Here is a 60,948-nt window from a genome sequence, read left to right as displayed (position 1 = left end):
TAATCTAATTATTATATTAAAATAATTGGTAAATATATTTTGCTTGCTGGAAATCTTTTTTTATTCTTTCTAATTTCATATTATTTAAAGATTAATACACGCTGATGTTATGTAAAAAATTGATTGGTATTTAAAATTTTTTTAAAAATTAAAATAGGTTTCACCATAATTGGTGTATTAACACATTAATTTATGTATAACAAAACTCTAAAATCTCACAAGAAAAATATTAAATATTAAAAAAAAAATTATTCATCATCCCTACATCATAAACTTATTTTTATTTTTTCTCTTTTTTTTTTTTCTTAACAAGTGCCTGGTATAGTAATAATGAGTAGAAAAAATAATTACAAAATATTAGGAATGACTTAGTAAAATATTTGATAAAAAGAATATAGTTTAGGAATATATTTTAGAAATATTTTAGCATAATATTTTTTAAATGAGGTTGTGTAATTTTTTTTTACAAATATTTCTAATGACTCAGCAAAATATTTAATAAAAAAAATAATTACACATAATTGGTAAATAAGGAAGTAAGAAAAACAAAAAAAAGGCAAAACATTTAACATAAGCCCCAGGAAAACGTCGAAAATGTTGATGAGATTGGTTGTTACTATTCATGCACGGGCTTCAAGGGTTTTCTGCAATTACTTACTGTAAAAAAATTAATATAATTATTTGTTGGCCCTACCAATATAAATACTTAAAAAAAAGTCAAACTAATCTCATCTAATCTCTATAAACGAACACATATTTCATCTTATCTCATCTATACTCAACATATCTCAATACTATTCACACATCTAAAAAAATCTCATCTCATCTCTAAAAACAAATGAGGCTTAATTGCACCAGAGAGTTGAATGATGCTCAAAAAGCATTAGAGAAGTTGATTGAAAATGCATTATGCAAGAAGAGCTATGATGATATCTCATGCATAGTTGTAATGTCCTAGTAAAGATGATTTGATTGGTCTTGCATGGTATATAACTTGTTATTAGGGGTGTCTGTCTGGTTTGTTTTGCGATTCTCAGTTGATTTGAATATTGATGTGGAAGTTTGATAATTTCATTTATCATTATACTAAGACAACTAATTTGGTTATAATTGTCAAATCTTCACTATATCACATGATCTCAAACCCCTCTCACTCTCCCAATCCGCTATTAAAGGATGGGAATCAAGAAGATAAAGGCGAGTCCTCCACATAGGGCACCTAAAAGACTTTGCTAATCCTTCTATGATTTGTGCTTTGTAATAAATTGAACGAGCCTCAAATAAATTGAACAACAGAATCAATGGTGGAAAATTGGAGAGGGAAAGTGTGAGGCTCACCTGGAGGCTTGAGAGGGGCGTCTTAGGTGGCTGTGCATGGCGGCGGCAGCGACAATACCTATGTTATTTCGGGTTTTCTCCAAAACGCTTGAGAGAGAGAGAGAGATTGTATGTGTGGGAGAGGGGTTGTTGGATATCCTCACCAGAGACATCACCATTGAACAGTAGCTACACTACGGAAGGCGTGATGCAAAGGGGAGAGGAGGCTCGGCCTAGAAACGACACATGGGCTTTTGAGAGAGAGAGACAAAGAGAGGCAAAGGAGAGTGTTCGGTGGATATCTCACCTGAGATGGTGTCGTTGAATGGTGGCCACACCGCGGGAGGTGCAATGAAAAAGGGAGAGGAGGCTCGGCTTACTGTGACTCAAGGTGGGCTTTTGAAATTTCTAAAATGGTTTTTTAATTTCAAATGCAAGGCACAACTGTGTTAAGGAAAAACTTTCAAAACAAAGCTGGTGTCAACCATGTTTTGCACCAACCATTTGGATGTTGACACATAAGCCTCCAATTAGTTGCCCAAATAAACAAACCTACGCTGGAATATAACTTGCTTTTAATCCTAGCATCCTCTTCAATCTCCCTACAACACATTTATAAGCGATGAGCCCTAATAACCTCTCTGATAGTTGAGCCTTACCCTCAACCTTTGATCGTGACTCCTTCGATACACAACAAAGAATTAATTCTGCTCTACTTTGGATTTTACTTACTTATTCTATTCTGGACATTTCTCTTTTTCTGAAGTAAAACTGAGCCATTACCACTCCCTTCTTCTTCTAATGAAAATATTTGTTCCCACAGTTGTCATCATTGCCTCCTACTCCGAGATGAAGACCAGTACTTCTGGAGCAGGGATACATTCATCTTACTAACATTTAGACCATCTCGTTTTAAATTTATTTATGTTTGGTTGTTGAGAAACTTTTTATGCTCTATTGATCAGGAAAGACCTTTGGATTTGCAATTTCTTTTTGTTTTGTTGTTAAGGGAGAGATTCTTCTATTGAAAAAGAACGGTATTTCAATCTTGAGGGTGAAAAATGCAGCTTTATGTAAACATTTGTTTTCTATTATAAAGAAGTTTTCTTGATTTGATTAATTAAGCGTGTTGAACTTGGTGACATATAACTAATGTAAGTGAAGTTGGGTTTGAATGTTGTATGAGTCAATTATAAATCCCATATTAGTATCGAATATTTAAAATGACAATAATAAACAATATCATAATTTGTTGGTCAAGCCTTTATCCAATCTTAGAAAGGCTATGTTGGGAAAGAAAGATTGTGGTTTTGTAGTTTAAGTTAATGCTAGTTATCAGCCTAAATAGTGAAACTTGTGTAAGCTGGACAGAGATTTAGGTGCGGTTTGGATAATTAGTTGAGATGAGATGAGTTAAGTTGAGTTGAGTTGAAATGAAAGTTGAAAATTGAATAAAATATTGTTAGAATATTATTTTTTAATATTATTATTATTTTGAGATTTAAAACAGTTGAATTGTTTATTATATTTTGTGTGAGAATTTGAGAAAGTTGTAATGATGAGAAGAGATGAGATGAAACACTTCTTGAAGTTACTTATGCTATCATACTTTGAAGTAGTGGATAAATCCTAGCTTAACGTGGTCTCCTTTGATCACATATGCTTCCATGCATGGCATATTTTTTGCAGTTAGATTTTTGCACATATTTCACTTGCGACTTGTATCTTCAATGACAAGGGAATGGGGGATCCACTTGTTGCAGTGTGAAAAAATGGTTTACTGGGAGTACTTCACTATCATGATTCATTTGATGTTTCTTATATTGGAGATACCTGCCACAACATTGATGGTACCGTATGGAACTGTCTTCATTTGATGTTTCTTATATTTTAAAATGTGTATTTTATAAAGTTCTCAAGATATTCTATCCTAGCTTTGTCAAAATCTCATTGAAACACTATTTTTTTTTTTTTTTTCTGTTTGTGTAAATATAAAAAAGGAAAAAGGTTGAAATAGGTTTCTATTTATCACATAGGCTAATGTCCCCTGAGAAGTTTAGGGTTCTGCATTAGTTTGGAGGGAATAAATGTTGTATCACATTTGTTCTTAAATCTTGATCAACTTCACTAATCCTTTACCAATCACTTATGTTTTGGGTTATCATTTATCATCGTCAGTAGAGTTCCTTTTAGCCAAGCAATAACTTGTTTAATCTACTATCAAGGGTGTTGGCAAAATGATTTTGGAGTTACTGTCAAGTGGTTTAGCATGTACTAGGATTTGAGTACAAATCCAAATATGGATTCACCTTAGACTATTAGTATTAGCCAGCTAAGGATTCATTAAATTCCCTAGTGGGCCTGGAGTCTAAGTTATGGTTCAAAATCTGACTTGGAAGGCTCCTCTTGTTCAGTTCCCAATGGATAGGGTACTACCATGGTCACAACCAGGTAGGGAAGACACCTCCAGTTGCCCTTGCCCTTTTTTATTAATAAAAAACTTGTTTAGTCTACAAATCCTTCCGATATAGGCATCCTTCTTTGTGTGGACAGCCTCATTGGGGAACGTCCTCACATTAGACAACTAAAGTAAACATCGAATTATAATCATGTATTGGTGTTTTTTGTGTAAGAAAAGTAGAGAGTCTATTGATCGTCTGCTAATTCATGGTGAGATTGTCATGATTTTGTCGAATGAATTCTTTGCTAGGGTGATGCCAAGAAGAGTGACTAGTCTCCTAGCTTCATCAAGGGCCTTCAAGGCACTCACGAAAGATGGGTTTCGATTTGCCTATGGTGGTGTCCTTGAAGTAAAACAAGAGAAGTCTTAAAAATCATAAGCGGTCAATGGATGAGCATAAAACTTAATAATGGCCGATGGATTGTCAAGCTTTTGAGGTCTTGTCACATCTCATCAATGGTGTGAGAATAATTATGCCTACTCTTTCTTATATTCCAGAGTTTTCGAACACTCCATATCGAACATCCCATGCATCCTTCTGGCCTTATAGATGCTCTGAGACAATGGTTCGAGAAAAACCTATTAACACTTGCCTATACCATGCTACCTTGCAGCGCGTGTAAGAATCTTAATCCCTGATGGATTGGGCCCGAAAGGTACTTTCTAACGTTAGTACTTGGTGGTGTATTCATGACGTTCTTCCAAACTTACACTCATACGCCACTAAGCTGATGTCAAATTATACTCTTAACAGATCATAGTAATGATGCTCTGTTTTGCCCAAAAATTGAAGTATTGAAACAAATACTAGAGAACAACGCAAAAGAAAAGGACATCTAGCTTTCATCTTTTGCCAAGAGAAATTTAAACACCCCTTCAATCAAATCCCGCATATAAGAGGAGAGGCTACGACGGAGCTACAGAAACACAAACAGGCAGCATTTCTAGCTTAAATTGGGTTGATGTCTCAAAATGTTTTTAAAACGTACTTACCCCTTGATGGATTTAACCCTATATTCGAAGTACAAGCTAAAGTTGCCCCATCCAAAAACAAAATTTAAGTAACTGAGAGGGACTCAGAGGGGTTTAGTATTAACAATAGCCTCCAATATCTTCTTCTCCAGGTCAGGTTCATCAATCCACAAGGAACTTTTGTGGCGTAGCAGCTTATTCTTCTCTTTCTTCTTCTCTACCTTTGTTTTTTCTTTCATCCTCCAATTTTCAAGTTTCTCAGTTCTTTCTTTCAACTGCATTTATACCAACCAAAATATATATATATATAACATAGTAGGTCAAAAAAGGGAAGTAAGAGAACATAACTTCTGTTTGTTTGGACACAAATGAAGTAGGAGATATATTTACAATTCTGCCCCAAACATAACATGTGGTAGACTTGGATTGTTGAGTTCAAGTGTATACAGTTCACAAACAAGATGGATGCCTAATGATCAAAATCATCATATCTGTCATGCATACATGTAAGTACACACATGCGCTTTCTTACAGAGGTTGGCATCAAGCTTTTGACCATGTCGTATCAGATTTTCAAAAATAGCACAAACAGTTGCATTGGCACAGAAACTTCCTACATTACTCGATAATCTCTTAAAATTACTTGGAAGGAACATAGGACCTTCAAAAGGATAAATAACCAAAACTAGTTTATTTCAAATTCACATGCTAAACAGGAAAATATCATATGCAAATTTCTGATTTCCACAGATAATGCAGCTAGCTAAAGTTCTTTGCAATTCTCTCCACTCTCTCTCTCTCTCTCTCTCTATATATATATATATATGTTTATATTCTGCAATAAACATTGACGGTGAAGGTGCTACCTACCTTAGATGGAAAAGCAGGATGGTAGTAGAAGCCAGGCCAGGACACAGTCCACCTTATCGGGTTTAGTGGGGAGCCTAGTCAGTGATTAAAGCCTAGATATTCACCCGAGAGCACAAGGTCATCTCTTGCAAAGGTTTTCAAGCTGGGCAATAAATGATATTGGGAAGAGGGGGGTTGATTTGGATCCTATTCACAGCAACCTCAAAAAGGGGTTTTCAAGCCAGAATTGTAATAGTTCCAGGATGCATTGCCACTTTTCAGCTGGTTGGTGATCAAGAAAAAAGGTCGTGCCTGGTTGGTCAAAAGCTCCACTCACAAGGCATGGAACCACAATACTCATTTCACACACTCTCTCCCCCGATCTCTGTGGTGCATACGGGTTTTGGAGGTGATCACTGGGCATTGAGAGAATGATGTTTCCACTGGTTTGGGAAGGGGGGCCCTGGAGTCAGGGGAAACACCATGAGTGGGAACAGATCCAGGAAACTGATCAGTGGTGTTAGAGGGGGTGGGGAGATTTCTTTGGGCATGAAACCTGAGTTCTTTTTTGAGGTAGTGGTGGGATGGGAGGAGCACTAACTCAGGCAAGAAGAGTGAATTGCCTCTAGTGATTGGATGTGATCAAAATATGGATGCAGGGTCTAATTTGTATGCTGGCAAGCCTTCCAAGAAGGAACTTTTATGCTGTCAGCTATTGAATTTCTGTCTTCCAAAGAACAGGACCAGCCTGAAGGGAGGGATGGAAACATCGGCCCGGGTTATGCATTCTGCAGAACTTCTTTAGACATTTTGTGGTGATATCATGGGAAGGGCTGGAGGAGGAATTCATGGCACTGCTTGCCACTACTGAAGCTCGCCATTGCCTAAATGGAACGGATCATATTCTCAATGAAGCTAATAATGGCACTTAAAAAAATCAGCTAATTCTAGCTAGTTGGAGAGGTCTCTGAGGGAATTCACAAGTCGCAGCAATCTGGAAAATGGTCTCTATTTGCATGTGTTGGTGTATATGGAGGGAATGAAATGATAGAAGCTTCGAGAACTGCAAGAAGACAATGGAGGAGCTGAAAGTCTTTTTCTTTAAAACATCGTTTTCATGGGTGGGGGCCATTGTTTGTAATGGACCAAGTGCCCATGACTTTTTACTATCGTTTGTAAACTCTAGTTAGGTATTTCTCATGTATACTCCCTGTATACTTGGGTTTTGCCTACTTTTATGAATAAAATACTTTGATTACCAATAAAAATAAAAAAATAAAAAAATCAGCTAATAAAGGCAGCAGATAACTAAAAAGATTAACTTAGTACCAATAATTATGACTCGAGTTCTCTTATATACGTCACATGTACTTGAGTTTCACCTAGATTTCTATTAATAAAATTTTCATTTATCAAGAAAAAAACATAACTCAAGGGGTAAAGGGCACTTATACTTTGAAAACGTGTTTACAAGCAGCAAGATTTGTGGATACGGTTTGCTCCCCAATTCCATGTGGAGGCTAGGGTGCCCGAAAGCCAACGACTTTTAATAAGGCATTTCTTGGGAAATGGTTGTGGTGGTTCCATCAGGAAGGGGATTCATTATGGAGGGCTGTTATTGACTCCAAATAAGGGAGTGGTTGGGGGGAATTCAGTGTACTTGGCCACTCCTACTGATATTAATAAATTCTTACTTGAAAAAAAAAAGAATTCTCCAAATTCAATTTTCTAATTTTCCTATGTTTCCTTCACCCTCCAATTTCATCGCAGAAAGAAAGAAAAATTGCATCTTCAGTAATGTTTTTTGAGTAGCAAACAAAGTTTTATTGATGACAAAGATACTGGACATATACAAGAGCATCACCTAGTATCTTCAGTAGTAATTTAAAGGGCCTTCCCTACTTTCCAACATTTCCTTAGTTATAATTTATCTTCTTTCCCTTTGTCTTTCCAGATTTAACAAATGAAAAAGAAGTGACTTCAACTAATCCAAACAGCTGTTAAACTTTCCATTTTGTTTTTGGCCCAGTTAATGAAAAAACTAGAAATCCAACTATTCGGATTTTTTTCCAGATTCTCACAGCAACCAAACAGGAACCATGAGAAATTTAAATCTATACATATAAATTAGGATCCATTTTCTCGCATCGAAAATTCAAATAACATTTCCCCAAGAAACCATAAGAAATTTAAAAAGAAAGGGGAGGGGGAGAGAGAAGACGTACAAGGGTTTGGCGGAACTCTTCAAGGGCGGCCTTGCGCTCCTGGGCTCGGAGCTTGGCGGCCTCAGCCTTGAGCTTTTTCTTTTCCTCAATGGCGAGCCTAAGCGCTTCCCTGTGGGCCTCGTCCTTGCGCTGCTGCTCGAGGCGCATGAGCTCGACCTCGTGAATATACTCCTTGCGGATCAGTTTGACCTGCTTGGCGTAGTCGCGGCGGAGCAGAGCGAGCCTGCGCTGGGCATCCTTGGGGTCCTTGGGAGGGTCGGAGTGCCACCAGCTGCCAACGAAGTCATTGGGCTGCAGGAACTCGTGGGTGTGTTGGTGGTTGTTGCGGTGGGAGGGCGGATTGGAAGTAGTGGAGAAGTTGCGGAGGAGATGTCTGGAGACGTGGCTGCTTGTACGGCGGAGGGTGCCACAAATGGCCATTGGGGCTTGGCTTCTCGTGTACAGAACCACAGAGCGTGTGATAAAATGTGAGAGATGTTATTATTCTCGATGGAGCAACCTGGGTTGGATTGGATCAATCATTAATCCACTGGACTCGAGGTTTTGAACATCTTTGGGCTTTGTCGATTCGGGCTTCAAGTTTTTTTTTTTTTTTTTTTTTTTTTTTTTAAGAAAGTACTATTTATTTTCATTTTAATTATTTTCTGTTCATTTATTTTGGTATCATATAATAAGTAAAAATAAAATAAAAAATAAAAAATAAAAGGTAAAAATAGAATAACCGGAAATGGGGCACTGTAAATTTGAGATAAGATATTTAGACTCTGGACCCACGTGAAAAAAATTAGTAAATTTGAGATTTACATAAAAAAAATTATTTATTTAACGATGAATATCAATTTTTTTAAGAGAAGTGCGTGAGATTTATGTCCTAAATACACTTTTTCAGTATGTTCGTTGCCTAATTATTTTGCACGTCCTTGAACTAGTTGTTATTATAGTTATATTTAATATTGGTGGGTCTCAGACATTTATCCATTTTTTAAATTTTATATTCCAAATCATATCATAATATGTGAACAGTATGACGTAAAAAATAGAATTATTCTTTTATTAAATATCTTTTATCCTGAAGGCTTTACAATGCTGATGTGGTGGGATGCATGACACTGGGGGTTATTTTTAAACCTAATCGATTGGGCCTTAAATGGCCGGTTTGTCTTTTTGGGTCGAGCCCTCCTGGTTGGTCCTGAATCAGTGCATACGGCTGGCTCATCAACGTACAGGGTGCTACAATAATCTCACCAGATACCGTCTAAACTGAACAAGCGGACAGTCCTGCAAGGGTTTGTTTGTTCATCCGATGAACCAAAAAAGTCCAAGTAATTCCGATAGAGCTCGTTCAGAGAACAAGATTAAACCACCTAAGAAATATATATATATATATATATATATAAATCGAAATAGAAAGATTGATCAAATCACCAATGCCGTTTTCTTCAATTGGAAAATCGTTCAAGCTAAAAGCAACAAACAACTTCTATATGTTTTATTACCGGAATTATTTTCTCATGACTAAATTGAAGGACGAGAATTAACAACATAAACATATACACTGTTGCCTGTGACAAATTTTCATCTATGAACACTGAACAATTTATTTGTTAGGACCCTTCATTTCACAGGACCCCATTGATTTCGGCAACCATTTCGAAGAAATTCCACCTGGGAGCTCCTCCAAATCCTATACTCACTCAGCCCAATGATACTTCCCTCTCTGAAGTTGATGCGCATGCATTCTTCTGCAACGCCGAAAGAGTGTTCAAGTGACGCGGCAATATCTTTCCCCAGCGTATTCCGCATACTAAAACCTGTAATTTCAGTCAGTTTCTGTGAAGGCAGTCGTAGTTTGGCTAGAGACTTTGAGCCAATTTCGCAGACAGCACAGATAAAATCGAGTGCACCTTAGGAAACAATGTAGAAATCCTTTTGCTGCCTTGGCATCATAACAACCAACTGTAGCTTGCCTGACTGACATAATTTTACTGGATTTTTGTATAGGGAAACCCTGGCAGCATTATTACTTAATAAAACATGTGCAATGCTGAATGATTCACCTTTATCCACCGCAAATTGCCACTCTCTTGTTGATATATTGAACCAGTCTTTTTTACGGGATTTAGTTGCTTTAACTTCAATGTACTCTCTGCAATTCTCCTCCCCTACGACAATGTCATAGGGCAACCCGGTTTCACTATCTTTGTTAATCCATTTCACAACTGTGTTACCAGCTTTCCCAATAATGTATTTGAAAGCGACTAGCTCACCAAGTCTCCCCGTATGTGCAGCTTGCGTTGCATTGGGTGTGCCAGTTCTAAGTTGGTCTCTCTTGTGAAAATTGGATGAATCCAACTCAGGGTCATCAGCTGTAATATCAAAATCAGCAGGATCAAATTCAACTTCCATACCAGAATCAGTCTGGTTGCAAGCTTGGTCAGACTGATCTTCCAAATTGTTATCTGACAAAACTAAAGCTGTTGAAGCTGTGGCTAAATCATCTTCAATGATCCAATCATCATCGATTGAGATAGGAACAACATTATCAGTTCGCACGACTGTGCCTTCAGAATCATCCTCCTCTTTCTTGTGTGGGCTGCAACCATGCTGTGCACTTGTTGCCTGTGTCCTAAAACCATTTGCACGAGCATAACTAAAACCTGGTGCAGTTTTCCAATCCACAGGCGGCCAGTTTGGGTTATTTTCTGCTTTCCTTTTGGACCTTGGATAACTTTGCTCATCCATTTTTTCTGAGTCAAAACTTGTCTGGAGTGAATCATCATTCTTTGTCGAAGAAGGCACAGATGAGAGGCACCATAAAGATTCCTCATCAGGAAGCTTTGGCACCTTTTGGCTATTCAAGATGAAAAACTCTGTCTGCTCTTCAGTGGAACCTGATTCAGCCATGGTTGTGATCATGTGAAGGAAATTTGCCAAGTGCAAATCAGGAGTTCCATTAAATAACAAACGAGACAGCTCTGTAAATATGGCATGAGAATCGGAATCTCGGGTTGCGTACAAAATGTTATCCTACAAAAATCATATAAATATGGATGTAATTAAAAAAAGTATGCATACAACATATTACTATTCAAAATCATGCCACATATCATGAAAAGATTATCTTTCTTTTTCTTTTGTATTGACACCGGGTGTTCCAAGAACAAAGTCCCGACCAATCCCGAGGGTGCACAAGCCCTTGGCAAGGAGCAAGTTCACCTCGGGTAATTCAAGGGGAAGTTCCCCCAGTCAGATGGCCCCTAGAAATTGTTTGCACACAAGAGAATTCAAACCTTAGACCCGGAGGGAGCATACCACCAAGACCAATATGTTTACCGCTTGAGCCAACCCCTAGGGGTTGGAAGGATTGTCTTTTTAAACCTCAGAACATTAACAAACAACAGCTGGTCTAAATACGGACCTGCAGAAGGCAGCCACATTCAATTCGCTTCTTCGATGTACCAAACCCACTCTTTATAGCATTCCTGTAGTAGAGCTTTTCAACAACAACAACTTGTAAACAATTAAGAAAATCGAATCCAGATTGTTTGAGTTGAATATATTTATCCGGGTGTACACTACAGAAGTAGCGCTGAGCATAAGGAAGAGCCCAGCCCACCAATGAAGCTTTGAAACTACAGTCTGCCAGACCATAATATATTGCTTCACGAGTTACAACCTGCACATAAATGCACCAATGTGGAAAGGAAAATTAAAATCACATTATATAGCTCATTCTTGGTTTGACTGACTTTTTTTTCCTCTCCTCTCCAGACTGACAATATAGGGCACTCTATTTTCTTGAAACAACAGAATCTAACACTGGATGGTGTCAACTCTCACTCAGAATTAAATATCTTAAGTATGATTTATGGTGCAAGTTAATCCTTAGAGAGGACAGTTATGTAGGTAAAGACTACATCACATGAGATATCCAGCTTTTCCTTAGTAGGGAAAAAGGAAATGAAAAAATGTCAGAATCAAAGTAAAGGCAACTATATCATTCTCTATTACACCCTAGTTGGGTACCTCTCATGTATACATCATGTGTACTTGGGCTATGCCTCCTTTTCTTATGGAAAAAAATCTAGATTACCTATAAAAAAAATCATTCTCTATTACTACCCCAAGCATATGACTGCATTTTCCTCAAGAAAATAGAAGTAATCAGAGCTATAATTGTTCCAGTCTAGGTCATTCCTTTTCTCGGGATATGCTAGGCAGAAGCCATATCTTAAGTGGAGTTCTAGTAACTTACAATAAACAAAGTCCTAAATTTATTAAAAAGGATTTTAAACAAGTTGAATTTAAAAAAATAAAAATAAAATGGATTGATAATTATTAGAAAAAAGTGCATGGGGTAAATAGACCATAACGGTAACATTAAGGAACTGAGCAGGGAGAATAAATCCAAAATCGTTCAAAGATTAGCCCAGTATCTCATTGTGCACAACATAAGATGCAATTCTTTGTATCATATCCACACAAGGCTTTTATAAGATTATACAAGTAGTTTGGAACCATGGAGAAACTTTCAAAAGTTCCAGGAATACATTTAAATGACGTAGGAAGTGTTAAAAAAGCTGTAAGTACAATCATTGAAATGTTAACTAAGAGAGTGTTAACTCAGAGAGAGAGAGAGAGAGAGAGAGAGAGATCACCTCTGAGAGAGCTGGAATCCCCAAGGCTTGCATGAGGACAGAAACTTTTGCCTTAAGTATCTGTTTTTCAACCTCACTGAGTTTGCCAAAGTACAGAAAATCAATGTTATCAACATTCTTAAATTGCTCCCATAACTTGCTATCATCACACCAGCACACAAGGCCAAAAGAAGGATGCAGGGAAACCCACTTATCTTGTTCAGTTGGAAGCACTGTTAATTCAAATTTCAAAAGACATTCTTTCAAGTAAATGACATCTTCCGGAGTTAGGATTCCAGTTTGCAATCCATCACTCCACTTGAGAAAAACTTGAAAAACCTGTGATATGAAAGGAACATTTAGGTTGTACTGGAACTAACAATTATCAAAGGCAAAGTTTTGCTTACAAAGCTGGTCACTTACTGCATTCGCTGATAGTGAAGGCAAAGAAATAGCAGATAACTGCATCAAAATCTGTAAGTAGCTACGGAGAGGAGGGGTCTCATGTACTCCGCAGCCGTCAATGAAAAAGTCACGAAGTCCTGGATAAGTACTGCTCAGCGTCTTGTTCAAGGGGTGATGAGTAACTTCTGTCAAACTGCAATGAGGGATTTCCTTCATTTGATCCAGAGAACCAGTTGAATCATGCCAACATACTTCTTCAGGAGATAAAAATATACCAGGTAACACATCCTCAAGACTAGAGCTGGAGGCATACGGAACAAATATAAAAGGTCCTGAATGCAACTCCTCTTTAATTTTCTGCTTTGAAGTAGCCATTTCATTCCAAATGAATGTGTACAAGTTTGACATTTGTGATATGCTGGCATGAAAAGAATGTTGGTTCCCATTTAGATGAGCAGGTTTGCTTACCCAGAGAGGGGAAAAAAGAAAAGAAAAGGGGGTGATGGGGATGGGAGTCATCAACTAACATTCCATGAAACCATCAATAGAAAAAGCACAATGTGAAGAGAACAAAAGGATGGCATGCAGCGCAGATGCCATGACAAATCAAAACAAATGTCCAAATTGATACAAGTTCTTATTCAATCAACCAAGTAAAATGTACACTACATCATTTCAGACTCAAAATGCACGTCTAATCGGCAAGGCTACTTACCCCAGATGATAGACAGTGGTAAAGTAATTACGTAATATCGCGTGGTTAAAGCACTGATATCTACTTATCAAAAAAAAAAAAAGCACCAATATCTGTTTGAAGGGTCGCCCTGAGAAGACCACAAAGGTGGCATTATTGTACAGCAATCCTATAGTCAAAATTTTGCACTATGTATACCTCCAGTGTAATTGGGCTATGCCTATCTTTATATCAATCAAATTACTTCTTACTTATCGAAAAAAAAAAAAAAAAATGCACTATTCTTAAGCCATTTGTGACTACTTTAAAGATAATACTGGGCAAAACGTATATATGGTCCAATATTCATCTAGAAGTGTGATTGGTATACCAATAACATGCCACAACAGAACATAAACACAAGATGTTAATAAACTTTACAAATGTTATTCTTACTAACAAAAGAAATAGTACGCCAACATAAGGGAATTTTTATGTGAAAAAGAGAGAACACTACAAAATACGCATGAAGAGTTCAATCAAAGACAAAGAATAAAAGATAAAATCCCATGAAGTAAAAAATGCGAGCACATGGCGAACAGAAAAGAACAGTTAATAACAACAAATATCAAATTATAAGATAACAAACATCAAATATCAAATTATAAGATGCAAAAATACCTGGCCTTAAAAGGTGTCTTGGATCTTCTCCATACTTTTAGAATTTCCAAAACGTCATCCAATATAACTTTAATCTTAAACCCAATATTGCTAACTAGGTTTCCACTTCTCACCTGTTTCAGTAAGAGAAACAAAAGCATAATAAAGAAATTGCAGCAATTTAAGCCAGCCAAGTCCTCCAAGTATACAGGGAGATACAGCAGTTTCAAGTGATAACTACATTTGTATGTATAATTTACTAACTTTCTATACATGCGTTCTAGGCACTATCTAATTTATTAGATTGCCCAATATCTCCAACATGTAGCACTAGAATGGAAAAACTGAACTCAAAATGGCAGGGACCATGTTTGTGATGCATGTTGGTCACCCAACCTACTCAAGCAGTCAGTTGCCATTGAGAAACAGATGATAGAAGTCGTCTCTAGATGTTATCCATGACTTGCACCTTTTGTTTTTAAAAGTACAATGACTAGCACCTAAGATCAGCCAATAACCACATCCAAATCTTTGCTAGTTCTGAAAGAAGAATTCTTTTGCACATTCATAATCAAACGACCTGGCCATGTAAGGTAAGAGTCTAAAACTGAGTATCTTCCAGGTTCTATAAGCAGTTACTAAGGTCAGAATTCTCTTCCTCTACTCACGAGCAAGACCCTATCAAAGTCTACGAATCCTGCCAGCATCAAGAACAAACACCCCCCCCCCCCCCCCCCGGGGTTCAGAATTGTTTATAGATAGAACGGTTGTCGTAACATTTGAGGGAGGACAACCATTTAAAATGGAATTGGAATTGGCATTGGCACCAACACATAGAATGCCATCAAAGGTTATATAAATTTTGTTTTATGTAGGTGTGTCACAACAAAATCTCTCTCCCCCTCCCTCTCTCTCCTTTTTTTTGGAGAACTCGCAAAAAAATCTCAAATATAAATATAAACTCTCTCCCACCTCCCCCCCCCCCCCCCCCCAAAAAAAAAAAAATACAAACACACACTCACAGAAGCAAAGGTTGCTACAAAGAGAGCTTTTCAAACAGAGCAGATAGCTCTTAGTTTAGGATCTCTCTCACTCTCGCATTGCATTGCCAGAGCATTTCCCATCAAACAAGCAAGGGCATAAAGCTCAACCCATCGATTGATAAAAGTGGACTTCATTTGTTCAACAATTCTTGGTTTTATTTTTATTTTTTTTGATAAGTAAAAAAAAAAAAAAAAGATTATACTTCTCATTAAAGGGGAAAAAAAAAAGAAAAATAAATAAAGGTTACATTTTCACAGATTGACTTTTGGTTATATTTACATCTCTTTCTCTTACAAAATTACATTTGACAAAAGCATGTCCAAGGCAATCCAATTAAAAAACCAACTCATAGGCCATCTCTGAAACAAACTAGAATCCTCACGATTCTAGAAGTGTGTAATTATAAGGCACCTTTTGCGATATTTTATGACTAACAAAAAGAATCTGTAAAGAGTAACTACGTGAATTAGATAGACTCCCATTAAGAACAAAGCAGAATTAAAAAAAAAAAAAGATTAAAATAAAAATTAAATGATAAGAGCCAAAAAGCAGCCAGTGTGTATCATACCAACCTTTGGAACAGCATATGGAGCATATGTGCCCAAAATCGTACGTACTGCATCACAATCATAATATAAATCTTTGGGATAGTGAAGCTCATCATCCATGCTAGATACTATCCACTGGACATCACAAATGCTGCTCAAAAGAGAAGACTTAAAGGGTTTACTATCTCCACCAGATTTCGGAGTGCAGTAACCTGTAACTTTGTCGCTAAAATAACCATCCCATAGTGTATCAAGAACCTCCAACAAAAAAATACAACTTTGCTGCAAGCCACTTTTGGACAACATAGCTATTAAATGGACCAATTCATGAGATTCCCAGTCTTTGACAATTGATTCAGGGGAAATCATATCTCTTTCCCACATTATATTCTTAAAAATGGTTGGAGATATATCAGCAACGGTCTTATCAACTTGAAGTATTCGCACAAAATCCATGACACCTATTTCCTGGAAAAATGCCCTCCATTTCATCAGCCCACATGTGAGAGATTCAGTGACCGGATGCCTCAAATAGGTGGGGTCAACCTCAAGCCATTTCATATCTACAACATTGGCCAACTTATTTACATCGACTGGATTTCCATATTCTTTACTAAAATGAATTGACACCTCTACAGGTTGTTTGAAGCCATCATTTGTTAGAACAAAAGCTTTATTTCGTAATTCAGAGACTATGTACTCCCTTTCAACACGACAATCAGGGCAACTAGACTGCAGGTGGATCATAACAAAGCAAAGATACTCTGTCATCAAATTTTTGTCCCTATTTGTAACTCGGGCATCTGATACAGCTGGCAAGATGTGCACCTTCACAATTTCATGAGCAGACAACCGCTGGACACCAATCCTATGAAACATCTTGATAAGGTTGTCCACCAAATTCATGTCCATGCATGACGTATCGGAGGTACCAGAAGTTGATGTAGAAAGGAGGGCATGACTGACAGTCCGGAGTTTAGCAAATAAATTTGGGAAAGCTTCTAGACCTTGCACACCATCAAAACCAGTGCTTATTGCATCAGTGGGTAACCAGATTGTACCTTCATCGACAGAGCTGTATGTACCGTCCGAAAGGGGAATAAACTTTATTTTTCGAAGGTTTTCTATTAGGTCTGTTTCTGTATCAGAGTTCAACAGAATTTGTCCAGAAGAATGGAATGTCATTATATAAAGTTCATTTAGCCAAGAAGACAACCAACTCAGGCCCATTGAATTGATGCCATTTTCCACATGACTTAAACGGGATATAAATTGTAGTAGAATTGAGGGTCCATACTCCTGAATACCCAGTGCCCTTGCTAATGAATCAGACATTTTTATATTTCTATTCAAGAATCCAAGGCCAAGATGACCACTCAGCAAACCATCAGGAAGAAGAATAGAAGCTCTTTCATTCCAACCTCTTAGAACCTTGCATGGAGGAACCCATCTGTCATTGCCTCCCTCCAAAAGTAAGCAGTTTGACATACGTAATTTAGAAATAATCAACCGGGGAAGACTAGTAAAGAAACCATGAACTTCCCCAACAAGTGGAACAAAGCTCAAAAATGCTGACACAGCTTTTCCTGGATTCTCTCTAAAACAAGGAAGAGCACAAAAGGATCTCTCTGCACCAACAAACAAACCCGGAAACTCGGACAATAACCATTGGTTCCAGGAACTATCTCCATCTACTTCCTCTCTAGATGAAGGAAGGACAAAATCACCTTGTATAATAAATTTCAGACCATATGTTCTTAAAGGAAGAAATGCAAAAACAGGCTGTTGTTCAAGAAGTGGAGCATAATCCCCATCATTTGGTTCCTGCAATGTAAATGCTATTGAGATTTCTGTTGTTTTCACATCAGGACGGATGACATCTGCTCGCAACTTCTGAGATGCTAGAAACCATGTCATTTTCTCCTTTCCATGCAAAACCCTAACAATGCCATCCCCCATGATTTCTTTTCTCATAACTATGAGTGAATTGTTGAACAAGTTTCTAAACTTAATACACTTAAGCCGGTGAAGAAAGAGCAGCAAAGATGGGTGAAGATCTGAGAACATAGTCATAATGCTGTTCATGACAGTTCCATCTGATAATCTCGCTCTAAAGGGAAGTACAATGCAAGTGTTCCAGATTTTAGGATCCAAATGACCAGCATCACAAGATGCCAGCCTGCTAAACATGTCTATATCACATGGAGGTACTATTGTTGGCAAAACAAAACCAATCTGGCCCTCACTTATGTCAAATTTGACATGAAATCCATTAGAATGAATCTCCGGAGCATCAGTTACCTGCAGAAAGACCAGCCACATTCAAAAAGCTTCCTTCTTATGGAGTGTAACCACTATTTTAACAAACCAAAACAATACCCTACCAAATAAAATTATATTCATGCATATGGTGTACAGAATTAAAACCCAATGAAAATATTTAATTCTTTTAAGTTGAATACAACCGAACAACCTTGCATAGATCACCCAAGCACCACAATAAAGCAGTGGAGAGCACGTTAAAGATGATCATAGTCAACAGAGTGATTGATTATATTGGAGATGAGCCTCAAAACCATATTAAACCATTTGCTTCGGAAACCATAACACTAGATTAAATAATCTGCTTCAGAATTTATTGCAATTCATATCATTCACTCCTGGAGCTACAAAAGCACAAGTCATACACATATTAAATACCATTTTAATAACCCTTGGTCAACCCAGCATCCACAATAAAGCTTAGGGGTGCAAGCAAAAATGAAAATCATGTATCTTTTTTTAATAAGCTATTTAATTATTTGATAAAAAAGCACTACAAGTACATGTTAGACACACCTAGCTAGAAAGAGTACAAAAATCAAGAATATCCTAAAATCTAAATCAGGAAGAACATAAGTATGCTGCCATACAACCATCGAGAGCCCTATGGTTGAAGAAAGGGGACAAATGTACCAACTTCTTTCATCGAGTGACTAAGTCGCATAGGAGGAACAATGCCATAGACACGTTGGTGGTGGATGGGGTGGCTATCTCTAACCAATCCGAGGTAACAGATCACATTGTTAACTACTATTAGAATTTGCTTTCGGAACAATTTTCTTGGGGACCAAGCTTAGATGGACTTACTTTTCCCTATCAAGTTATCGACTCACAAAAAGAATTATGGCTCGAAAGGCCTTTTGAAGTGTTAAAAAGCATGGATGGTGATAAAGCTTCAGGTCTAGATGGCTTCACTATGGCATTCCTTCATATTTGTTGGGAAGTGATCAAGGGTGATATCATGGGGGTTTTCCAAGAATTCCATGAAAATGGAAGGTTAGAAAAAAGCCTCAATGCAATCTTCATTGGTCCTATTCCAAAAAAAAAGGGGTGTGGTTGAGGTTAAAGATTATCACCATATTAGCTTGTTCAATGGGATGTACAAAATCATATCAAAAGTCTTGGCGAAAAGGTTAAGCACGGTGGTGGAGAAATTAATATCAAAGCCCCAAAATGCCTTTGTTAAGGGGAGGCAAATGCTTCATTCAACGCTTATTGCCAATGAATGCTTGGATAGTAGACTCAATTCGGGATAGCCAGGGCTTTTTGCAAACGAGTTATAGAAACGGCATATGGTCAAGTCAATTGGAGCTTCTTACAATATATGCTCAAGGGATGGGGTTTTGGGGTGAAATGGTGCTCATGGATCAAGCATTGCATCTCTACTACACACTTTTCTATCTTCATTAACGGCACACCAAGAGGTTTCTTTCAAAGCTCACAGGGATTGAGACAAGGTGATCCCTTTTTTATCCAACTTCTCAACGGAGGAGGCAACTACTGGCTCTCTCAATATATCTCATCTCTTATTCGTCAACAATACTACAATATTTAGTGAGATCAGCCATGTACATATTTGTGCCTTAAGGGCTCTTCTTCTATGCTTTGAAGTCGTTTCTCGATTAAAGGTGAACTTGGGCAAATCAGACGTAGTTCCAGTAGGGCAAGTGCATAATGTGGAAAGTATGGCTTCTATCCTAGGATGTAAGACATCTCATCTACTAATTTGGGATGATGCCCTAGAAAAAATGGAGCGGAAACTTGCTAGTTGGAAGAGGATGTACTTCAAAGGTGGTAGTCACACGTATCAAAAGTACCCTTTCCAACTTACCGACCTACTTCCTCTCATTATTTCTGATAGGACTGTATAAGAAACTAAAAAACCGATCGGGACTGACTCAGACCGGCTGGCTAAGCTCGGAACCGGCCGAAACCGGTAGGGAACCGGTCGGCCAGTGGTGGTATTTATCAAAACCGGCGTCGGTCGGTTCGGTCTCAGTTCGAACCAGGAGAAACCGCTGAACCGGCCAACGTCTTAAACCAATTTTTTTTTTATATATATCATCCATTCTAAAACGACATCGTTTCACTTAAATAGGTGAAACGGCGTCGTTTTGCTTATGCAGTTTAAAACAAAAAAAAACAAAAACAAAAAAAAAAAAAAGGAACGTTTCTGCCTAGGGTTTAAACAACCCTGCTCTCTTCCCATTTCAAGCCCTCAGCAGTCCCCTCTCCCTTATAATCTCATTTCATCAATTCATCCTCTCCAGCATCCGCAACGGCGCAGCCCTCCTCTCAGTCTCCACTCTCCAACGGCAGCGACATCGGCGGTAGTGGCCCAGCCTCCACATCCCTCCGACAAACGTCGCATCCCACACCCAGCCTCCACGGTATTTTTCTTAGGTATGAATCCATATGATTTTGAAGATTTATAGTCTACGACTGAGATGAGTTTGATCTTTTGTTTCAATTTTAGTGATGAGAATTTTATTACTTCGAATTTCATCAATATATAACCTACAACACATTTCATTTTCTGCTCCAAATGTCATTTGTGTGGCATTTGCTAAAATATAAGATGAATCCATGTGTCATTTGTGTGGCTCCGAATGTCATTTTCATTTTTAGGTATGAATCCGTATGATTTGTGTGGCTCCAAATGTCATTGTCATTTGCGTGGCATTTGCTGATTTAATATTGTGTTGACAGTTTTGTGAGGTTGATGTCATTGTCTAAAATATAGATCAGAATCTTAGATTTGTGATGTTTGCCACGTTGCAAACTAGCTACTATGTAATTGACAATTGTGTTGATTTTGTTGTTCTTTGTTTGTTTTCATTATCCTAATTTATTAATATTGATTATTTGATGTTTTTCTATATAGAGTTGGGACCATCATTCATCACAACTATTGATGATTGAAGAGTCAAAGACTGCATTGGGAATCTATTTGGAATCTTGAAGAATGAAGATTTGTGAAATTTTATTCAAGAACAATTGTTGCTTACTTGCTTAAGACAATTTGGTTTTGTTTGTAATATGTATTGAACATCTAGTGGAGTTTATTTATTTATTTTTAGTTTTCTAGTAATTAGTAGATAAGATAATAAGACTATAAGGTATAACTAGTATATGTCTCGTGTACTTGGGCTTTTGCCTATCCTTATGATCAATAAAATCTTATCTACCAATAAAAAAACATTGAAGAGAATCAAGAAAGCCTCCTTAAGACGTTGATCTCCATAACACATCAAAACCCTCATCAAGTCATCTTTTATACCAACTCAACATGTTTGAAGAAAGCCAAGGAATAACCATCTAGACCCAAGGCCTTGTCTCTACTCAATGCCTTTACTACCTCATATGCCTCATCCTCCACAAATAATCCATCCAATTTGAATCTCCAATTAAGCTGTTCAGTTACTTCAGTGTACCACCTCTTATATAAGTGTACAATATGATAACTCGCCTCACCTCTTGAGTATTAGAGCACATTGTGCCATTAACCTTTAAGGAGTCAATTGTGTGGTTCCTCCCATGCTAATCAGCCACCTTATGGAAAATCTTCATGCACCTGTCACCCTGTTTCAACCATAAATCCCTTGATTTTTGTCCCCAAATCACCTTGTCTCTACCTATGTCACTGAAAACTTCCTTGTTCAAGGATCTTAAGTCTTCTTTCAAGGCCTATAGCTTGCACTCCAGAACATAGCTTGAGGCACCTTGAAAGCAATAAGAGGTCAATCTTTCACCCTCCACAAATCCTTACGAGCTTAACCACATAATTTCAAACTTATAGTATCTCTTACCCCTTGAAAGTAGATGATTGGTCTTAGTTTGTTTGACTCGGTGGTTAATGGGAGTTGGGATTGATTGCTAGCGAACAGGGACGACTTCGAGGAGATAGTTTCAAAGTGGAAGGACAGAGAGACTATCGGACCTAAGACCAGACCTGCTGACTCAGACAAGCTTCATAAGACAGGGAAAACAAAAGGCTATGCAATAGAGTAAAAAAATCGATTGTGTTTAAAGCAATCAAGGCTATTTATACACCGGAAGTGATAGCAGAAACCTGTCAAAGAATATGTACTCCATCTATCAAAATTTTTAAAACAATGATGGCAGTTGCTATGTTCCTTCGAAAAGTGCAGCTGGGGGCTCTTGGATTTATTTAAACAAATCATGTCCCAACTCTAACATTGGAACCTAGACCATCACTATAGAATACCACATCCCTAGACTACAACTTGGAACGGATGGCTACATAAGTCTATGCTCCAGCCTCAGTTTCTCACAAACAAGACCTATAGAATGAGCTCAGATTCATCCGTACAGTTTCCAATCTACCTTGGCGCATTAGTGGAAACTCAAATGAATGCCTTAAGTAATCAAATATAAAGGGGTTCTTACTGGCTGAAAATAAGAGAAGAGGTCTTGAAGATTTCATGGATCACGTGGCTGATTGTGATTTGGTTGACCTCCCACTCTATGATGCTTCTTTCACTAGGTCAAATTGGACCTGTTCTCCTTTTGCAAAGGCCTTAATTTGGCCTGCCAACCTATGTTTAGGTTGGTTTTGAAGTTGCTCTAGCTTGGGCTGGGCTCATGTACATCCTCTAACTATACGACATGTGAGAGAATACAAAACCCCCCATATGACTATAATAATCCAATTGAATCACTTGGAGAAACAAACAGATAGCAACAAAGCTAACAAAGTACAAATTTAAGAAAAAACTAACAAAAATGTACTAACCTAAAATAAAACAAAGACTTGAAATTAAGAAAGAAAGATAACTTGGACACCACCTGTGCACTCGGGCAACTCACTGTCATCTTTTTTTTTCTAATATATGATTTACCTATTACTTATCAGAAAAGAAAAATGAAATCAAAGAAAGATAACAACAGTGTTTGTTCAAACATACACGGAATACTGATTTAAAGCCAATGCCTTTCTGCCCAATATATCCAGCGTTAGATCCTTTCTTTGTTGAATTTCCGACATCACAAAGCGCTCTAATGTTTTGAGCAGAGAAGCCTAGCTCATTATTTAGAACGATGATACCCGACTCTCGAAGAATGAATGTCAGAGTTGGTTCCACATCTTCTGGATAAATATTATCATCAGCATTTTGAACCTGAAGCACAATGAACAATAAATTCAGGAAAAAATAGACTTATATGCAGCCTATTTTGAACTTAAAGCCTATAATCCAATTCATTTTTAGAATTTGTACATATAAAGATTTCTATAGATTGGGATTTTTTTTTTATAAGATTGGGATTATACTGCATACATTAAACAAGTATGATATTTTTACAAGTGATAAACTAGAAAAAAGATAAACTAGATCACATTTTCCAAGTTCAATACTTAAAATATTCATCTACCGCTCCACATTACAAACTGACATACATGTAAAAATGTTAGTAAGTGAGAATATAAATCCTACAGGTATGCTACAATAAATTCAAATTTAAACATAAAAAGTCAATGCAATCCTTGACTATGTCAGGAACAATAAAGTAACTATGTTCTTTTGTTTCCACCATAATACAAGGCTTACAGATTATAGATCAACAATCTGTTTCCAAATTTTAATAACTTCTATAGATTTTGATGCCTCAAATTATGTGAGATCTAGTTTTAAGGTTCAAGTGATAAAGGCCTTCAGCTTGGGGTATTCTCCCCCTAGGTCTAAGGTTCAAATCCCCTTGGGTGCAAACAATGGTATCCAACAACTTTTCATTCATATCAATGAAACATACTTCTTACTTATCAAAAAAAAAAAAAAAAAAAATGGTATCCAACTATGAAGCGCAAAAGTATTCTTTGTAACTAAACCCTCATATTTGTAGATAAAGCTAGGCTTCGAATTCGAGAGAGTTGGAGATAAAACTCTAAGACTCTGACCTCCAATTTTGAATGGAATTGAAGTCGTTTTTGGACTCCTACTCCAACTCCGACCAAGAAGGCCCTAACTAGGGCGGATACCACCCCTCCCACACCCCGCCCCCGTATACTCCCTAGCTCCGTCCGTTCTACATGCAAATGGGCGGCTCAGTTCCCATCCGTATACCCCCACCTACATGGAAACCACCAAATACATGGCTCAGATGCTCCTCTACTCCCAAACTTGAACGAAAATAGAAAATCCAATCAAACAACCAATGAAAATCAAACCAAACCTAGCCAATCGTGTGGCCATAGGTCTCTAACGAAGAAGAAGAAGAAGATGACGACGACGAAGACGAGAGGAGAAAAAGGCTTGGAGTGGGAGGAGAAGAAGTGGAAGAAGAGTAGCAGCGGAAGAAAAGAATCGAGAGATGAACTATGAATCGATTAGAGCATTGGCATTGGATTAGCCAAATGCTTTTTCATCTTCAAATTTAGCAAATATCATCCATATTTGCTCCACATTGAATTAGCTAAATTGTTTTCATCCAAACTATAAGCTACAGTAAATCCATTCTTCTTTTCAAATATGAAAAGAACTATAGCAAGTCTAAAAGTATTTTTTGAGATTATTATATTATAGATATGAGATTTTTATTTATATGAGATTTTACCATCTATATACATATGAGATTATTATATTATAGATTGTTAGATTGTGAAAATAAAAATAAATATGATTTGTTGGAGGTTATTGAAAATTATGAAAATAAAATAAAAAAATATAATAATATTTTATTATTATAGAGAGTGTGATGACTAATCCAATGTAGACTTCAAGTTTTGAATGATTAGCTAAAGGTGAAAAAGCTATATATTAGTCAAAATTTGAAGAATAAGATGGCCAATCCAATGCTAATGCTCTTAGGGTCTTTTTTTTGTATTTATAGGTGGGGCGGGCAGGCGGCTGGATATCCTACCCGCATCCCGCCTTGGTTTTTTTTTTTTTTTCCTACCCGCCCCGTACCATGCTGGCCGAGAGGGACACACTGATGGGCCAAGGGACAGGACCCCATTAGGGCTGGAACTCCAACCCCCGACTCCGACTCCGACTTGGGTCAGAGGTCATTTTGAGTTCTCCGACTCCGAATCAAAGCAGATTCCAACTCCGATCGGAGTAGCCAAAGTCAGAGTCAGAGCGTCGAAGCCACAAACATTAGGAGAACACATAGAAAACAAATCACTCGTCCCGTTTGGTCCACAAGAAATTGCAGGAGTAAATAGAAACCCATCAGGAAATCATATAGATCCAAAATTTTCTTGGGAACCAAATGGAATACAAATACGAGAGAGAGAGAGAGAGAGAGAGAGAGAGAGAGAGAGAGAGAGAGGAAACAAGGACTAGCGCCATCGCCTACGAGCCTCACATTCCAGCAGCCAAAAGAAGGGAGCACAACAAGCAAAACTAACCTTTACGCACTGAAAGCTCACGAAGGGACTACTTCCTTTTGATATAGCTACAAAGTCAGCAATTTCTTTTAGCAAGAATGCACCCCGGGATAATAAAGGTGAGATAAGAACAATTCTTAACCTCTACAACCTGGCTTCAAACAACAAACATCTAGGACTCCCAATGCTTTTCCACAAGTCCAAAATGTCAACATTCAGAAAGAGAAAAGAAAAAGTGTGATTGGGGCTAGGACTTTCTCGAGAAAGCGAGAGGGAGAATGGAAGGATCAAGAACTTAGGGTTAGGCAATTGGGAGATATAGGAGGATGGTTAGGGTTTTTTAGGATAAGTAAGTAGAGAATAGAAAATGAAGAAGTATATCTTAAATCTCTTATTGGCCCCTTCTTGAGAGCTAGTCCCAGTTCTGTCCCACTACCCTCCCTACCAATTTCCTAGCTATTTTGACATATTACTAAGAGTTTGGAGTTCGGATATGTCCAACTTTGACTATTTTTTACACAAAAGCTCCGACTCTGAACTTTGAATTTTCCGACTCTTATGGAGTCAAAGCAGGTGTCAGACGGAGTCATAGTTAAAAAGTTTTTGCCTAGCCCTAAAACCAACTTTGCTCCTTAGAGTTGGAGTGGATAAAAAAACTACACCCAAATACCAAACATACGTTCAAAAGGCCTGAAACCCAAAAAAAACATATTCGATGTTTCCCTTTCTAAAACATAGAGAGGACACAAAGTATGTGTAACACAAACAGAGCAAATCAGATCAGATCAGATGTAGAGTGCAAAGCCAAATTGATTAGATCAGTCAACCAAACCTTTGATTCGTGACCTTGCCGTAGGGAGAGAAGCCTGCTCTAGGGACTAGTCATCAATGGTCCAAACTAGACAAAGCATCAATATTTAATCTTTGCAGATTCCATAACCAACAAGAAAACCCTAGAAAGGGGCAAGGAGGGAAAGAAAGAAGATCGGGAGATCACAAGGCTTCACTACAGGTGGCCCCACGAGGCTTTGCTAGTGAGGAAGAAGCTGATTTGGTGCAGGCCATGGGGCATAGGGAAGTTGGGGGTAGAGAGAGAGAGAGCACACTATGCCATGTGGAAGTGAGTGAGACCAAGGCAAGTCATTATTATAACCTGTTTCTTCTTCTTTTTTTAAACAAAACTAATCTGCAATAGCCTGGCTACGACACAATATATTAAATGTTAATTCATTAAAGCCAGCAAAATTCATTGAATATTAATGCATTCAAACTGGAGTTAGAGCTGGAGTCGGACTTTTTGGAGTATTGTATGGACTCCAACTTTGACTTCGATCGGCATGGAGTCAAACCAGAAATTAGAGCAAAGTTTTTTAAGGAAGTCAGGCAGCTCTAATCAAGCTAGACAACCTTACTTGCAGACGAAAGTCTTCTTTTTTTTTTTTTTTTTTTTTTTTCCCAGGCAACCTTTTTTCTTCTAGCCAGCAATCCTAGTCACTAGAGAAGAAAAAAACGCATCTCTGAAGACCCCCAAAAAAAGCTTAATAAAAAAAAGACCACCAAAAAGAAGTTCTACAACCTACATGGCAATTGTAGATCACACCACCAATATGGTTTATCCTGTTATTTACATATAAAAAAGAGCATAATACACAGAAAAATCAACTCTATACACACATACGTTTATCCCATTATTCATGTATATAGTTGATGGAAGCACAATGAAAGAAGCAAAGGCTATGTTCTTACCAACTCAAGAAGAAAATGTGAATCCTGAGAATATAACTCGTGTGAAAGACAGTGAAGTGCTCTCCCTAGGCGAGCATGCTGCTTCTTCAACATGCTACTCTCAATGATAGAAAGATTTGGATCCAGACCAAATTCATCCCGCCTGATAGATTCAATGACCATGGATGCGTTCCTATGTTCATCAAGTTCAGGAAAATTCATCTGACCAGAGCCAATTCCATCAAAAACGTTTAATCCATCAGTTGATTGACAAACTTGAGTATAATCTTCATTATGACCATCTGTCACAGCAGGTACATTCATATTTGCTTCAGGAGTGGAGACCTTGCCCAACACATCTTGCATATTTTTTGAGCCGACGCATTTCTCAGGCCCGGCAGCTTTCAAGCATGAAGATCCACGTGAGAACACATCAGTAGGATCACTGGAACAAAAAGCATGGTAATCATCAATCCACTCCACAATACCGAGAGACAATCCTACTTCATGCAGCATGATACGCTGCTCTGTTTGGTTGCATTCGGACAGAATGGCTGAAGCAGGATCCTTGACAATAGATCGCATTCCAGAAAGTAAAACATCAGCAGCAAAACCACGAAACTCAGTGGGGAAATAGCCTATGCAATCGAGGACAAATCTAGATATGACGGGCACTACTTTATCAATTTTGAATAAATTCATGTGTAATTCACTACTCAAATTACTAGTAGAAGCTTCATCAACCATTTTCCACCTAGTGCTTCCTTGCATGAGAGAGTTCCAACCGTCATTTACTTCAATAGTCTCCAATGAATTCTTAAAAATAACTTCAAATGCATGGCGTGTATGACATTTTAAAAGCGACAAGGGCACATGTTTTTCTCCCCCAGCTAATGAGAACAAAGATAATAGCTTCACTGCTATTTGGAAAGAGCATCCTTCAAGTGCAGCTTCCAAGTATGAATCCACAGTAGCTGAATGATCCAAGCGGATGACCTTTCCATCTTTAGTCACTAAAAATAAAAACTCTTTCGTGTTAACTTCATTCAACAGCCATGTTAAAAGAGGACCAAGAGAGGGGGCAAATATGAGGTCCCAATGGGTCCACAAGTTTAGATCTGACAACATCGGGGCCCTACATAAAACTTCAATTGCATCCTTAGACGTAACAGATTTAAGGGCTCCAGTTTTTCGGTTGATGTCAATTCTCACCTTGGTGGTTTCCAATGAATCATTTTCATTATAGGCCAACAAGTCTCCCACATGACACATTCCAAGTAGTGTTACAGAAAAGATGACAGCTTTAGAGATTGCATTGCTCTTATGCTTCCCCACAATATCTAGAAAATCAGCCATACAACCTCTTTCCAAAATTTTGAAACTGATCAACGGAAATTGCCTTGTAAGCAGTGAAGAAATCATCTGTTTGGTCATTATTTCATCTCCCCATAAGCCATTCAAAGCTTGTGATACTAAAACAACCAATTGATGCTGGAGCATGCAAGCCTCCAGAGGGGATTGTTCACATATATCACCTATCAAGAACTTGTATATCTGATCAGGTAGCAAAGAGGCATGCTTTTCTAGGAACATTAAGAACTCCCCATAACCAAGGGACTTAAATGTCTTGACACAAAATTGCTCCGCCAGCCAAAACTCACAATGATAAAGCTTCCTCAAGAGGATGATTCTCCTTTCAAGGAGTGATTTACCATAGCTGTTGATATCATAATCAAGCTCAAAATATGTTGCTAATTTACTGATAATGTCTTCAACAGCAACCCCTGTAAGAGTAATGACACATCACAATAAGGTATATATGTTATTAGAAATGCTAGATATGGAGACACAGAAAGGGTCAAAATATTCATGTCTTCCAAAATTCACTTAACAAGTATATATTATCAAATTATACCCACCAGGCCAAATGAAAATATGCCTTTTTATTGGTGAATATCAAAGTCAAACATAATCTTCCTAGGACTGTGAGGCATGTATATATATAAGCGGCATTGTAACGAGGAACTTTGGAGACTGTACAAATGCAACACATAGTTATACCCTATACCTGTGTAATGCGCCCATATCATATAGATCAGGTAAATTATTGGCTTTTTCACAGATGGAACGTGGCCCCTAGAAATTATTTGCAGCCAAGCTTAGTCGTGGGGGGTGCATACTCCCAAGACAAAAACCCTCACCACTTGAACCAACCCTAGGGGTTATTTTTCAGTAAAACTATAAATACAAGATAGTGCAAAATGTGCAGTACAGTTGTAAGGGCCCTAACATTTTACTCCCTTTTTTCTGTGGCAGGCAAGCCTGCCAACCATTTTAAAAAAAATTATTAATTGTTGGCCAATTTAAAGTTCATTTGGCAATTAAACCAATTACACCGTCTCCCTCCAAAAAAAGTGAACACTACTCACTGTGTATACGCTCCATGTGATCATCAGCTATGATTGGTGCATCCTTAAGACTAGGTTCGACATCAATGATCTCATATTCAGAATATTTTTCATTACATGTCTTTGTCAATTCATTCTGACTTATGGCTTGGAACGCATCATATATACTGTCCCACATTCCAAATTTGATGGATGAGACCTGCAATATGGAAAATGCAACTAAATCATAACATGTGATCTCATATAGAAGCATCAAGGATCATAAAATGAGACAGTATTTACTGATCAAAAACAAACTTCCGATCAATAATGAGACAGTATGTAGACATATCAAAGATTCATAGGCGAGTCAGTACATGCATGCAAACAGAAAACATAAAAGACGATTAATAAAATGAAGCGACCCTAACAAATAGAGGATACATTAAGTTATAGCACCTATACCATCTGGACTCGAACAATGACCTTCGTTCTGATACAAATGTCATTAAACGCATAATTTACATGGAATACGTAAGTAGATGAGTCATAGACAATTATACAAGCAAGTAGGTTTCTCAAGGCGCAATCTGAAATTTACAAGACCATGCAACTACAGTTAACAATGGCTCCTGTATGCTTCTGCACATGAATACTACCAAGGGTAAATAAAGAGTAGTTGTGAATTTGATAAAACAAGCTCCAAGTTTGTCCCCAACATTGAGGTCAATCCTTTTTCTAAGCACTTCAAATTTGCTTAAACCTCTAATGATTTAGAGATGAAAAACTTAGCAATCAACCTACATTTCTAAAGGAAAAATGCTACTTAGCCCCCTCAATATTACCGCTCAAAGTTAAAGCTCGAGGTTATTTTTTTTCTTTTCTTTTTTTTTTCTTTTTTTTTTTTTTTTGGTTAAGGAAGTGACTATTAGTGAAATTGTATTTTTTTTTAATTTTTTCTTCTTGGTTAATGATGTTAAAAAAATGTTTAAAAGAAAATGAAAAAAAAAAATTTGCACTAGTGGTGCACCCAGTGGTAAAAGCTGGGCAGCCGACTAGCACCGTCCTTTCTAAGTAAATAAGCAGAAACACTGATACAAGATTGAACCAATGATCTTGACCATCACCATAACTTAAGGGAAGAGATGCCATTTGGTCCAAAGACTATTAGCCTCAGCAATTGACTGCATATCATGAACCAACTCATAGAATGTCAACACTGACAGTGTAAATATTGGATGGTGGAAAACAAAGGTGGAGCAGGGAACATAATAGCACAACAAACAGCATGCAAGGAAGCATATCAAAAGAAGCATATAAGATGGGTACAAGATGTCCATCAAACCCAAGCCCAGTTGTCAAACAAGCTTTCTTTGATTATGGATCTCAGAAAAACCTTATCAGGAGTACTAAAAAGCAGTTTATGGTCACTTCTGAGTTTTAACCAATACAGATGGAATCATTTTGCATGATACTGAGAAAGAGATAGAAAAAATTTAGAGATGTCATAAAGAACCAACACTCTTAAATTTCAACAGAAAAGGGGAAGAAGCATGGGGAGGAAAACAAAGAAAAAATAGTTGACAGTCGATAATCGTGTTCTTTCCCTTCTTCTCTGGTAGAAAGACAAATATATATAAACCTAATTAATAATATGTCTGCTAAATGATTAATAGCTGTAAGTCTGACGCGTTATACTTCTTCCTTCAAGTGTTCAAAGCATGTTACACAATAATCTTCTCAACCTTTTCATAACAGATAATTTACCACAAGCAACAGAAGGACTCGAGAGAATATGGTAATTTCAACCTGAGTTTTATATGCAAAGTAATACTAAGATACTAGATAGAAATGGGCTACAGTTCCAAATCCTATTTAAAACTACAAAATATATTTTCAACCTGAGTTTTATATGCAAAGAAGTAGTATAGATGTAGATAGAAATAGACTACACAGTCCACAATCCTATTTAAAACTACAAAATCAGCCATCATTTCTCCGTATTCAACTTTCAATTAGCTCAAACTAGCAAAATGATGTCAAATAGAATTCTTTTTTTATTATTATCATGAATTAATGAATCTTTCTGAAAGAAAAGATCACACCCTACCATAGGGAGTATAAAAGGGAACTTGGATTATATTGATCCAACAAGAAACCAGATTCCCAACCTTATGAATAGACTAGGAGTTACTTAAAACTCTAATGAATTGGTAACTAAGATTTTTTTCTCTCGCTAGCTAAATTAAATGTTCAAAATCTTCTTTAAATCACCAAAGGGGCTCTCTCTTATATACATCCCATGTACTATGGGTTGCATCCCTTCAATGAATGAGTTTACTCATCCAAATAATTTAATGTTCAAAAGTATGGTATTAACATCCAAATTGTTCGACTTACAGCAACATTTAGTAATCCTACAAAGGGGAATGATGAAAGCATCAATTTGATTTTCTTTCTTCCTCGACCTTGTGTTTTATAAAAGTCAAGCATCCTCCTGAAAACCTGCAAAATTGCATTCATTTTTGTAAGCACAAATAAACTGAGGACCAAAGAGACCATCCCTGCTTAGAAACATAACATTAGCACCACAAATATAAGTACAGGCATAATTCAAAATGAACATGCACATTTTAACCTTCATACTTCAAGAAAAATCATAATAAAGAAAATATATTTAAAGAAAAGAGGAGAAACTTTTTTATAGGTAAAAGAGGAAAATTTCTCCCTTTGGTTAAATAGAAAAAAATACATGTAGGAGTGAGAGAGAGAGAGTGAAGTTTCTTATATTTCTTCCACATTTTGCATCTATTAATAAAGTTATATTACCTATTAAACAATATTTTTCTTCCTCACAACTATGATGTGGAAGGCATTCTTGAAAATTTACAAAGCCAATGCATACTCTAATAGATCCTTATATATCCGTGATCTTGATCATAGGGAAGTACTTTTAAAGCTCTTGTAAGTAGTTGCTTGGTTAAGTCTATTTTATCAGTTTAAGCTTTGGCTAACACTCCCCCTCACGTGTGGGTCAAACTCTCCTTCAATTGGTAGCCCAACATGTGGAATATTTAATTAAATGGGGTAGAATGTAGAATGGTTCAAACTCAAAGCCTCTGCTCCAATACCATGTGTAATCACCACTTGTCCCAAAAGCTTAAACTGATAGAAAGATGTAGATTTAATTTTTTGTATTATATTCTTAACAGTAATCACACCCCAAAACTATCAATTTTGGAATTCACCATCCCAAACTACAAAAAATTGCAATATACCCCTAAAAAGTTGACAAAAATGCACTTTATTAAAAATTAAAAAAAACTCATTATGTCTTTTAATTTACATTTATGTGTAACTTTTTTCTTTTTCTTCTTTCTTTTTATAATTCTTTTAATTTAATATGTTATACTGCCTTTTTGAAAATCGTTAGGGGTAATTTAGGCTTTTTAAAGGGGAAAAGGACATATTTTTTTGTAGTTTAGAGGGTGATTGCGAAGATTGGTAGTTTTGTGGTTTCTTGGTTAAATTTGATATTATGTGACGAAGTAAAAAATTTTAGTCCCGATAGGATATGAATATAACTTCCATACATGAATGATCCACTCCCAAATATCCAGGAAATTGGAGTGCAGATTTCAATAAAAAAAAATATTTAAATTTCAATAAAATCAAATGAGGGACCCCCAAGGTAAAATCCAATATGCTAGGTTGTATGATTCTAAAATGTTAGAACGTTCAGAAACTTCGTGAAATCATTACAAAGAATTGAGTTTCCGCGCATATACAAAGCCAAACTAAAATTCAACATCAGATAAGTCATACAAAGCCATGGACAGATGCAAAGTATGATCTGTACAAGATAATGAACATACCTCAGACACCGTACAGTCCTGACAACCCTCCTTCCAGGTTGTAATAAACCTCCTCATAGAGTTCTCAGTAATTGAAAAATCAGCTTCATTCACCTTGCTAGACCTGTCAGTCTTTCTGTAATTATCTACTGCATGAACATCTACTTCTACCTCGAACCTCTTGGACGCTTTGGAGGTTGTAGAAATGGTGCAGTCTAGATTATCAGATTTTCTTTTCTTTTCTGATGATCCAAAGGGTGCAGATGTGGTGCAGCTCATTTTTCCCAATTTTCTTTTCTTTTTAGATGATCCACTCCTCTCATTGTGCCTTGGGCTGCCACTGGCATGAGAAGGGTTCCCGCATATTTCACCTTTCAACCCAAGCCGTGCCATCTCTTCAATTTGAGACGGGTAAGGGCAGCTACTCGCTCGGTCAGAACTTTTAGCATTTTGTGATGGCAAGTTAAAATGGTTGCCAGTGGCATTGTCAGTCCTTTCATCATCAGAAGTACAATCATCACTATTTTCATCATCCGAGCTTGATGAAACAAATCTTGTGTGTTTGCCACAAAAATCCTTCTCTGCTGATGAAAATGATTCAATACGTTGCGAAATAGAATTGAAACGTTCATCCAGCTGCTTCTTGAGCGACGACAAAATAGGACGCTTCCTGAATTTCTTATCAGATTCTGATTTCAATGCCTCTACAGATTTCTTTAACGTGGCATTCTCTAAGTTCCCCGCTTTTCGAATAACAGAAATATGCATCCTATGATCATAAAGTTCAATGATGTCAATTAAAAAGCAAGCTTAAGTGACTTAGCACATATAAGAGCCAATGGAGAAATTAGATGTCCTGAATACATAATAGTACAATTATTGCCATGGTCAAGAGAGCTAAAAGGCAACATCACAAAAGAAGATAAATGGTTTTGAAGCCTACATAGGTACGATAATCAACTTTTCAAGAAAGATCAAAGAAAACACGTATAGTCTAAGGTGGATGCAGTATCTATTCACGACTGGACTGCAAATGATGCAAATCTATAAGGATCTACCCAATCAGCCAAAGTTTTGAATATATATCAGAGGATCACAATCAACAAGTATGATGAGCCGTAGAAAATAAAATTCAAATAAAGCAAAACACATCTTTCTCTGTAAACACCAGAAATAAAGTAGGGGGTGGATTAGCTAACATGGGACAATCAGAACGCGAAGTCGGATTCTTCTTTAAGGCCAAATTTAGAAACCAAGAAAATAAAATTAGAACTAAAGATGTTGGGTGGAGTTGGGGAAGAAAAGGAAAATGATTGTACAGTTCTAGAGTGTGCAAACCTCGCTCAGTCCCATTAAAAAAAAGTGGAGCACACCTAGGACCATACATGAAAAAATCTACCTTTTATGATGGGCCCCCATTTTCTTCAAAATGACTGCACGGAACTTGCACATCCTTTTTTATAGGGTCTAGAGCTTGCATATCCTATGATTATATTTAGCATTACTCAAAAGAAAATCATGACCCACATAAGTCACATATACATGAACAAATGTTGTCAAAGGCAAATGGCAACCTCTAGGCATTAGCTCCTTTGTGATATCCTATATGATAAGGATAAAGGTAGGTGATGTATGGGATCCAACATTGCTTGGGAAGGAGAAATTCTTACTCTTTATAAGGTTTCAATAGGGCTCCAATTATATCATTAACTAGTCCTTTTGGAATATAGGTCATGTGGTTTGGGCCTTCCATTGGCGCGTTATAAATGGTATCAGAGTCTATCACAACCAGAAATGTGGGACTTGAGCCGTGTCACCTATGATGGACTAGCCCAACGAGGACGTCGGGAGAAGAAGAAGGGTTTCGGTCCTTAGAATGCTTTGGTTTCCAAAACAATTTTCTCCCGCTCAGCCCGCTTTCATTAATTCTAATGGCCCATACGTTTTTCTCTTAATGGCTTAACAAAGCAAACTAATCAAGTGGACAAGGTTTTTCTTCTATTGGACTGTAGACAGGAAGTTTTAAGGGACTATTTTGTCCATCCCTAAAATGTAGGAATTTGAGAGAGAGTCGCCTTGAATGCCCAAGATTTATACAAGGTTCTCACATGAGTGCTAAAGGCAAAATGCCTCAGTAAAGGTTCATAGCATTGGAGCTTAAAGGGTCTTGGTGGCACCTCACCATGCCTGAGAACCTATTCAAAGTGTTTGGCTTACCTTTGACAACATTGTCATGTACCATTCACTATTACTTTCAGAAGACAATTATATAATTCAGTATTTTGAACTGTTTAGGAAAGGGGAGTTTCTTGGAAAAAAGAATAGTGGCAACAATTTAAGGAAAGTAACATAAAAGAAATGAAGAATGTTGACGATACTATCCCAAATTTCCCAAGGCTGAATTTCACTAGAAGGGGCCATACGGTATGGCCCATACCCCAATTTGTGCAATAGCAATCTTGGGCACAAAGCAACACTCTCAAAAAAATCTAATTGCACAAGCAAACACAAAATTAGTGGAGAGTCAACATGAATGAACTATGACATAACAGCTTGCAAACTTCAAGTATCATACAAATCTCACCTAACATAGAAAATGAATTAGTCATTATAGAAAGTGCAATGATTTGTGAAAGCTTTATGTCCATGAATGAACGTACTACTTCACCTTCCTAGACATTTTTTTAATTACACATTTAGTGCATTTTATTATAAAGTAGGATAGATTATCACATACCCCAAGCTTTGAACTCGTATCCCAAGCTTTTCCTTGCCCGCAACTGATCGCTTCTTAGCAATGAAATCCAGAAACTCTTCAACCTTAATCTCTTTATACTTACACTTATAGATGAACTTCCAAAGGAAAGAAATTATCTCTTCACCAGTTATTTGAAGGACTTCAGTCACATCTGAGTTCACAGAGAAATAATGCAAGACAAGAGGGTGACGTAACAAAGGGCCCAACTCCAGCTCTTCAAACTTCTCTACTCCCTCATTCTCGCAGATTGCCACTTCCAAATCGTGCAATGAAGTTATTCTTCTAACCCCAACAAAGCAATGGATAAATGCATTTATCTAAATAACCAAAAAAATAAAAAATAAAAAAGAATTAATGGAAGCTAAATGCATTAAAGAAATAACAAAAATTGGTGGAATATCTCACCCTCAATTTCATTGCTGAGAAAATGGGGAAGGAAAATGATAAACTTACAACTTTCTTACAATTATTTTACAACTCAATTTTAAAAAGAGGGTAATCAAGTACCGATCAAAAAAAATAGAGGGTAATTATGTGAAGTTAAAATTATTTTTGATGAAATGACATAATTATATTGGTTGGATGTGAAATGAATTGTAACAAAGTTATACGTGTATCATTACCCGATGGGAAAATGAATTGGGCAAAAGTTTTCTCTTGGTTCGTTTTCCTTTTTTTCCTCAAGTTTCAAATGACAAAAACCAACTAAAGTAAGTAGGCTAACATATAAAGTAGTCTTAGAGAACCCTAAAATCCAAGACCAAAAATTAAATTCCCAGTATTTTGATCTCTCTTATCATTGATTCATTTTAAATAGAGTGACAAAACAACCTTCTCTTGGGGCAGCCATATAAGACACGATCCATATATGATATCCATAATTTCTTCTTCTTTTTCAAAAGCCCCCTATGTAATGTCCCAATGAAGGCTCAATTCGCATCTAGGTCCATACTCTAAAAAGACTAGTCAAGTTTACAATTGGAGTATCTTGGAATTCATTACAAAGGGCTTGAACTTCACCTTCCCAAACACTACAAGATCTCATTTACCACCTTCTCATATACAATCACCCAATCCGGGGTATAATAATCTCCCCCTTAAATCTCTAAAGTCTTCATCGGGCTAAATCCATCATAGGTGGCAAGGCTCAAGTCCCACACTTCTAATAAAAATTAGCTCTGATACCATTTGGAATAACCCAAGGAAAGCCCAAGTCACATCTAGGCTCATACTCCAAAAGAACTAATTAAGGTTACAATTGACTATAGAAAGCTTGAACTTCTCCCTCCTCAGCAATGTAGAAATTCACCACCTTCTCATGTACAATCACACAATTCAGGATATTACACCCTTCCTCTCTCCCTCTCATGCTTGCTTCTTTCTCTACTTCTAAGGAAAATATTCTTACTAAGCCATTTAACAAAGAGGAAAACTGGCAACGATTACAAGTATTAGAGATTGGTCGTCACACAGCCTTGCAAGTAAATGACAGGGATGGCCAAGGCAGGTTGCCAAATTCTTTATCAGATGGGAACTATTAGAATTAATAACAAATAATCTAATACTAGTTTTATGTTTTTCAAAAAAGAAGAAAGATCTGCAACAAATAGGGCGAGCTTTACGCACCATCTGAATGCTAAGAAACCAAAAACTTTGAACAAAAGAAAAATCACAGGACGAAGTTTTATCTGCTCTATAGAAACCAAGAATACAAAGAACAACTTAAAAATAGAAGAAAATACATAAACCCCACATATATACATACATGGGCATGTACATTCTCCTAGACTCATGAGCTACCTTCGACCTCGGGGGAGGGGTCCCAAAGGTAAAATTTAGCTTCTGCCTTCACAATCCTTGAACCTAGAATGATTCACTCTTCACAAATCGTGGTACAAAAAAAGTTCCAATATGTATAAAATTTTCTCTGTTATTCCAATAAGCTTTTCAGCGACCAAAGAGACAAATTACTAAGGCTTTCAGTCCTCTCCAATAAATTCACACAAAGTGTCACACTCGACTGCGCACAACTATTTTCCTCCACTTCCTCAGCAACCGAGCAGAGCACTAATTTTAACAATAAAATAAAATATAAAAAATTAATTGAATCATACACGCGCTTCCACCTTACCTTTCCCTCCGTTACCATAAGGCGGAAAAGATTCGGAACGCCTTGCATTGGAAAGCCCAAGGAGCTCCACGAGTCAACTTTGAGCATCAACAGAGCATCCTGAGACACTTTCCACGCCGTCACGCTCTCTCCAGCCTCGATAGTTTTGCGGCGTGCCTCGTCAACGGCGCAGTCGACCTTCTCGAGAAGCTCTCTCTTGTTCGGCGAGGAACTAGGGGTCTGGAATCTCGGCTTGGGTCCCTTCTGGGGAGGGGGCCTAGGCTGAGCTTGTACCGTAGGGTTTTGGGCAGAGAAATTCAGGTTTTGGTGTAAGTGGGGAGTAAAGCTAGGGTTTTGGATTGGAACGTTTTGGTTTTGGAGGAGGTGGTGGTGGAGAAGGGGGTTGGGAGGTTGGAGGTAATAGCCGGTGTTTTGGAAAGAGAAATCGGGGTTCTGAAGTGCCGCCGCTTGCGCTTGCGCTTGCGGATGCTGCCAACCCCAGCCGCCAGCGCCGCCGCCGGAAGGACGGAAGCCGGAGGGCTGTCCGTACATGGCGGGATTGAAAGAAGTATGAAAGTGGGAGGATTGAGAGGAGAGTGAGAATGAAGGCGGTTTTTTTAAGTTCGTAAATTTATACCAACTAGGGGTTTAAACTTTACGGATACGATATTCGGGTTATGGATTTTCCTCTTGAGACGAATCGATTCAACCCGACATTTTTTTGATCTGGTTCAGTTTTTTTTTTTTTTTAACATTAAATAATTCGATTATTCGGTTTTAGGGTTTGATTTTTCTGTTTGAATTTAATAAAGAGAAATTCTATTTACAGTCCTTACTTAAAAACTGTATGTGCAGGCCCTTCATTAAATGAGAAAAACTATCATTTTAGGAGGGATATTTTTATAATTTTAAAAAATTTTAAAGATAAAATTGTCTAGGCTTACATTGCAGTCCTCAAATGGGGACTGTCCGTAGCATTGCTCTTGATAATATCCTGCCATGAACTTCTCTTTCTAGTATGGTTGTAGACAATAATTTTTTATTATAGCCTTAGTTAGAAATACACATTTATACTAATGAAATTCATATAATATTAGAAAGCGTAAATTAATTAATAAATCACTAGTTCTTTCTCTAAATTGGAAATGGTCCCCGACAAAATGATGGGTTAATATGAAAATTAAAGTATTAATAGCATCCTCTAAAGGTTGATGATTTTCTCGTAATAATTTCTATTTATTCATTATATCTATATTGAGTTAATATCATATTTCTATACTATAATTTTAATTGTCGAGTAAAACATGTGACAAAACGAAGCTCTCAAAGTAAAAATTATATAAAAAATTATATTTTAATTTTATAATTTTTTTATTAAATATTTTCTCTCTTATTTATCAAAACTTTATAAAACATCCTAACTTGAATCATTTTAATAGTATTCACAAATTTCTCATCATATCTCAACATCCAAATGAAACGTTAAAAGCAAGCTTTGATACTTCTTTGAGACTGAAATTGCTAGGGCAAAGAAAGTGGTTAGGGCATGAGTGGGTAGATGGTTGGCTAGAGTATGTGTTACGAAATGCAATAGGAACACAAGTAAAGACATGTGTGAGGAGCTTTTTCCCCGATCCATGGAATTTCCTAGGCCCAACAATTTGAAGGGGACTCACTAGAAGACAAAATATGAGAAAATAAAAGGGGACAAAAAGAGATTAAGGAATGAGGGTGTCAGAAGAAGAAAATGTGAGATTTATCATAAAGTAAGATGTAAGATGTCAGGAGAAGAAAAGTAGCGAAGTGACTTGAAGCAAATTGAGAGACGGTCAGACACGCAAAACAGACATCCCTCATCACTACCGAGGTGCACACATGAAGAGGGTCATATAAAAAGGGTAGGGCGCTAATTCTTGTATTGTTTTCTTGATATTTTGAGCTCTTGATCTTGTAATTGGGCCATCTGGAATTTGTAAAGGATCTTTAAGACTAGGTCTATATTGGTGCCCATCATTCCCCATCTCCTCAAAAGGATTCGACCTCGAATTTTCACCTACATCAAAAGGAGAAAGGTCAGAAACATTGAAAGTAGCAGACACATTGTACTCACTTGGAAGATCCACTTTATATGCATTGTCATTAATTTTCTCAAGAATTTAGAACTGTCCATCTCCTCAAGGATGCAACTTAGTCCGTCTATGAGTTAGGAATCTTTCTTTGCGCATATGAACCCAAACCCAATCTCCCGGTTCAAAGATGACACGCACTTGCTTTTTATTGGCTTGGGAAGCAAACCTCTCATTCTTTTGGGCAATTTGAAACCATAACCTCTCATGAAGTGACTTCACTAACTCCGCCTTCTTTTGTCCATCCAACCAACTCCTTCAGGATAACGCATCAATAACAATGTTCTCCTTACCTTGTTTGTAACGGATGACATATGAAAAGGTCTCAATATATTCCATCCATCTAGCATACCTTTTATTCCACTTGCCTTGACCCTTGAGATGCTTCAATGATTCATAATCGGTGTGGGCCACAAATTCCCTAGGCCACAGGTAATGCTGCCAAGTCTCAAAAACACAAACAAGAGCATAAAGCTCTTTGTCATAAGTAGGGTACTTCAGGGATGCCCCACTTAGCTTCTCACTGAAGAAGGCTATAGGCCGCCTATCCTACATCAAAACAGCTCAAATTCCTATTCCTGAGGCATCACATTCAATCTCAAAAGTTTTGTTAAAGTCAGGTGATGCTAACACAGATGCAAAGCACAACCTTTCTTTGGTAGTAGTAAAATCATTATCTTGATCAGCCCTCCAATGAAACCCAACATTATTTTTAATTATTTCAGTAAGTGGTGCAGTAATGGTGCTAAAGTTTTTAACAAAACGCAGATAAAAACTAGTTAAGTCATGAAAGCTTCTTACGTCAGTGATGCTCTTAGGTGTTGGTCATTCCTTAATGGTCTTGACTTTCTCTTCGTCTACCTCAATACCTTTTGTACTAATAACATAACCAAGAAAAATAACTTTTTCTATGCAAAATGTACATTTCTTAAAATTGGCATACAATTTTTCACATCTCAACACATCAAACACATATCTCAAATGCTCAATATGTTCATTTAAGTCCTTGTTGTACACTAAGATATCTTCTATCTCCATATAATGTTGCAATTCAACTACATTGGTTATTTTCTTATTCAAACCACTCAAAAATCTAGCCACGGTAGCCTCCCGGTCCTCCTCTACATTAACCCGAATCATCGCCACCTCCATCTCCTTATGGTAATCCTCCACACTCTTAGACCCCTGTATAAGATTTTGTAATTTCTAATAAAGGTCTCTATAGTAATGGTTAGGTACAAATCTCTGTCTCATTAGAGCTTTCAACTCTCTCCATGTCTATATAGGCCTCTCATAATTCATCATCCTATTAGTAACTAATTGATCCCACCAAATAATAGCATAATTAGTGAACTCAATTACCGCTAACTTCACTTTCTTCTCTTTTAAATAATTATGACAATCAAATATCAACTCTATCTTTTTCTCCCACTCCAAATTAAGCTTCAGGGTTAGTTCTATCTCTCTTGCGGAGAAGTGCAGGTTGGCCCTTGCCGACCCGAAGACAAAATCTCTGTCAAAAAAAATCTTCATCAACAAAAGAATTTTCAACAAAAGAGTCTCCATCAACAAAAGAGTCTTCAATAAGAGAATTTTCAACAAAAGAATCTTCAACAAAAGAATCTCCATGAATAGAATCTTCAGCAACAGAATCTCTATCAACAAAGTCTTCAATAACAGAATCAATAGAATCTTCAACAACAGAATTTTCATCAGTCAAATCTTCACCAACGAAATCTCCATTAAAGGAATCTTCCAAATAGAAACTAATACTCTGATAATGCAGGAAAGCTAAGGAAAAACGAAGACAAAGTGAAAGAAAATAGAAAGTCGGTTAAGGAAATAGGAGCGAAAGAAAAAAAGGGCTGAGGAAATAAGAGCGAAAGGAAAAAGCGATTGATGAAATAGGAGCGAGGAAATAAGAGTGAAAGGAATGGAGCTAAAAGAAATAGGAACGAAAGGAAAAAGCATCTAAGGGAATAAGAGCGAAATGAACGAAACTAAAGGAAATAAGAGCATGATAGAAAGTCGGCTAAGGAAATAGGAAATGGAAGGAAAAGACGACTAAAACCACACACGCAAGCAAGAAGTGGGTCGAGGTTGTAATCTCCCCATATACCGAGACAAAAGATACAAGCATTAATGGCAGGGGCAACAACGACACATGCGGGTGGGAGGGACTATAAGCATGAAACGAGGCAAGCGGAAGAACTCAGGAGAAATATAAATATATGAATAAAGAAGGGTAACAGTGGATCCAAACTGTCTAAGCAACTCTCCATCAACGCGTGTGGAAGGATGTGAGGGAATTTTTTTTCCGGGGCATGGAATTTCCTAAGCCCAGCAATTTGAGAGGAGGACTCATTAGAAGACAAAATATGAGAAAATGAGAGGGGACAAGAATGGACTACGGAGTGAGGGTGTCAGGAGAAGAAAATGTGAGATTTAACATAAAGTAAGACGTAATGTGTCAGAAAAAGAAAAGTAGGAAAGTGACTTAAAACAAATGGAGAGACGGTCAGACATGCAAAGTAGACATCTCTCACAACTACCGAGGTGCACACAAGAAGAGGGCCATATAAAAAGGGGCAGGGCGCCTACAATTTATGTGGGGATTTTTTTGACTTTTGGACTTCTTCTTCAACTAGAGATCAAAACAAAGAACTTCTCTTCCAGCGAATAAATCTACAACTCCCATTGTACAGTGAGAAATGAGAGGCTATGAAAGACTGTAAACAAACTTATTATAGTGGAATCTCCCTCCAAACCCCTATAGACGTAGGCCTAGTGCCGAACCACGTAAAATTGTGTTCATCTCTCTTTATTTTTTGCATTTAAATACTGTTCATTGTAATGATCGTACGCACCAACACCGTATAACCACACCGAATCATTGCTAGGGGCTCCAAACAATATCGATCAAGGCCCAACTCTTAAGATCCAAGTTGCCGAATCCTGGCACAAAGGAGTGCGAAATACGACGTTAACAATATGATTAGTGAGTATTAAGTTTAGATCTTGGTTGATTTTAAGATAAATAAGATGTTTAGGTCTAATTCGTCTATTAATTTTAGATCTAGTATACCTCCTGATATTATCACTAAGGAAGATTTTTTTGTTGAAGAAACTGGTAATATTAATTTCAATAGATGGAGTATTTCAAAGATTAATGAATCTATTTACAAAACTACCTAGACTCAAATTATTTTCAAAGCTGAGTTCAATGTTAAAACTGTTGAACAAATCTATGCTATTTCAAAATCCCATGAAAAATGTTGCGTATTTAACAGAAAATCTATTTCAGAATTTCTGGTAAAATGTTACAAATTTCTGCATATTGCTTTTGCATCCTCCTTATCCCAACAATTTCAGATATGGTCGCTTCTATTCATCACAGCCAATTAACTACGATTAATAGTTTTTGAAATTGATTTGATTGCTTTGTATAATGAATATAGTTCTCTTTAAAATTGTGATAAAAGAAAATCTTATCATGTTATTTTCTCTAATTCAAAAAAACTATGTGTTAAACGAAAATGGAAAGAAAAAATGTATGCCTTACAAAAGCATATATTATTATTTGACTTCGTTGAAAGTTATTATGTTTCAAAAAATAGTTTGAATGTTGTTAAAACAAATTTTGTCAAGGAAGAAGGAAAAACAATAGTAAGATCTAGCCACCCCCTTTAGAGACAATTATTATTTTTCAAAAAGGAGCATATATAAATGCTTATCCTTTTAAAGTATTCATTCTGATGCTACTACTTTTACTGAAACAAAGAAACTTATTGAACAAAAAAATTTTGTCAATAAAACTCTTCATGTTATTGATCAACAATTAGATCGTATTGAATAAAAGATTGAAAGTCCTGTTTCTACTTCTAAATCTGAAAAACCTTTGATTATTTTACCATAAAATTGACTAAATGTTTGCTGAAAAAAATTTTGAAAAATTGATCTAAAAAATATGGGATTAAACGATTTTCTTCAAGAAAAAACACTTGTGAAGGAGTGGGTGCATTTCTCAATATAAAGCCACTAGCAGATCACTACTAGCTGATGTAGGACAATCCCTTCCCTCTCTCTGGGGTCCCCTGCCATCGACTCATATCCACCTCGGGGGACCCTTGCCAATAGGGAAGCAACAATACCGACACATTGTTTGGTTCTAATACAATCAAGGCAGAATTCATCCCACAAAAGTGCTTGTGAATGAGAGGGTGTTTTTTTCAATATAAAGCCATTAGCAGGATCACTAGTAGCAAAAATCATTGTGTTTTAATCAAGCTGAGCTTATGTATTATAAAAAAAACAAACAAACAAATATAGAAGTCGAGTTTATGTGATTATATACATGTGCGAGCGCTCGCACACACTTGAGGTATGGTTAGAAGTTATTTTTTGTAATGAAGTACATACCCTACAAAAGGGTATATACTCGTCCATGGAATTGTTTTGCCATTGGTGAGTTTTTGAGATTTTTATCGTTTGAATTTAATTATTGACAAGTGCGTGTTAGACAGATAAACCAAAGATCAAACACTTCCGAAGATAACTCACTACAAGATCAGGACTTATCTCATATACCAACAGCAACTCAATGCTTATCATCTGCAACAACTCTACACTTATCATCTGCAACAACAAAATTCGTATGCCTCCTGATATGTAGGAATGTTTGCATTGTATATATCCACTAGTGTAATTCAAACTACAAAACTCTCTCATTGTAAATCTATATAAACAGAGCAATACACACGGCTGTGGCATTCAAGCCAGCCTTTTCTTCAAATATTTACATGGTATCAGAGCATTCTGCTCACGCAAATCCTGATCCTTCCTCATTCAGTTCAATGGCTTCCTCTTCCTCAAATTCTACTGCTGCATTTATTGCACCAAACCTCAGCCAACGGTTTCAATCAAACTAGATGGGTCAAACTATCAAATTTGGTTGTCTCAAATGGTTCCTATTCTAAAAAGCAATGATCTAATGGGTTTCGTGGATGGTTCCGAGCTGTGCCCATCACAATTTCTCCTTGATGCTCAAGGGAAATTCACTACTGAACTCAACCCCCAGTACATTCTTTGGTACAAAAAAGATCAGTTTGTGCTAGGATGGATTAATGCCACTTTATCCAACAAAGTAGCTCCTTCAGTTTTTGGCATCACATCTGCCAAACCAGCTTAGAATACATTGGAAAAGAAATTTTCCTTCAGAGAAATATCAGCTGAGTTAAGTGCTGCTAGTAAGATTGTTGATGACGACGGTCTAATCACCTATGTCACTCATGGCCTAAATCCTATTTATCTACCATTCATGACTTCACTTTCTCTAGCCACCAGAGATCACCCCTATCCTTTGATGATTTTCAAACCGAACTCCTGTCCAATGAACTTCTCTTGGAATCACAATACAAATCAATTTCCCCAGATACAAAAAGCTTTGCCTTGTTTGCATCCAAACATAATCAACAAACATTTAACCGCAAGCCAAAATATCATCACATGCCTAACCAATCTTCAACTTATGGCCATCAATCCTCACATTTTACTTCCCACTGCAGCAAAACCCCATCCAATACAATTCCACCCCAGCAACCATACACAGGTCCCAAATCTTCACAAAATTTTTCTTCTCCTTGGTCTCCTTGTCAGATCTATGGCCGGTCTAGTCATTGAGCACTTGACTGCTTTCATCGCATGGATTATGCCTATCAAGGGAGACATCCCCCTGCCCAACTAGTAGCAATGGTGGCTCACACCAATTCTGAGCACAAGAATGAAACATGGTTTGCTGATAGTGGGGCAAATCAGCATATCATAGGTTCTCGAGCAACTTACTCTTTCACAACCATACACAGGTCAAGAGCATGTAGCAGTTGGTAATGGTCAGGGTTTAAATATTGCAGATACTAGTAATGCAACATTTTATATGCCTACTCATCAATTCCAACTCAACTGTGTCTTACACTATCATCAAGCCTTTGCTAACCTCAAGCCTTTGTTAACCTCCTTTCCATTAATCAATTCTGCATAGATAATAATTGCTTCTTTATTTTAACCGACTCTCATTTTTTTGTGAAGGACACAATGATGGGGAAGACACTACTCGAAGGCAGGAGTGAAGGTGGTCTATATCCATTTCCTATGCAGTCAAAATCTCTCAAAAAACCGCATGCCTTAGCTGTTGTGTCAGAAGTGAAAGCACCACTTGCCATTTGGCATTCTAGACTAGGCCATACATATATTTCAATTATATCTCAATTATTGAATAAATACAAGTTACATGTTCAAGGTTCAGCTAGCAAAATGAAATTTTGTGATTCATGTCAACTCGGCAAAGGGAAACAGTTTCCTTTCTCTACGTCGAGTTGTGTCTCTAAGTATTCCTTAGAGTTAATTCACTCAGACGTTTGGTCTTGCTCTACTAACTCTCTTAGTGGTTTCAAATATTATGTGCTCTTCATTGATGATTACTCTAGATTCACTTGGCTCTATCCTCTCCAAAATAAATTAGATGTTTATACATGCTTTGTTAAATTCAAAGTTGTAGTTGAAAATCAGTTGTCTCGCAAAATAAAACAATTTCAGTTGGATGGTGGAAGGGAATACAACTCACATCAATTTCAATCCTATCTCACAAACAATGATATCATTCATCGTATTAGTTGTCCCCATACACCTCAACAAAATGGGGTGTCCAAATGTAAACACCGCCATGTTGTAGAAATAGGATTTTCCCTCTTAGCCGAGTCTCACTTGCCATCAACCTTTTGGGTAGATGCTTTTCTAACATCAATTTTTATCATCAATCGTCTCCCAACTCCAATTCTAGAACATCAAAGTCCTTATCTCAAACTTTATGGCAAACTACCAGATTATACTCCCCTTCGCACGTTTGGGTGTGCACGCTTTCCTCTTTTTCGACCCTATAACTCTCACAAATTAATGTTCCGTTCTAAACGATGCATATTTTTGGGCCATAGTGTGAATCACCTAGGTTATAGATGCATGGATCCCATAACTCAAAAGGTCTTCATATCCAGGCACGTTGTTTTTTATGAGAGTTCGTTTCCTGCTAAGAATGAATTGCAACTATCTATACCTCTGCTAGTGATATTAGACAAATAAGCCAAAGATCAAACACTTCCGAAGATAACTCACTACCAGATCAAGAGTTATCACATATACCAATAGCAACTCAATGCTTATCATTTGCAACAACACCACACTTATCATCTGCAACAACTCCATCCGCTATGCCTCCTGATATATAGGAATGTTTGCAGTATATATCCACTAGTGTAATTCAAGCTACAAAACTCTCATTGTAAATCTATATAAACATAACAATACACACGACTGTGGCATTCAAGTCAGCCTTTTCTTCAAATATTTACAGTGCGAACATATATATTTGACAATCTTTAATCTATGAACAGAACAATATATGAAGATATAGGATCTTTCGGCACATAAGAAACATTTGGCAGTCGGCCACCATTTTGAAGAAGGAATTCCACTATGGAGTTCCTCCAAATCCTACACTCACTCACACTAATCATGCTTCCCTCGCATGACAAAATGCTAAGGTTCCAGCACATGCTTTCTCTTGCAGAACCATAACTTTGTTTATGCAGTTCACCTGGAATGGCCTCCCAGTTTCAAGTGCCATGGTAGTCATTAATCAATTCTCCCTAGCATCAAACGAAAGATTTGGCATACACAAACTTCTGTTGTTTCAGATGATTTCTGTGAAGGCAATCATACTTTGGCTAACACTTTATGGAGTCAATCTCCCAGAAGCACATATGAAAATGGGTCCAGTCTTAGGAGACAATGGAGAATTCCTCATGTGGCGTTGGCATTATAGCAACCAATTGCAGCTTGCCTAACTGACATAATTTTACAGGATTCTTGAACACTGAGACCCTTGCAACATTATTTCCTAATAAAACAACATGGATAATGCTGAATGATTCACCTTTATCCACCGCAAATTGCCACTCTCTTCTTGATATGTCGAACCAGTCCTTTGTTTGAGATTTGGTCGCTTTAACTTCAATGTACTCTTTGCTATTCTCCTCCCCTACAGTAATGTCATAGGGTAAACCAGTTTCACTATCTTCATTAACCCACTTCACAATCGTCTCACCAGCTTTCCCAATAATGTATTTGAAAGCAACAAGCTCACCCAGTCTCCCCGTACGTGCAGCTTGTGTTGCATCAGGTGTCCCAGTTCTAAGTTGGTCTCTCTTGTGAAAATTAGACGAAGCAAACTCAGAGCCATCAGGCTTAGTATCTAAATCAAGGCGATTAAATTCAACTTTCATTCCAGAATCAATCTGATTGCAAGCTTGGTCAGAGTGATCTTCCAAATTGTTGTTATCTGACAAAACAAAAGCCATTGCAGCCGCTGCTGAATCATCTTCAATGGTCCAATCATCGGAGGTTGAGATAGAAAAAACATTATCCGTTTGCATGACTGTCCCTTCATAATTATCCTCTTTCTTTTGTGGGCTGCCCCCATGCTGTGCACTTGTTTCCCGTGTCCTAAATCATTTGCCTGAGCATAACTACAACCTGGTGCACTTTTCCAATCCACAGGTGGCCAGTTTGAGTTCTTTCTTGCTTTCCTTTTGGGGTTTAAATAACTTTTTTCATCTGTTGCTTTTGAACTAAAACTTGTCTGGGGTGAATCATCATTCTTTGTCAAAGAAGGCACGGCTGAGAGGCACCACACAGATTCCTCGTCAGGAAGCTTTGGCACCTTTTGGCTATTCAAGATGAAAAACTCTGTCTGCTCCTCAGTGGATCCTGATTCGGCCATGTTTGTGATCATGTGAAGGAAATTAGCCAAGTGTAAATCAGGAGTTCCATTAAATACTAAACGAGACAGCTCCATATATATGGCATGACAATCAGATTCTTCGGTGGTGTACAAAATATTGTCCTGCAAGAATCATGTAAATATGGATGTAATTAAAATATTTAATATCAAAAAACATACCAAATATCATGAAGAGATTGCTTTCTGGATATTCAAAACATTCAAACAACAGCTAATCTAAATACAGTTACTCTCCAGATAAAGAGAATGCAAGTGAAATAAGCAGCATGATTAATCTTCAAATTCCAGTGATAGAATATGTAATTCTTGCCTCCTACACCTACATTTTTCATTTAATCGGTAAACAAGATTTCATTGATCATGAGAATATGCAAGAGCCTGACTACACGGGACATATGCAAGAGCATTGCCATGCCTCCATAGCTCCTATGTTCATTCTATTGGAGTTACGGTTGAATAGAAATGCTCATTGTTTTAACAACATCGAATCAGTTCCTTCTGCTGTCATACACAAGCTTTCTAAGTGGCTTTTGGAGCTTAATTCTTTTATTCGGCCTTTGAAGCTGCTGAATTTTCCAGTTTAGAAAATTTTGAGAAACTTGAGGCTGCAACAGATCACTCTCAAAGGCAGAAAACCTGTGTTACAAAATGGAAAGCTTCCTCCTCTTGGCAAATTGAAGTTTGATATAGATGGTTCAGCTTTCAGTAATCCAGGCATGGCAGGGTGTGGGGCTTTGCTTCGTTCAGACCATGGAGATTTCATTTTTGGTTTCTCATCACATTTGGGGATTGGATCCCAACACCAATGCAATTGGGTTTCTTAAATATGATCTTCAAAACAGACACTGCAGTTCTTGTTCAATGGTTCCAGCACTCGCTTCATTCCCCGTGGAAGTATTACTATTGTTGGGTAAAAGTGTGTGCTAGGGGCGAGGACGGGTCACAAGGCAACTAAAGAGATATGCATGCGAAGCCCACGCGATGGAAGGTGAGGAATGGTTGTAACTAGGTAAAATGCTACGTATGGCGAGGCCAAGTGGCCGCACCTGGAGCTGCCCTGATTGACGAATAGCTCAATCCAACTTCTTACTCTCCCTCCAACAGAACTTATACCGTGAGAGATCCATGCCGGCAAAACAGGTCCTGCAGAGATACCTGCCCCGGAAGGACACCACCATCCTACAAATCATGCTCAGGCAGGACAACGCTCCTCCATGAAGCGCACCCTAAGCCGTATAAATATCCTTCCAAGTATGCATTACAAAGGTGATAGAATATTGGAGAAGAGATTCTTACTTCTCCCACTGACTTAACCATTGAAGATATCCCCCACTGGAATCACCCGAGGTTATTTCTTTGTTTCGTATGTGATCATCATGGATGAAGCGGATGCAGATGGAACTGCTAAGAATTGTCTCAACAACTATTACAGCATCTGGGAAGTTATTCTTGATTTAACACATGTTGTTTCATTTACTGTACAGCATGCTTTTAGAGAAGGAAATTCGATTGCAGATCATTTAGCTAAAGCAGGAGCTGCTAGATGTTCATCTTCTTAATTTAATATAATAGAGTTGCCTAGATTGGCATTGAGAGACCTTTGATTACCAAGATTTAGAAACTTGTACAAATGATGCTAGCAGTCATTAAAATGTAATACTGGTTGCTTTTTTATAGTTATTTTCAAAGCCTTGATTTTGGGATTTTTGTGACCTTCAATCTTTCACTTTTTACATGGTATTACTCTGCTAAAAGTGACGTTTTTTATAAAATTCGGGTACTGCCCCTCTTCCTTAAAAAAATGAAACTCTTTGGACATCATGACATTAACATGCCGTAGCCTATCTTTCCAGATTTATAACTTTAAGGTGGTACTGAAGTTCTAAAGATCCTCGATGGGTTTAAGTTCTAAACTAAAGACTTGGTAGCAAACATTGTCTCGCTGGCTTTAGCATCAGTTTGCTGGAAATTTATTTGTAATAGGCCATAATCATTAGAAGAGAGAAAAGACAAACATCACTAAAGGATCTCATCAGGTACCTGCAGAAGACAGCTACATTCAATGCGTTCGTTTGATGCACCAGCACCTCTCTTTATAGCATTCCTGTAGTACAGCTTGTCAACAACAACGACTTGCAGAAGATTCAGAAGACTGAATCCAGACTGCTTGAGTTGAATATAATTATTGGGGTGTACACTACAGATGTAGCGCTGAGCATAAGGAAGAGCCCAGCTCACTAACGATGCTTTGAAGCTACAGTCAGCCAGACCATAATATACAGCTTCACGAGTTACAACCTGCAAAGGAAAATTGAAAGCACATCATTATTTTGAGATATAGGGAACTCTGTTTTTCTTAAAAGCAAGAGAATCTAACAGTTGGCGATGTCCACTCACAGAATGCAGTCAATTATTTTTAAGTCCAATTTATTATTCAAGTCAATTAAAAGGATTGCTATGCAAATAAGGTCTACATCCACAAGATCATTTTATGCATAAAAAAGTTGGACTTTTCAAAGCACACTTGCATTAAAAAATAGTTTTTTTTTCTTACAAAATCAAGTACCTTGAAAAAGTATCAATGAATTATTAGAAGTCCGTAGATAGTGGACCATAACAATGACATTGAAGAATTGAGCATAATTGATAAACCCAAATAGTTCAGAGATTAGTCGGGTCTCTCTTGATGCACCAATATGCCCTTCTTTATACCATATCTATGCAAGTTGGCTTATAAAGTGTAAGGAAAAAATATTATAAGACCATACAAGTAGCTTGGAACTTTGAAAAAACCTTTGACAAAGCCCTCATGCATAGGTGTTGCTCTTGTATATGTCTCATGTACTTGGCTTCGCCTATTTTAATAAAATTCTTATTTACTGATAAAAAAAAAAAAAAAAACTTTTGACAAAGCCAGCAATACATCTAGCTAGAGTGGGTAATGCTCTTTTTTCTTCACAAGTGTTAAATCTAATCTTCATCCTACAGGATAAGCTCAAGTTGAAATACGAAACCTTCACGGCAAGACTGATTAGCATTCTACACTGTTGGGCTCAACATGTTGATAAATTATACTTACTGCATGACCTAAAGGGGTACTTCAAGTGAAAGTGTAAAACCTCAACGACTCATGGCTGCTATATCCCAATCTCAATCTCCACCCCAGACACCAACCCAGAAAGAACTTACCTCAGAGAGAGCGGGAATCCCTAAGTTTTCCATGAGTACAGAAACTTTTGTCTGAAGTATCTCTTTTTGATCCTCACTAAGTTTGCCAAAATACAGAAAATCAATCTTATCGAAATGCTTGAATTGCTTCTCAAACTTCCTATCATCGCACCAGCACACAGGGCCAAAGGACGGATGCAGTGAGACCCACTTATCTTGTTCAGTTGGAAGCACCATAAACTCTGATTTCAAAAGACATTGTTTCAAGTAAATGACATCTTCTGGAGTTAGTAGTCCAGATTTCAGTCCATCACTCCACATGAGAAAAACTTGAAAAACCTGAGATGGGAATGGAACACTTAGGATGAACTGCTACAAGCAATTGTTACAAGCACAGTTTTGCCACAAATCAGTTACTTACTATATTAGGAACAAGTGAAGGCAAAGCAACAGTAGATAACAGCAGCAAAATCTGTAAATAGCTGCAGAGAGGAGGGGTCTCATGTACCACAGCCGTCCATGAAAAAGTAACGAAGGCCTGGATAAACACTGCTCAGTGTCCAGGTCAAGGGACTATGATTCGCTTCTGTCAAACTGTGATAAGGATGAATCTCCTTCATTTGGTCCAGGGCACCAGTTGGATCATGCCAACATACTTCTTCAAGAGATAAAAACTTACCAGGTACCACATCCTCAAGCCTAAAGCCGGATGCAGACGGAAAAAATATAAAAGGTCCTGAAGTCAACTCCACTTTGAGTTTCTTCTCTGAAGTGTTCATTTCATCCCAAATGAACGTGTACAATTTTGACATTTGTGATATGCTGGCATAAAAAACCAAAGTTGGGACCCATTAAAATGAGCAGGTTTGCTTACCTGAAGAAAGATTAAGGGGTGTTAGGATTACAATCATGGAAAAAAAATGGCAAAATTAATGTCCAAAGCACAAGGTGAAGAGAATAAGTACATGACATGTTGGGCAAATGCCATGGCATATGAAAAGGAACATCCGAACTGATACTTGTTTTTATACAATCTAACATGCAGAGGAACACTATATGATTTCAGACTCAAACTGCAGTTTCCATCCAACCTTGAGTAAGTGAGCTGATTTGCACCCAATACAACATCGCAAAGGTTTACATATACGAGTTCTAAGCAAGTAGTATCACAAGAAGCATTGAGAACGATATAAAATTCTTATACCGAAAAATGTTATTCTCTAGAAAAAATCAAGAATATATTGAAAAGGAGGGGAAATAAAATTGGAACAAATATATCCATGGACCAAACAGAAAAGATTTGGGAATAACTTCCATGAGAGACTGGAAGGTCCATTTTCAATGAGAATACCAGACAATGATTAGAAGAGTAATTTCGTTATACAAAGCACATAATTGGTACTAAGATAACACCACATGTGGTAAAAAAAGTGGCATCAGTTTTATATGGTTGCTCTGAGAAACCCATGATCATTAGCATTATTGCACAATAATCCTATATATAAAATTTTTACAACTTCTTTCACAACTTACGAATATTTTAAAGATAACAGAGGAAAAGACCTATATAGTCTAGACATACTCAAAACAGAACAAAAACACAGGATATTGGTAAAATTTATAAATCCTTTTAAAATTTGCAAATGCTTTTTCTTGCTAGAAAACACATTAGTAGAACCAAAATATGATCGGATTTTTTATGTGAAAGGGGGTAAAATACAGTGAAAGGTGTGAAGAAGAATTCAATTGAAACAGTATTAACTATTTATGATGCTAAATTGAACAGCATAAAGAATAAACGACAAAAAGCACATGTAGTAAAAAAATATGCCTTACTCAGTGCGTACTACCAGAAGAAAAGACAATTACAGACAACAAATGATATCACTTCCAGATTAAAAAAGTTAAACATCAAAATTAAAGTTGGTGATGAAGATGCACCAATACCTGGCCTTAAAAGGTGTCCTAGATCTTCTCCATACTTCTAGAATTTCCAAAATGTCATCCATGGTAACTTTAACCTTAAACCCAATATCACGAACTAACTTTTGACATTTCACCTGTTTGAATAAGATAAACAAAGTGTAAAAGAGAAGTGCAAATTTATGCAAGCCAAGTCCTCCAAAAGTTTATAGGGAGATGCAGCAGTTTAATACAGCTCAGATTACATTTATACATATAATTAACTACGTACTAAGATAAGGAATAATTCCATTAATTCCGTATGGATGGTGTAGTTCCCTTTGACCCCAGTGATTAGTGATCATATTGTGTCATTCTACCAGAATCACATTGTACATATTGCCACTAATCCAGTGTTTCATCAAAGGACCAAGCATGTAGAGATTGATTGTCACTTCATTCGAGATAAGATATTGAGTAGAGAGATTTCTACACCTTTTGTTAAGTCAGTAGACAACATGCAGACATATTTACTAAGTCTTTATGTCATATAGGTTGAAATTAATTTTGTTCCAGGCCAAGTTAATTTATTTGTTCCGAGCTGTGTTTACACGACATATTTGCTCTACCTTGAGGGGGAAGTGTTAGAGGGCATAACTGTATTAGTATATCCCATGAGGGTCATTTCCTTCTTTTCCATTCTTTATTCTCTGTAAAACCCAACTTCTAAGTTATATCTACAACGATATTATGTTTTTTTTTTTTTTTTGTTTTTTTGTAAGGAATAAATCTTTACTGATAAGCACAAGAGGCCTCTATATTGTGTTATGTTACAAAAAATTCTTAAATACAACAAAAGCATCACTTAAAGGAATTCTGATAACAAGATCAACTCAAAAGGCAATCTACCAGACCAACTAGACTACTCGAGTCAAATTGTATGGATATATTGCATCTTCCACAACATTTTATGAAAAAAAGAATTTTATAAAGAGCAACCGTGTGAATTAGATGGCTCCCGCTAAGAACAAAACAGAAATCAACAAAGACATAAATATAAAAAGTAGGCAAAGGAGTATATCCAATGTATATTATACCAACCTTTGGGACAGCATATGGAGCAGAAGCGCCCAAAATCGAGCGTACTGTATCACAATCATAAAACAAATCTTTCGGATAGTGAAGCTCATCATCAATGCTAGATACCACCCACTGGACATCACAAATGCTACTCAAAAAAGAAGACTTGAAGGGTTTACTATCTCCACCAGACTTAGGATTCCAGTAACCCGTAACACTCTCACTAAAATGACCATCCCACAGTGTATCGAGAACCTCCAACAGATAGATACAACATTGCGGTGTGCCATTTTTCAATAACAGGGACATTAAATGGACCAATTCGTGAGATTCCCAGTCACTGACAATTGATTCTGGGGAAACCACATCTCTTTCCCACATTACATTTTTAAAAATGGTAGGAGAAATATCGGCGACAGTCTTATTAACTTGAAATATTTTCACAAAATCCAAGATACCTATTTCCTGGAAAAATTCCCTCCATTTCCTAAGTCCACATGAGGTTGATTCAGTAACAGGATGCCTCAGATAGGTGGCATCAACCTCGTGCCATTTCATATCTACAACATTAGTCAACTTATTTGCATTGACTGGATTTCCATATTCCTTACTAAAATGAATTGACACCTCAACAGGCCGTTTGAAGCCGTAATTTGTTAAAATGAAAGCTTTATTTCGTAATTCGGAAATTATGTTCACCCTCTCAACACAACAATCAGGACAGCTAGACTGTAGGTGGATCATTGCAAAACAAATATACTCTATCATCAAATGCTTGTCCTTATTTGTAATTCGGTCATTAGATACAGCTGGCAAGATGTGGGCCTTCAAAATTTCATGAGCAGACAACTGCTTGACATCAATCCTGTGAAACATCTTGGTTAGGTTGTCTACCAAACTAACGTCCATGAATGAGGTATCACAAGTTGATGCAGAAAGGAGGGCAGGACTGACAGTCCGGAGTTTAGCAAATAAACTTTGGAAAGCTTCAAGTCGATGTTGACCATCAAACCCAGTGTCAGATGGTAACCAGATTGTACCTTCATTCACTGAGCTGAATGTACCATCCGAAAGGGGAATAAACTTTATCCTTTTAAGGTTTTCTATGAGATCCATTCCTGTATCAGAGTTTAATAGAATTTGTCCAGAACGAAATAACATTATATAGAATGAACTTATCCAAGAAGACAACCAACTCAGACTCATTGATTTGATACCGTTTTCCACTTGACTTAAAGAGGATATAAATTGAAGTAAAATTGTGGGTCCATAATCCTGAATACCCAGTGCCCTTGCTAATGAATCAGACATTTTTATATTTCTATCCAAGAAACCAAGGCCAAGAATCTCACTAAGCAAACCATCAGGAAGAAGTATGCGGGCCTGTTCATCCCAACCTCTTAGAACCTTGCATGTAGGAACCCATCTGTCATTGCCTCCTTCCAGAAGTAAGCAGTTCGACATCCGTAATTTAGAAATAATCAACCGGGGAAGACTAGAAAAGAAACCATGAACTTCCCCAACAAGCGGAACAAAGCTCATAAATGCTGACACAGCTTTTCCAGGGTTCTCTCTAAAACACAGAAGAGAACAAAAGGATCTCTCTGCACCAACAAACAAACCAGGAAACTCAGATGACAACCACTGGTTCCAAGAACTATCTCCGTCCACTTCCTCTCTAGATGAAGGAAGGACAAAATCACCTTGAAGAATGAATTTCAGACCATAAGTTCTTAAAGGAAGAAATGCAAAAACAGGCTGCTGTTCTAGAATTGGAATGCAATCCCCATCAATTGATTCCTGCAATGTAAATGCTACTGAGATTTCCGTTGTACGCACATCAGGACGAATGACATCTGCTCGCAACTTCTGAGATGCTAGTAACCATGTCATTTTTTCTTTCCCATGTGAAACCCTAACGATGCCATCCCCCATGATTTCTTTTCTCATAACTATGAGCGAATTGTTGAGCAAGTTTCTAAACTTAATACACTTAAGTCGGTGAAGAAACAGCAACAAAGATAGGTGAAGATCTGAAAACATGGTCATAATGCTATTCATGACAGTTCCATCTGATAATCTCGTTCTGAAAGGAAGTACAATGCAAGTGTTCCACTGTTTGGCATCCAAATCACTGGTGTCACCAGATGCCAACCTACTATACAAGTCAATATTACATAGAGGCACTAATGTTGGCAAAACAAAACCAATCTGACCATCACTTATATCAAACTTGACATGAAATCCATTAGAATGAATCTCTGGAGCATCTGTAACCTGCAGAAAGACCAATCACATTCATAACAGCTAATTACTCGGGGAGTGTAGGCATTAGTTCAATGAACCGAAACAGTGGCCTACCACTTTTGACCAATGACATTAAAATATGATTCACATTAAAAAATGACTTGTGTTTCCGAGTGTGGGGCATTATAAGCCTCTATGCAGGGTGTCCCACCGTAACATTTTTTGGCTAAAATGTCACTTGTCTAAACGAAAGTAGAGTTCTTTAAGGACTTGTTTGGATAGAGAAATCATCTCATCTCATCTCATCATTACAACTTTTTCAAATTCTCACACAAATAATAAACAATTCAACCTTTTGAAATCCCAAAAAAATAATAATATTCTAACAATATTTTATTCAACTCATCTAAAACCATCTCATCTCATCTCACTATCCAAACGAGCCTTAAAAGTTAGCTTTTGATTTCTTTGCTAATAAAGAAAAACAGTATAATACTCTTTCATATAAGTAAATGAAATTTCATTCAAACTTAAGAAATGGTTAATTCAAGTACAAAGGGAACATATAAGAAATACTTTTAAGTTTTAAAAGGGAACGAAGAAGAAAACCCTGGACAATATGAACAAATAAATTAAAAAATACATGGTGTTTACAGTATCATAAATATGAGTCGCCACCCAAATATAAAAGGTTTAAAGGAAGAAAACTTCAACCCTGTCCATCGATTTCTCACGATCTTCAAAACTATGATAATTTCTCTCTCCATTAACACTACATTAGGTAAGACAGTCACTTTCCACGAAAGTTCACAATGGTGGCTACCAAAATTTTCTTTCAGAGATTTTAAAAAACAGTTGAATACTAATCCAAAAAATCTGTTTATTATCTTTATGGGGGATGGGCCCTTTTTTTTTAATCAGCAGATAAGAATATTATTGATGAGAATTGGGCATAGCCTAGGTACACGGGACATATACAAGAGCAACACCTAGGCATAATTGGTTAGAGATACAAGGAATTCATGAATGTTCAGACCATTGAAGTCTAGTACATTCGACCAATGGAGTAAAGTGTTAAAACAGCTCGTCCATTGACTGCTTGTGGTCTTCAAAGCTTCTATCATTCCTCTCCTTCCAAAGACACCACTATAGGCAAATGGGTACCATCTTCCAAATGACTTTGATATGCAAGTTACCACACAAGCCTCTCCAATTTGCTAGGAAATCAACTATCCTTGTGACATACCAGTTTTGGTTTTAGGGTATATAAGTAATTTTTCTAGTAAACTTATATTTTTAGAATTTATATTTTTATGATTATAGTTTTATCAGAATTTATATTTACTTTATCTTTATATTTTCTATTATAGTTGCTAATTATGATTTGTTAGAGTTTTGTTTTAATAAGGATTTCTAAAGTGTATCAGATTTTGTTACTACGGTTTTGTTTTTAAATTTAAAGTTTAATTTTTTCTTCTAGTCACCGAACCTCATCACTTTGTTAGCCTCTGTTGAGAACTTCAAACCACCCAACCCGTATGTTTCTCTCGGTGATTTTGTTTGTTTTGCTAACGTCCTAGTGGAACACCAACTCTGTTGCCTAGTATCTTCTATACATGCACGTCTCCACTCTCTTGCACGTGCACGTCTATGCTCTTCTAGGGTTTCTCTAATTCTCCATCACCTACCATTATAAAACGTGCTTACCTGTACATGAGAAGACAAACTTGTGAGTTGCGAAAAACCCCTGTTGCCGAACCAGTTCCGTCGCCCCTTCTCCTCAGTGGCCACCTCAAGAGGCGCCGAACCTCTCCTTGACGACACAGAAGCCGCCGACCCACAACCCCCGTCGAGCCACTCATTTCTCCGGTAAGGCCTCGGCCGCCACAACTCTCTCTCTCTCTTGGTTTCGGTTTAGTAGTTCCTCTCTCTAAACTCACTCTCTCTTTCTCTCACTCGGTGCCGCACCACCATAGGAACCCTCAGTCGCGCCGCTGGTCACTCCCAACCACCAGCGCCGCCATCGCCTCAGCCCTCCCTCGGTGAGCCACCATCGCAGACCCTCTCCCTCTCTCTCAACTCTCTGCTTTCCTTTGTTTTTAGCCATGTTTTCGGATTCTTGAAAGAATCCGTGGGTCTTATTGGGCCGTTGGGCCCTAAGCCCTTGTGCGTGCGTGTGTTGAGCCTGTTCTTTTGATTGGGCTCTTGTTGTATTATTATTATTATGGGCCAGAGTTTTTAACCTTTTTTACAGACTATAATGATGTTTAATTGAACTTGATCTTATTTTATTTCAATAATTATTTTAGTGATTTTTATTGAGTTTAATATTACTAGTTGAGTTATTAAATAAATATAGTTAATTAAAGGTTCTTTTTTAATAAAAATGTTTAAAGAATTAGAAATATATTTTTTAAAGAATAATGTTAAGTCTAATATTTGAGTTAAATTTCCTTTGTCAATTTAGTAAGATTTTAATAAAATTTCTATGTTAAGAATTTAGTGGAATTTGTTAAGTTTCTTATAAGATTTAATAATTATGTTGAGAAATGAAACTTAGTTTAAGAATTTAAGTTTTTTTGTGAATTATTTTAAAATAGCTCGAGTATTTCTACTAAATTATAAATTAGTATTTTAAGTAATTTAAATACTATGAATTATTGATTTTAGTGTTAAACAAATATTGGTTTGACTATATTTTAGAATTCCAAAATTAGTTAAGTAAGATATTAGCATTTATTTATTTTCCAAACAATTTAGTGATAGTTATTTATTGAATATAGGTTTCAAGTTACGAAGTATTATTCAAGAAGACACGCATCAAGGTAAGTAAATTTGATCATAAATTAGGATCATCACAGTTAGCTTATATGTATGTATTATCCAAGCCAGTTCATTGATAGCCACTATTTATGAACCGCTCATGTCATATGCAAGCATGTCATCTAGCATAGCATACGACCATGTCATTCCGCATCATGTTTAAATTTAGAATTTATGATTATGTATATAGTATGTCATGCATCTCATGTGTATAAGACACGTAAGCCATCTTAAATTCAAGTGTAAGATAATATCAGATCAGTTAATAAGATGGCCATTCAGATGCATGGTACCAATGCAGTTCAGTTCAGTTCAGGGTGGTGTGCAAGCCATGAACTCAGTCGTGGTCCACCATAGTATGCTAGAATACTGCAGTTCCCCTTGCTGCAGCGGGATGTGGGGCTGGTGCACAACCTTGCACACAGGGTTAAGTGTGTTGGCCAGTCAGATAAATCA

General features: G+C 37.2%; 3 protein-coding genes across 8 annotated transcripts in view; all 3 read right to left on the bottom strand.

Annotated features, from left to right (window-relative positions):
• Positions 1–4,609: 4,609 nt before the first annotated feature.
• Positions 4,610–8,322, bottom strand: LOC121235552 (MAP7 domain-containing protein 2). Of its 4 annotated transcripts, none has more exons than XM_041131904.1 (3): positions 7,825–8,306; positions 4,897–5,025; positions 4,610–4,696 (listed from the first exon to the last, which is right to left on the bottom strand). In XM_041131904.1, exons 1-3 carry the CDS (start codon positions 8,242–8,244, stop codon positions 4,685–4,687), a joined length of 561 nt encoding a protein of 186 aa, XP_040987838.1. In that variant the 5' UTR covers positions 8,245–8,306; the 3' UTR covers positions 4,610–4,684. The 4 variants fall into 4 exon arrangements, 2 of the variants coding, with proteins under 2 accessions (XP_040987838.1, XP_040987833.1); XR_005934572.1 differs by lacking the exon at positions 4,610–4,696 and adding an exon at positions 5,575–5,712 and having other exon boundaries at positions 5,002–5,487; positions 7,825–8,307; XR_005934573.1 differs by lacking the exon at positions 4,610–4,696 and adding an exon at positions 5,621–5,712 and having other exon boundaries at positions 5,002–5,411; positions 7,825–8,307.
• Positions 8,323–9,285: 963 nt separating this feature from the next.
• On the bottom strand, positions 9,286–38,913 carry LOC121251463 (protein NO VEIN-like). Of its 3 annotated transcripts, none has more exons than XM_041150732.1 (14): positions 38,317–38,913; positions 36,165–36,502; positions 33,449–34,196; positions 31,974–32,078; positions 29,616–29,793; positions 27,970–28,970; positions 27,208–27,939; positions 23,042–23,254; positions 15,816–18,092; positions 14,221–14,333; positions 12,885–13,284; positions 12,483–12,800; positions 11,243–11,500; positions 9,286–10,851 (listed from the first exon to the last, which is right to left on the bottom strand). In XM_041150732.1, exons 1-14 carry the CDS (start codon positions 38,845–38,847, stop codon positions 9,730–9,732), a joined length of 8,334 nt encoding a protein of 2,777 aa, XP_041006666.1. In that variant the 5' UTR covers positions 38,848–38,913; the 3' UTR covers positions 9,286–9,729. The 3 variants fall into 3 exon arrangements, with proteins under 3 accessions (XP_041006666.1, XP_041006673.1, XP_041006660.1); XM_041150739.1 differs by having other exon boundaries at positions 12,885–13,059; XM_041150726.1 differs by having other exon boundaries at positions 27,208–28,970.
• Positions 38,914–48,160: 9,247 nt separating this feature from the next.
• The window catches only part of LOC121240152 (protein NO VEIN-like), a 138,263-nt gene continuing 125,475 nt past the window's right edge, over positions 48,161–60,948 (bottom strand). Inside the window, 8 exon segments of the mRNA XM_041137591.1 lie at positions 48,161–48,981; positions 48,984–49,374; positions 51,313–51,570; positions 52,462–52,779; positions 52,862–52,946; positions 52,948–53,262; positions 54,388–54,500; positions 55,444–57,699. Coding sequence (XP_040993525.1) covers positions 48,251–48,981; positions 48,984–49,374; positions 51,313–51,570; positions 52,462–52,779; positions 52,862–52,946; positions 52,948–53,262; positions 54,388–54,500; positions 55,444–57,699 — 4,467 coding nt within the window. The 3' untranslated portion in view covers positions 48,161–48,250.

This window comes from Juglans microcarpa x Juglans regia, chromosome 1D (genome assembly GCF_004785595.1).
Source record: "Juglans microcarpa x Juglans regia isolate MS1-56 chromosome 1D, Jm3101_v1.0, whole genome shotgun sequence".
Classification (NCBI taxonomy): Eukaryota; Viridiplantae; Streptophyta; class Magnoliopsida; order Fagales; family Juglandaceae; genus Juglans; species Juglans microcarpa x Juglans regia.
This window is presented reverse-complemented; position numbering and strand designations above follow the sequence as displayed.

What these genes read in the sequence shown, in the direction of transcription:
- LOC121251463 (XM_041150726.1), bottom strand. Translation starts at nt 38,847, where the DNA reads ATGTACGGACAGCCCTCCGGCTTCCGTCCTTCCGGCGGCGGCGCTGGC. An exon ending in TTATGGTAACGGAGGGAAAG is followed by an intron (nt 36,503 to 38,316) that starts GTAAGGTGGAAG and finishes TTGGTTATTTAG; the next exon opens with ATAAATGCATTTATCCATTG. An exon ending in GGATTCCAGCTCTCTCAGAG is followed by an intron (nt 11,501 to 12,482) that starts GTGATCTCTCTC and finishes ATTTATGTGCAG; the next exon opens with GTTGTAACTCGTGAAGCAAT.
- LOC121235552 (XM_041131899.1), bottom strand. Translation starts at nt 8,244, where the DNA reads ATGGCCATTTGTGGCACCCTCCGCCGTACAAGCAGCCACGTCTCCAGA. An exon ending in AAGAGTTCCGCCAAACCCTT is followed by an intron (nt 5,026 to 7,824) that starts GTACGTCTTCTC and finishes GTATAAATGCAG; the next exon opens with TTGAAAGAAAGAACTGAGAA.